Below are 72,089 nucleotides of genomic sequence, written 5' to 3'. Positions count from 1 at the left end.
GCTCCAAACCAAACATCTACACAAGTCTAAAAATATCATACAAACTCGCTCGCATAATCAGAACACAAAAATAACATCTAGAACCATGAATCAGACATCAAAATGCATGAATTTCAAAAAAAAAAAATCAAGAACGTCTAAAATTGCAACCAAGCACCTGAATCCTATCCAACTAACTCCAAATGACACAAAATTTTGTAGACAAGTTCAAAATAGCAAAACGGGCCTATTCAAAGTCCCAAAACCAAATTCCGAGCCTGATAGCCATAAAGTCAACCTATGTCAATCTTTGAAAACTTTTAAACCTCAAATTGCCAACTTTCGGCAAAATAGGTCAAATCAACCTAGGGACCTCTGTATCAAATTCCGAGAATACGCCCAAGTACAAAATCACAATACAAACCTATCGCAGCCATCAAAATACCATTTTGGAGTCATTTCACAAAAAGTCAAACTTGGGTTAGCATTTCAACCTTAAGCTTCTAAACCAAGAACCGAAGGGTCCAAATCAACCCAAAACCTTCCCGAAGTGAATCTAACCAACCCCGCAAGTCATAAAACCATAAATACACATGTGTGAAGCATCAAAAATGAGTTCAGTCCAATCCGAAACTCACTTGAACCCTCGGAGCTCTAAACCAAACATCCACACAAGCCTAAAAATATCATACAAACTCGCTCGCATAATCAGAACACCAAAATAACATCTAGAACCACGAATCGGACATCAAAATGCATGAATTTCAAAACAAAAAAACTAAAGAACGTCTAAAATTGCAACCAAGCGCCTGAATCCTATCAAACTAACTCCAAATGAAACAAAATTTTGTAAAAAAGTTACAGATAGCAAAACGGACCTATTCCAAGTCCCAAAACCAAATTCCGAGCCCGATAGGCAAAAGTCAACCTACGTCAAACTTTGGAAACTTCTAAACCTCAAATTGCCAACTTTCGACAAAATAGGTCAAATCAACCTAGGGACCTCTGTATCAAATTTGGAGAATATGCCCAAGTACAAAATCACGATGCAAACCTATCGCAACCAACAAAATACCATTTTGGAGTCATTTCACAAAAAGTCAAACTTGGGTTAGCATTTCAACCTTAAGCTTCTAAACCATGAACTGAAGGGTCCAAATCAACCCAAAACCTTCCCGAAATGAATCTAACCAACCCCGCAAGTCATAAAACCATAAATACACATGTGTGAAGCATCAAAAATGAGTTCAGTCAAATCCAAAACTCGCCTGAGCCCTCGGAGCTCCAAACCAAACATCCACACAAGTCTAAAAACATCATACAAACTCGCTCGCATAATCAGAACACCAAAATAACATCTATAACCATGAATCGGACATCAAAATGCATGAATTTTAAAAAAACAAAAACTCAAGAACATCTAAAATTGCAACCAAGCGCCTGAATCCTATCAAACTAACTCCAAATGACACCAAATTTTGTAGACAAGTTCCAAATAACAAAACGGACCTATTCCAAGTCCCAAAATCATATTCATAGCCCGATAGGCACAAAGTTAGCCTACGTCAAACTTTGGAAGTTTCTTAACCTCAAATTGCCAAATTTTGGCAAAATAGGTCAAATCAACCTAGGGACCTATGAATCCAATTCCGAGAATACGCCCAAGTACAAAATCATGATACAAACCTATCGCAGCCATCAAAATACCATTTTGGAGTCATTTCACAAAAATTCAAACTTCGGTCAGCATTTCCACCTTAGCTTCTAAACCAAGAACCGAAAGGTCCAAATCAACCCAAAACCTTCCCGAAATGAATCTAACCAACCCCGCAAGTCATAAAACCATAAATACACATGTGTGAAGCATCAAAAGGGCAAACAAGGTTCAAATACACAAAACAACCAGTCAGGTCGTTAAAGTCTCTCAGTTGTTAATTTGTGGGATGAAGCGAATTCTTGTATCTGGTTGACGAGTATTTTCATGACCCAAATTTCATCTGTCGTGATGGTGCCTATCGCATTAATAGGCAAGCCAACAACAACAATAAAACACGCATTCATTAAGTTTTAAAACACAACAAAAGTGTTAAAGAGTAAAATCTCAAAAATACTTATAAGCAAATACCGTGACTCAATACAATATTTCCCCAAAATTCGGGTGTCACTGACTACATGAGCATCTATACAATAATATGATCTAAAAAACTATCTAGGAATTATAAAAATATATGTAAATAAAACTAAAAGATAAAGGATGAGAGTCAAAGTCTAGGGACGCCATAACAGCTACCTCAAAAATCTCTGAACTGATAAAGCTCCAAAAATCAGCAACCACCGTACCCGAAAGTGCCTGTATCTACACACGAAGTGCAGAGAGTAGTATAAGTACAACCGACCCAATGTACTCAATAAGTAACAAGACTAACCTTGGGCTGAAAGAAGTGACGAGCTCAACAGGTACAGTCCAAATACAGAAATAACAGTACAGGAATGTAGACATGTTTTCAAGTTCAACAGTTTAAGTTCAAAATAGATACATTATTCCAAGTGTGACGGAAGTGAGGGATGATACATCTCTATATATACATGTAAATTATACATGCCAATTGTAATGATAAAACTATATACATACTCTCAAAGTATCAATTCACTTAGTCCTCCCATTCACTCAATCCCTAGTCACTCATTTCCTAATAATCACTCATTTTCTCACAGTCTCTCAATCCTCCCAAGTGCTCGGCATGATTTCTAACATGAGTCATAACTCAGTTTCTCTAACATATGGAGAATACATGGATAAAGACAAGATTATATGACTACACATTCCCACAGAATAGATTGAGTCACAATACCTATGGTGCACGCCCACACGCCTGTCACCTAGTATGTGCGTCACATCCACACCAATCACACAACACGTAATTCAGGGATGCATAGCGTCAAAATCAACTTTAGAAGTGTTACTTACCCGTGCAAATCTCTACTCCAATAATCCATTGCCTCGCGAATAGGCCTCCGAACACCTCGAATATAGCCACAAATAACTTGATACAATCAACACAAGCTATAAGAATCAATTCCATATGAAAATGTTAAGTGCTTAATCAAAAGTCAAAAAGTCAACTCAAAAGGTCAACCCCGGGCCCACGTCTCAAAATCAAACAAAAGTTAAAAAATCCAAACTCCCATTCAACCACGAGTCCAACCATACCAAATTCCGACACCAAATCGTCACTCAAATCTCCTAAAATTCCACCTTAAAAACACATAAACTAGGTTGTAAATTCAATGGGTAATCAATATTATTGAATAAGAATAATCAAAAGTGGCTTACATCAAGAAATATCGTGAAATCCCTCCCAAAAATCGCCTTCAAGCTTCAAAAGTCCAAAAATGATAAAAACCTCGGAACCCCTTCAATTTAAACACTGCTCAGGCATTCCGCACCTGCGAAGCCTGGGCTCGTACCTGCACTTACGCTTTTGCGGAGAAAATCACTCTTTTGCAAAACCCACTAAATAGTTGACCTCACGCACATGCAGTCACATCTTCGCACATGCAGGACCACATCTGCGAAATCGCTTCTGCGACTCCAAATCCTCCTGCCCAAAGGTGCGGCTCCCCTTCTGCGGATCACCTCCTCGCACCTGCGACCACTGCCCAACTCTTTCCAGACCGCACCTGCGATCTCTTCTTCGCTTCTGCGATCACGCACCTGTGACCGATCCTCCGCAGGTGCGATGGCACCAGACATCAGCAGCCCATAAATTATCTGAAGTCCAAATTTCAATCTGATTCCCACTCAAATCATTCCCGAGGCCCCCGGGACCCCGTCCAAACATACCAACAGGTCCAAAAACAAGATACAAACTCAGTCAAGGCCTCAAATAACATGAAACAATATCAAAAACACAAATATCACCCCAATTCAAACCTAGTGAAAACTAATGAATTCCAGCTTCTATAATCGATGTCGTAACCTATCAAATCAACTGTGATTGACCTCTAATTTCGCACACATATCATAAGTGACACAACAGAGCTATTGCAACTTCCATAACCAAAATTCGAACCTGGTAACCACAAAGTCAACTCTCGGTTAAACTTCCAACTCTCCAAATATTTTTCCAACTTTTGCCATTTCAAGCCAAAATCACTTACGGACCTCCAAATTAACATTCGAGCACACTCCTAAGTCCAAAATCACCATACGGAGCTATCAAAACTATATTTTGGAGTCATTTACACATAAGTCAACATCCAGTCAACTCTTTCAACTTAAGCTTCCAACCATGGGATTAAATGTTCCAATTTATTCCAAAATATCCCCGGAACAAAACCAACTACCCCGGCAAGTCACATCAACAATTGAGCACAAAATAAGCAGTAAATGAGGGAACAAGGCTACGGCACTCAAAACAAATGATCGCGTCGTTACATCTTCCTCCTCTTAAGCAAATGTTCATCCTCGAACGTGTCTAGAATCATAACTTGAGTCACAAATAGGTGTGGATATATGCTCCGCATCACCCGCTCGGTGTCCCAAGTAGCCTCCTCGATTGGCTGACCTCTCAACTACACTTTCACTGAAGCTATTTTCTTTGACCTTAACTTTTGAACCTGCTGATCCAAAATGGCCACCGGCTACACATCATAAGTCAAATCACCATCCAACTGAACTGTGCTAAAATCCAAGACATGAGACGGACCGCCGACATACTTTTGGAGCATGGAAACATGAAACACTAGATGAACACTCCATAAATTAAGCGGCGATGCAAGCCTATAAGCCACCACTCCAACATTCTCAAGCACCTCAAAAGGCTAAATATACCGAGGGCTCAACTTGCCCTTCTTCTCGAACTCATAACGCCCTTCATGGGTGAAACTATGAGTAGTACCTTCTCCCCTAACATGTAAGCAACATCACAAACCTTCCGATCTGAATTAACTTAACCTTGTCCAAATCATCCTAAACCAAGTCAGTACCCAATAGCCTAGCCTCACCCGGCTCAAACCAACCCACAGGAGACTGACACTGTCCCACACAAACCTCACACAGAGCTATTTGAATGATCAATAGGTAGCTGTTGTTGTAGGCAAACTCTGCAAGTGGCAGAAACTAATCCCAAGAGCCCCTGAAATCTATGACACAAGTGCATAGCATATCCTTCAATATCTGAATAGTGTGCTCGGACTATCCGTCTATCTGAGGGTGAAATGCAGTACACAACTTAACCCATGTGCGTAACTCTCGCTGCACTGCTCTCCAAAATTGCGATGTAAATTGCGTGCCCCGATCTGAAATGATGGACACCGGAACATCGTGAAGGTGAACAATATCATGAATGTAGATCTCAGCCAACCGCTCTGAAGAATAAGTAGTCCTAATAGGAATGAAGTGTGCAGACTTGGCCAACCGATCCACAACCACCCAAATAGCATCAAACTTCCTCGAAGCCTACGGGAGCCCAACTACGAAATCCAGGTGATATGCTCCCATTTCTACTTCAGAATCTCAAGCCTCTGAAGTAATCGCCCGGTCTCTGATGCTCGTACTTCACCTGCTAACAATTTAAGCACCAAGCTACAAACCCCACTATATCTTTCTTTATCCTCCTCCACCAATAATGCTGCCTCATGTCCTGATACATCTTTGTGGCACTCGGATGAATGGAATACCGCGAGCTGTGGGCTTCCTCAAGAATCAACTCACGTAGCCCATCCACATTGGTCACACAAATATGACCCTCCATCCTCAACACCCTATCATCCCCAATAGTAACCTCCTTGGCACCACCGTGCTGAATCGTGTTCTTAATGACAAGCAAATAGGGATCATCATACCGACGCTCTCTGATGCGATCGTATAAGGAAGATCGAGAAACCACACAATTCAGGAAGATCGTATAAGGAAGATCGGGAATCCGACTTGGCTATAAGACATCTAATCTCACGAACTGCTTGGCCAAGGCCTGAACATCTGATGCAAGCGGTCTCTCACCAGCAGGAATAAATGCAAGGCTACCCATACTCATCGACTTTCTACTCAAGGCATTGGCCACCATATTGGCCTTCCCGAAATGATACAAAATGGTAATATCATCATCCTGTAGTAGCTCTAATGATCTCCGCTGCCTCAAATTTAGATCCTTTTTTTTGAACATGTGTTGGAGACTCCGATTATCGGTAAATACCTCACAAGACACACCGTATAGATAATGCCTCCAAATCTTCAATGCATGAATGATGGCTTCCAACTCTAAATCATGAACATGGTAGTTCCAATCCGAGAAGTATCACAATACATTGTATAAGAGCCTAATGCTGAAGGCAAAACTAGAATTGGGGGTGAGGTCAAGGCGGTCTTGAGCTTCTGAAAGCTCTCCTGTCACTCATCCGACCACCTGAATGGAGCACCCTTCTGGTTCAACCTGGTCAAAGGCGCTGCAATGGACGAGAAACACTCCATGAAGCGACAATAATATGCAGCCAAGCCAAGAAAACTCCAAATTTCAATAGCTGAAGACGGTCTGGGCCAACTCTGAACCGCTTCTATCATCTTTGGATCCAACTTAATCCCCTCACTGGACAACGTGTGTCCCAAAAATGCCACCGAACTGAGTCAAAACTCACACTTGGAGAACTTGACATAAAGCTTCTCCTCCCTCAACCTCTGTAGTACAATCCTCAAATGTTGTGCATGCTCTTCCTGGCTGTGTGAGTACACCAAGATATCATCAATAAAGACTATGACAAATGAATCAAGATATGGTTGGAATACACTTTCATCAGATGCATGAATTCTGCTAGGGCATTGGTCAGCCCAAAAGACATCACAAGGAACTCATAGAAAACACCCTCGCTCCCTGAAGCTGGTCAAATAGATCATCAATGTGCGGCAAAGGATGCTTGTTCGTGACTGTAACTTTGTTCAACTACCTATAGTCAATGCACATCCGCATAGTACCATCCTTCTTCTACATAAACAGAACTGTGCACCTCAAGGTGACACACTATGCCTAATAAACCCCTTATCAAGAAGCTCTTGAAGTTGCTCTTTCAGTTTTTTCAACTCTATTGGTGCCATACAATACAGAGGAATAGAAATGGGTTGAGTTCCCAACACTAAGTCAATACAAAAATCAATATCCCTATCGAGTGGCATGACCGACAGGTCTTCAGGAAACACATCCAGACAGTATCGCACTACCAGAACAGAATCAATAGTAGGAGCAATAGCACCAACGTCCTTCACAAAGGCCATATACGGCAAACACCCCTTCTCAACCATCTGTTGGGCCTTAAGGTAAGAAATCACCATGTTGGGAACATAATCTAGGGAACCTCTCCACTCGATCCTTTGCAACCCCGGCATCACCAACGTCAAAATCTTAGCGTGACAATCCAGAATAGCATGACATGGAGACAACCAATCCGTACCCAAAATCACATCGAAATCAACCATACTAAGAAATAAGAGATTAACTCTAGTCTCCGATCCTCCAATGATAAACACACACGACCGATACACACGGTCCATAATAAGAGTGTCGCCCACTGGCGTTGATATATGAATAGGTGAAACTAAAGACTCACGAGGCATATCCAAATAATGAGTAAAATAGGATGATACATAGGAATAAGTAGAACCAGGGTCAATTATTGTGGAAGCATCTTTGTGGCACACTGAAACAATACTTGTGATCACTGCATCTGAAGCAACGGCCTCTGGCCTGGAAGGAATAGCATAGAATCGGGTCTCGAGAACCAGAATAAATGCTAGAAGGACCTGGCATAGATTAACCCTGAACCGATGGAGCACGGGATACTCTGAGCTAGGAGAGCACTGAGAGATGACTGACCCGGATGAGACCTATATGGACCATAGCTAGCTGATGCACCCCAATAAACCATATGAGCCATCTGAGCCGGCCTATAAGGACGACCCCTACTTTGGTAGGACTGCCCCCAGAAGGAACACCGCTGAAACAACCCAAACCATGAGTCCTCTTGTCCTCCATCTCCTCACGCTTCTAACTATGGACTAACTCTAGCCGCCTAGCAATATCAACCACCTCGTCGAACCTAACACTTGATGCATTCTCCCAAGCCACAACAAAAAGCAACTGATAGCTGAGGCCATCAATGAACCTCCTAATCCTCTCCCTATTTGTGGGAACCAATCAGATCGCATGGTGAGCCAACTCTGAAAATCTCATCTCGTACTGGGTCCTGGACATACCCTTTTGGTGTAGCTACTCAAACTACCTATGTAGCTCCTCTCTGTAGGTCGGTGTCACAAACTTCTCAAAGAAAAGAACGGAGAACTCGTGCCGTGGTGCAGCATCGTCTAGCCTACTCCACTCCTAGGTCTCCTACCATCTGAAGGTTGCCCTCGTTAGCTGAAAAAATAGTAAATGAGACCCCACTAGTATTTAGAATATCCACTATGCGAACAATCTGCTAGCACCTATCCAAGAAGTCATAAGCACCCTCTGACTCAACCCCACTGAATGATGGTGGCTTGAGCCTCCCAAACGGTAAGGCCCCGTAAAATGTTTCCTAAAAATCTGGATTTTTGTGATACCGAAGTAGGCGTACAGGTTAATGGTAATAGAAATTATTTGGACTTTTTGATTGAACAGTGCGCTAGGAGTTGAAGGAAAATGTTGGGCAGAAGTATGCATTTCTGCAGCCCATTCTGCGGTTGTAGAACCACTCTGCTGACCACAGACTGGTCGCAGAGTGGGGCATATTGCTGGAGCATTTTTGATGCCCAATTTCGCGGCCATTATATGACCACATAACCGTTTCAGGGGCCGCATTCTTCTCGCATATCCCACTTTGGGATTTTTCAGAGGGAGGTTCTGCGGTGCACTATGCGACCGCATAACCGTTCTATGGTGCATTATGCAACCGCAGAACAGGTCTGCGAGCCGCATAGTGATCGCAAACCATGTCCGTTTCTTTCCAGCTCTGGCACCCATTTTCAAGGTCATTTCGCGGACCGCATAACCATTATGCGGTCGCATATGCGACCGTAGAACCCGTTCCGGAGCTTCAATTTTGGGGTTTTTAAACCCGACCCAATTCCGTTAAATCACACCCCATAGACCATTTTGAACATATTTTTTGATTTTTCTAGAGTGAGAGAGAGGGTCCTAGAGGGAGGAAGTGATCTTCATCAAGTTGTTATTCAATTCCCACTTAAGACCTTGAAGATTATCAAGAGAGGCACCTAGGTCTTCTTCCCAAGAGGTATGATTCAATCGCCCAAACTATTAATTTCAAAATGTAACTAGAATGGGCCATTAGTAAGGTAATTCATGGGGATGGGAGTTATTACCTTGCATGCATGTGTTCCTATGGTATGTGGGAAGGTTGTAAGTTAAAGATAGAAAGGAATGGGGTGTGGGTTGGTGGAGTCTTTCACAAATATTGATGCACACCTAGTGTTTGATAATATGCTCAAATGAGCTAAAACCATGATCATCTTCCTAATTTTTTGTTCAACTTGTTATATTTCTAAAATAGATTGAATTTTCTATGAATTCCGGATCATTTTAGAGTTTGAGAAGCTCAATTGAGGTATGTTGGCTAAACCGCCTTTTTCTTAGAATCGAATCCCACTGTGTTCATGTAATTGGAGTAAGTCCTTGATCATTATTGAATTGGTTTTTCTTAATGTGGTTGTGTTGAAGGATGTTTGTTCAATGTTTATTCTAAATGATTCATCATGTTATCTTGCCATTTATGCTCAAATAAAGGTTGTTATGCCAAATTGTATGAAAGGCCTCTATGTGCCTATGATTTCCTAAATTGCTCATATGTGAATTAATATCTTTAATGGGAATCCCTATTGATGTTGATAATGATAATGATATTTGAACATGGAAAAGGGAACTGGAACTATGAAATACAGCCAAGTGCCAAGAATGACTTTGTAATTGTTAAAAAGTACGATGTGAGATGATTGACTGAAGAAGGTAATGTCTCAAATGAGATGGCCTAGCCGATCGGGCCGAGACCGGACTCGGTATAAGAACACGGTGGTATTGTGGATGAAATTGTGGTAATGTCTCAAATGAGATGACCTAGCCGATCGGGCCGTAATCGGATGCCATGCCGCACACATGGTGGTACTGTGCTGGAAATTATAACGAAATTGTGGCAATGTCTCAAATGAGATGACCTAGCCGATTGGGTCGAGATCGGACTCCGTGTAAGAATACAGAGGTATTGTGAATTTGTGGAATATAGGTACTAAAGATCATCCAACCTATTAATATGGAAATTGACTTGAAAATGTATATGATCCTCAATTCGTTGTTTTAATATTATTTGAAGCCCTTATTTAATTCTTGGTTGTTCCTCTTGTATTATTATTCATTCCATTGAGTTGGTGTTTAGCTTTACATACTAGTGCTATTCGACGGTACTAATGCCCCTTTTGTCGGGGGCGCTGCATCTTTAAATGGATGCAGGTGGTTACATAGTAGACAATATTGATCACTGATAGTGCTGCATCCTCTTCTCAGCGGACTCGGTGAGCCCCATTTCATTCTGGGGTCAAGTATTGTACCTTTTGTTTATATTGTGGTCACATTTTGAGGTATAGCCGAGGCCTTGTTGCCTGCACCATCCTTACTCTCTTTGGTATCTTTAGAGGCTCCGCAGACAATATGTGGGTTGTATATGGGTGTTGGGAATGTTTAACAAGTATATGTCGTGTTTGATCACTTGTTCCATTCAGACAATAAGAAATGTGTATTTTGAGACTTATAGGCGCAATGACTAATGAAACGATTTAGGATTGTATGAATGATCTTCCTACTCTATAATTAATGAAATCACGTATTTTCTCGATCATGGGTGAATTTGGTAGAAAGTATATAACAGGCTTGCTCGGTCGGATTCACTCGATTGTGTGCCGGTCGCGCCTCCCGAGGTTGGGGCATGATAAACTTAGTATCAGAGCCTAAGGTTTTAAAGTATCCTAGGATGTCTCGGAGCCGTTTCTAGTAGAGTCCTTCATATCGGTGTGTTGTCGACCACAACAATAAGTTGGAGGCTACTTGGACATTTAGGAATAATACCCTTGTTCGATATTCTGTATCGTGCGATGAAACTAATTGTGCAACTGTTCCTCTTCTAACTCATACATTCCTTTAACTTTCAGTATATGGCACCTAAGAAGAGAGCAAGAACTGACCAAGGAGCCAATGCCACCTTGGGAGTGGTAATAGACCCTTTACTTGGTGAGGCGAGTGAATACCCGAGGGGTGAGAATAATCCCCCGACTGCTACACTACCTGATTCCACTACACATGTTCAGGCCATACCAGTTCCTGCACCTACTGAGGGTGCATCGGTTCCTCCAACCGATATTTTGATTCCCCTTCCAGCCCCAGCTTCCGGTTTTGGTATTTCAAATGGGGCTATTAGGGGAGCTATTCAGATGCTAACACAGATAGTGGCTTCTCAAGCCCAGAGATCAAATGTTGCACCCACTTCGTCTAGCCAACAAGGGGATTCTAGTGGTTCCAGGGTGAACAGGTGTTTTCAGTTGGATCCTCAGGTTTTCACGGGTTCTAATCCCGAGGAGGACCCACAAGACTTCATTAAGGAGATGCATAAGACTCTCCGGGTTATGCGCGCTACTGAGACGGAGGGAGTGGAGTTGGCCGCCTACCGCCTGAAAAGGGTGGCATATTCTTGGTTTGAGCTGTGGGAGGACTCTCGGGAGGAGGGGAGCCCTCCAACATGATGGAGTGAGTTTGTTGATTCCTTTATAGACCATTTCTTGTGTTACAACCCAAATTCGCATACCATAGATCACGTCGTAAGTTAGTCGATGTAAATCCAAGAAGAGATTATCTTTGAGATGATAAGAAGTTAATCCTATTGGTCTTAAACGATACAAGGGTGTATAAGAGTGGTTAAAAAATATTAGAAGTTAAACGAATCAAGGATGTTGTAACCCGTATTTTCGGGTAACACTAGAGGTGATTAACTGTCCCAAGAGGTCTTGTTTTAATGTATTTGAATCATATAATATCCGCATCATAAGTCTTGAAGTCAAGCGAGTTATGAAACAAAAGTCGATAAAAGTTGTCGCAACTTAGGTTTATAATTTTACTTAAACTTTAGGTCAAATGTTACTGCATTTTTCTCCCAATGTGCTTGGAATTATGGGGTGATCTACCTATCAAATTGAATATCTATGAGTCTAGTTTCCAACGCATTAAACCATTCGTCGATACGATCTCGGAATAGAGAGATATTCGCGTTTTCGTGAGAGTGCACCAAGCTGCTCTCTATGGGGCCCACAAAGGCGGTTTAAGACATATGGACATATATAAGATACCTCAACCCCGTTTTAAGTCATTATTTTTCAGTATATTCAGACCTTATAACCCTAAAAACAGTCTCTCAAGGTTCTCTCATGATCCAAGACCCAAACAAAGGGCAAACAACACAAATCAAATGTCGGGAATCCCGTGGCGCTAGTAAGTTTCTTGTTCTTCTTGTTGTTGCTGATTTTTGTGTTGTTCCAGCTCGTGTGGGAGGTTTTTTTAAGTGTTTTATGTCCTGTAAATACACCTTCAAGTTTTTAATATCAACCCTAGGTGATTTCAAGTCTTCTAAAGTAATTCTAGTGCCGAAAAACCCGAATTAATTGCTAGTTTCGCTTCCTTGTTCTTGTGGCAGAATTGAAGGGATATTTCGTGGAAAATTAAGGTCAAATTGGAGTTGTTCTTTCTGTTTAAAGGTAAGGAACCTCTTACTCTATATATATATTTAAGATTATCCAAGTTGCAGCTAGGTCGTTGAAGCTAGAACTTGTGAAATATATATCGAAAGGCTTGGTAGTAATGTTGTTGGTTGGTGGACTGTTTTGGAGGCTCAATATGATTATTAATGATGTTTTTTGGGCTGTTTGGTGATTGTATTGACTTGTGGGAAGTCATATAAATAGGGGAGGTGCTGTCCGTTTCATCGTAAAATAGGCTGTGGTCGATACATAATAGTTACGACGCTTAAACGATAATGATAGTGTCATTTGTCTTATTGTAGACTAAGGAGTCGTGACATTTGCATAGCTTGAGGTTGGGCAGTATATACATGGTATGTGAGGCTATCCCCTTCATTCTTTTGCACGACTCCGATTGTACATAATGTAATGAATGAGCTCCCAAAGATACTCTACTCTTAGAAGCTAGCAGTACTTACATTGCTGCCCTTCTTATGAAACGATTGGTATTGATGTTACTTCTCTTATTCTTATATTATCAATGTTGTTGGTAGTTCCTGATTCTTATAAGTTTCTTGATGAAGAGTTAATCCTAATAACGTGTACGAAGGATACCGACCTTACGTCACTCCGAAAGGTTCAAAATGTGATTCCAATGAGTCCAGCATGCATCATATATATGTATCTATTTTACTCTACCGAGCCGCACTATAGTTGGCCGGGTATGGCACCTATTGTGCAACCACTGATCAGTTGGGTTTTACCGAGCTCCACGTGGCCGGGTACGATTCTACCGAGCCCTATGATGGCCGGGTATGTTTTACCGAGCCTATTATGGCCGGGTACGATATGATGATGGTGATGCCCACAAAGGCGTATGTTTTAAAAGTTTATGTATATATATGTATGTATCATGTATTTCATGTCAGTAGCCCTCAGAGGTACCCAGATGTCACAGGTTGTATATTCTCTATCCATGTTTACATTACTGTTCTTACTTATGCTTTCTTGCCTCACATACTCAGTACTTTATTCGTACTGACGTCCTTTTTATTTGTGGACGCTGCATGTCGTGCTGCAGGTCCTGATAGACAGGTAGACGTAGCTCCCCCACCACAGTAGGCTGTCCAGTTCAGTGGTTATTGGCGAGATCCCTTCTCCGGACTTGCCGTGGTCTTGGTATGCATTTTTGTTATAGACATTATGGGTATGTCGGGGCCCTGTTCCGGCAATGTTGTAGCACTTATGTTCCTTTAGAGGCTCATAGACAGGTGTCGACTCATGTATGGTTTAGAATGCCTTTTCGGCTGATTTTTGTTGTATAGTCTTTCATGGCATCATGATAGCTCGTACCTTATATATAGTTTCTTAACTGTCTTGTCGTCCCATGTTATGTATGTTCATGACATTATCTTTCATTGTTGGATGTTCATGATCCATGTCTACTATTTATATTGATCTTGTCGGCCCTTAAAGATAATAAGGAAGGTTAGATAAAATGTACGTTGGTGCTCGGCAAGTATGGCCCGGGTGCTAGTCATGACCCTCCAGTTGGGTCGTGACAAACTTGGTATCAGAGCAAGTCTGTCCTAGGGGATGTCTATGAGCCGTGTCTAGTAGAGTTTTGATTATGGATGTGTAGCGCGCCACATTTATAATCAGGAGGCTACGTGACATCTAGGGTTGTTACCTTCTTCCTGAATCTAGATCGTGCGTAGAGTTGAGTAGTAAGTGTTCATATCTAATATTCACCTTGTTTTCTTTCAGCGATGCCTTCGACTAGGAAGCAAGCAATTAGTAAACGGCTTGATACAGCTGTGGGAGAGGGTAACATTCAGGTGCCTCCAGCCAGAGCAGGCCAAAGTGAGGCTCAGAGTGAGATGCCGTCTCATACCTCTCCGTCTCCTCCAGAGGATATTAGGAGGCACCCAGTACATCCAGTTCCTCCGTCTGGCACTACAGACCATGATATGCGTAGTGCGGTGCAATTGTTGACTAGCTTGGTAGCTGCTCAGGCTCAGAGGCAGAATACCGGTGCTGCTGATAAACCGGTTAGTGTGAGAGTTCGTGATTTTATTAATCTAGACCCTCCAGTGTTTACCGGATCAGACCCCAAGGAGGACCCACAAATATTTGTTGATCAGATTCATCGTACATTGCGGGTTATGCATGCTAGTGATATGGAGGCAGTAGAGTTGGCTTCTTATCGGTTACGGGATTTAGCGGTTTTCTGGTATGATAGTTGGGAGAGATCTAGGGGTCCGAACGCTCCTCCAGCCGCGTGGAAGGAATTTTCTGAGGCCTTTCTTCGTCACTACTTGCCAGTTGAGATACGACGAGCTAGAGCTGATAAGTTCTTGAACCTTCGACAGGGTAATATGAGTGTACGAGAGTATAGTATACAGTTTGATTCTTTAGCAAGGTATGCTCCCCATATGGTGTCAGAGATGAGTGATAGGGTGCATCTGTTCGTGAACGGGTTGGGACCACATCTGATAAATGAGTGCACAACAGCCTCCTTGGTAGAGGGCATGGATATTTCCCGTATTCAGGCTTATGCCCAGACCCTAGAGGATCGTAAGCGCCAGCAAAGGGCAGATAGGGAGCAGGATAGGGGCCAGCATAAGAGGGCAAGATTTGCAGGGTATTCTGATGAGTTCAGAGGCAGTATCAGGCCCCAATCTTCGAGGAGTTCGGCGCCACCTGTAGCTAGTGCTCCTCCACAGTTTCAGAGGCCTCGGTATGATCGATTTACCTATTCTGGTTCAGGTCAGAGTTCGAGGGCATCAGGCTCACAATTTCATAGAGATACTAGTCAGACGAGACCCCCAACACCTCGTTGTGATCAGTGTGGCAAGGCCCACTTTGGACTGTGCCGTCGAGGTTCCGATGCGTGCTATTCTTGCGGACAGCGTGGCCATATGATGCGGGATTGTCCTAACAGAGGAGGTGGTGGTATGGCTCAACCGACTGGATCTGTGTCTGGTTCTTCCTCATCAGTTCGACCTCCAGCACAAGGTTTTCAACAGTCGACAGGTCGTGGTAGAGGTAGAGGTTCAGTGCCGAGTTCGAGTGGTGCTCAAAATCGAACCTATGCTCTAATAGGTCGACAAGATCTCGAGTCATCTCCGGATGTTGTTACAGGTATATTGTCTGTGTTTTCTTATGATGTATATGCGCTAATTGATCCAGGATCTACCTTATCATATGTTACACCCTTTGTGGCTAATAAGTTTGGCATTGAACCTGAATTGATAAGTAAACCACTTGCGGTATCCACTCCGATAGGAGATTCTGTGATTGCTAGAAGGGTTTATAAAGGTTGCACTGTGATGATTTGTAGTCGTCAAACCTCGGCAAATTTATTTGAGTTAGAAATGGTTGATTTCGATGTGATAATGGGAATGGACTGGTTGGCCTCATGCTATGCAAATGTTGACTGTCGTACGAAGATGGTTAGGTTTCAGTTTCCTTGTGAACCCGCCATTGAATGGAAGGGGAACATTGCTACGCCGAAAGGTAGGTTTATTTCCTATCTTAAGGCAAGGAAGATGATCTCAAAAGGTTACATTTATCATCTTGTTCGCGTTAGGGATGCGGAGGCGAAGCCGCCTACTCTACAATTAATCCCCGTGGTCAATGAATTTCCAGATGTTTTCCCAGATGAACTCCCAGGCCTTCCTCCTGAAAGGGAGATTGAGTTTAGCATTGATGCATTGCCTGACACTCAACCGATCTCTATCCCTCCATACAGGATGGCCCCAGCAGAGTTGCGAGAGTTGAAGGCACAGTTGAAGGACTTGCTGGATAAGGGTTTCATTAGGCCTAGCACTTCACCTTGGGGTGCGCCAGTCTTGTTCGTGCAGAAGAAAGATGGGTCGTTAAGGATGTGTATCGATTATCGACAGTTGAATAAGTTTACAATAAAGAACAAGTATCCACTTCCAAGAATTGATGACCTGTTTGACCAACTCCAGGGTGCCAAGTATTTCTCCAAGATTGACTTGCGTTCAGGGTATCATCAAGTGAGGGTTAAGGAGAAGGATATTCCAAAGACGGCCTTCCGGACAAGATATGGGCATTTTGAGTTCTTGGTGATGTCGTTCGGGCTAACAAATGCCCCAGCAGCTTTTATGGATCTCATGAATAGTGTATTCAGGCCCTATCTTGATGTGTTCGTGATCGTATTCATTGATGACATTCTGGTGTATTCTCGTTCGGAGGCGGAACATGCGGGCCACTTGCGGATAGTATTACAGACCCTTCAGGATCATAAGTTATATGCTAAGCTCTCTAAATGTGAATTCTGGCTGAACTCAGTAGCATTCCTTGGCCATGTGATATCTGATGAGGGTATTAGTGTCGACACTCAGAAGATCGATGCAGTGAAGAATTGGCCGAGACCTACAACACCGTCAGAAGTCCGCAGCTTCCTGGGGCTAGCAGGATATTATAGGCGGTTTGTAGAAGGGTTTTCCTTTATATCAGCACCATTGACTAAGTTAACACAGAAAGCTACCAAGTTCCAGTGGTCTGATGCTTGTGAATATAGTTTTCAGGAGCTAAAGAATCGATTGACATCCGCGCCAGTGCTCACTCTCCCAGAAGGAACAGAAGGTTATGTGGTATATTGTGATGCCTCAGGTATAGGTTTGGGGTGCGTATTGATGCAACGTGGGAAGGTGATTGCTTATGCATCAAGACAATTGAAGAAGCATGAAAAGAATTACCCGACTCATGATTTGGAATTGGCTGCAGTAATATATGCTTTGAAGATATGGCGGCACTACTTATACGGCGTCCATGTTGACATCTACACAGATCACAAGAGTTTACAATACATCTTCAAGCAGAAGGAGTTGAATTTGAGGCAGCGTAGGTGGCTTGAATTACTGAAAGACTACGATGTCGAGATATTGTACCATCCCGGTAAAGCTAATGTTGTGGCAGACGCTCTCAGCCGTAAGTCAATGGGAAGCTTAATACATATTGAGGTAGGTAGACAAGGGTTGACCAAAGAGCTTCACCAGCTGGCCAATATGAGAATCAGATTGTTGGACTCTGATGACGGAGGTGTTACTGTACAGAATACAGCAGAATCATCTTTGGTAGCCGAGGTAAAAGCACGGCAATATGAAGATCCTACCTTAGTAAGATTGAGAGAGGGAATTCAGCAGTGTAAGATTACAGCTTTCAAGATCGGAGGAGATGGGACACTAAGATACCAGGGCCGATTATGTGTACCTAGTGTGGCAGGGTTGCGAGAGAAGATTATGATTGAGATTCACCAGTCCCGATATTCTATCCATCCTGGCTCGACAAAGATGTATCATGACGTTAAGGAGCAGTATTGGTGGGATAACATGAAGAAGTCTATTGCAGAATTTGTAGCCCAGTGTCCTAATTGTCAACAAGTAAAGATCGAGCATCAGAAACCTAGTGGATTGATTCAGAATATAGAGATTCCGACCTGGAAATGGGAGGTGATTAATATGGACTTCATTATTGGATTACCTCGCTCTTATCATAAGTTTGACTCCATCTGGGTGATAGTTGATCGACTTACAAAATCTGCCCATTTTCTGCCAGTTAAGACAACTTACACGGCTGAAGATTATGCGAAGTTGTATATCAAGGAGATTGTTAGGCTTCATGGTGTGCCGGTATCTATTATATCAGACCGAGGAGCTCAATTTACGGCTAACTTTTGGAGGTCTTTTCAGAAGGGTTTAGGCACACAAGTAAATCTCAGCACTGCATTCCATCCGCAGACTGACGGACAGGCTGAACGTACCATCCAGACGCTTGAAGATATGCTACGAGCATGTGTTCTAGATTTCAAGGGGAATTGGGATGACCATCTGGCACTTATAGAATTTGCCTACAATAATAGCTACCATTCCAGTATTAAAATGGCCCCGTATGAGGCACTGTACGGGAGGAGATGTAGATCACCAGTTGGATGGTTCGAAGTCGGTGAGACAGAATTATATGGGCCAGATTTGATTCACCAAGCCATTGAGAAGGTGAAAGTGATACAAGAGCGACTGAGGACGGCACAAAGCAGGCAAAAGTCTTATTCCGACGTCCGACGTCGTGATCTGGAATTTGAGGTTGGTGATTGGGTTTTCCTGAAGATCTCGCCGATGAAGGGTGTTATGCGTTTTGGGAAGAAGGGTAAGTTGAGTCCGCGGTATATTGGGCCGTACAAAATTCTTCGACGAATTGGACAGGTTGCTTACGAGTTAGAATTGCCATCTGAATTGGAATTTGTCCACCCGGTATTCCATGTATCTATGTTGAGGAAATGTATTGGAGACCCTTCTCGGGTCATCCCTATCAAAGATGTACAAGTTACAAAGGATCTATCATATGATGAAGTGCCAGTGGCTATATTAGATCGACAAGTCCGCAAGCTGAGAACAAAGGATGTAGCTTCCGTGAAAGTATTATGGAGGAACAAGAATATAGAAGAAATGACATGGGAAGCAGAAGAAGAGATGAAGTCTAAATACCCTTACCTATTCCAGAGTGAAGATAACGAGGATGCCGGGGGAAAGAAGGACGCATTATAAGGTGAAACGGCTCTATGAGGTAAGCAATAGCTTGTGAATACTCTTTTTTTTAATACAAAATGGTAATATGCAGATAATGTACATATCCATAATGCTTTGTATAGTCTTGTAAGGCCATAGGTTAGGTTTAACTGCTTGCAAGTTTGGCTAGTGTCCATTTTATAGGGGAAACTCAGCCGGAAATCTCCGTCGGAATCCACAATGAGTTAGACACCCCATAAACCCTTACATTCGAGGACGAATGTTCCTAAGGGGGAGAGGGTGTTACAACCCAAATTCGCATACCATAGATCACGTCGTAAGTTAGTCGATGTAAATCCAAGAAGAGATTATCTTTGAGATGATAAGAAGTTAATCCTATTGGTCTTAAACGATACAAGGGTGTATAAGAGTGGTTAACAAATATTAGAAGTTAAACGAATCAAGGATGTTGTAACCCGTATTTTCGGGTAACACTAGAGGTGATTAACTGTCCCAAGAGGTCTTGTTTTAATGTATTTGAATCATATAATATCCGCATCATAAGTCTTGAAGTCAAGCGAGTTATGAAACAAAAGTTGATAAAAGTTGTCGCAACTTAGGTTTATAATTTTACTTAAACTTTAGGTCAAATGTTACTGCATTTTTCTCCCAATGTGCTTGGAATTATGGGGTGATCTACCTATCAAATTGAAGATCTATGAGTCTAGTTTCCAACGCATTAAACCATTCATCGATACGATCTCGGAATAGAGAGATATTCGCGTTTTCGCGAGAGTGCACCAAGCTGCTCTCTATGGGGCCCACAAAGGCGGTTTAAGACATATGGACATATATAAGATACCTCAACCCCGTTTTAAGTCATTATTTTTCAGTATATTAAGACCTTATAACCCTAAAAATAGTCTCTCAAGGTTCTCTCATGATCCAAGACCCAAACAAAGGGCAAACAACACAAATCAAATGTCGGGAATCCCGTGGCGCTAGTAAGTTTCTTGTTCTTCTTGTTGTTGCTGATTTTTGTGTTGTTCCAGCTCGTGTGGGAGGTTTTTTTAAGTGTTTTATGTCCTGTAAATACACCTTCAAGTTTTTAATATCAACCCTAGGTGATTTCAAGTCTTCTAAAGTAATTCTAGTGCCGAAAAACCCGAATTAATTGCTAGTTTCGCTTCCTTGTTCTTGTGGCAGAATTGAAGGGATATTTCGTGGAAAATTAAGGTCAAATTGGAGTTGTTCTTTCTGTTTAAAGTTAAGGAACCTCTTACTCTATATATATTTAAGATTATCCAAGTTGCAGCTAGGTCGTTGAAGCTAGAACTTGTGAAATATATATCGAAAGGCTTGGTAGTAATGTTGTTGGTTGGTGGACTGTTTTGGAGGCTCAATATGATTATTAATGATGTTTTTTGGGCTGTTTGGTGATTGTATTGACTTGTGGGAAGTCATATAAATAGGGGAGGTGCTGTCCGTTTCATCGTAAAATAGGCTGTGGTCGATACATAATAGTTACGACACTTAAACGATAATGATAGTGTCATTTGTCTTATTGTAGACTAAGGAGTCGTGACATTTGCATAGCTTGAGGTTGGGCAGTATATACATGGTATGTGAGGCTATCCCCTTCATTCTTTTGCACGACTCCGATTGTACATAATGTAATGAATGAGCTCCCAAAGATACTCTACTCTTAGAAGCTAGCAGTACTTACATTGCTGCCCTTCTTATGAAACGATTGGTATTGATGTTACTTCTCTTATTCTTATATTATCAATGTTGTTGGTAGTTCCTGATTCTTATAAGTTTCTTGATGAAGAGTTAATCCTAATAACGTGTACGAAGGATACCGACCTTACGTCACTCCGAAAGGTTCAAAATGTGATTCCAATGAGTCCAGCATGCATCATATATATGTATCTATTTTACTCTACCGAGCCGCACTATAGTTGGCCGGGTATGGCACCTATTGTGCAACCACTGATCAGTTGGGTTTTACCGAGCTCCACGTGGCCGGGTACGATTCTACCGAGCCCTATGATGGCCGGGTATGTTTTACCGAGCCTATTATGGCCGGGTACGATATGATGATGGTGATGCCCACAAAGGCGTATGTTTTAAAAGTTTATGTATATATATGTATGTATCATGTATTTCATGTCAGTAGCCCTCAGAGGTACCCAGATGTCACAGGTTGTATATTCTCTATCCATGTTTACATTACTGTTCTTACTTATGCTTTCTTGCCTCACATACTCAGTACTTTATTCGTACTGACGTCCTTTTTATTTGTGGACGCTGCATGTCGTGCTGCAGGTCCTGATAGACAGGTAGACGTAGCTCCCCCACCACAGTAGGCTGTCCAGTTCAGTGGTTATTGGCGAGATCCCTTCTCCGGACTTGCCGTGGTCTTGGTATGCATTTTTGTTATAGACATTATGGGTATGTCGGGGCCCTGTTCCGGCAATGTTGTAGCACTTATGTTCCTTTAGAGGCTCATAGACAGGTGTCGACTTATGTATGGTTTAGAATGCCTTTTCGGCTGATTTTTGTTGTATAGTCTTTCATGGCATCATGATAGCTCGTACCTTATATATAGTTTCTTAACTGTCTTGTCGTCCCATGTTATGTATGTTCATGACATTATCTTTCATTGTTGGATGTTCATGATCCATGTCTACTATTTATATTAATCTTGTCGGCCCTTAAATATAATAAGGAAGGTTAGATAAAATGTACATTGGTGCTCGGCAAGTATGGCCCGGGTGCTAGTCATGACCCTCCAGTTGGGTCGTGACATCTTGCCAGCCCAGACTAGGGCAGCCCGTGCCGCAGAGTTTGAGAATATTAAGCAAGGGAGTAGGAGTGTGTGGGAGTATCACATGGAGTTCGCGCGCCTATTAAAATATACTATTCACATGTTGCCTACTATAGAGCCTATAGTGCGCCGGTTTATGCAGGGCCTTAGCCCCTTGGTTATCAATGAGGTCGTTACAGCTGCCTTGAATTCAGATATGAACTATGGGAAAATGGTAGCATTTGCTTAAGCTACAGAGGACTGCAAGTTGAAGAATATGAGGGAGCAAGAGGGTACTAGCAGGGCCCTGTCCGCGGGCAACTTTGGGGAGACATTTGGTGGGAGAAGATCAGCTTTCAGAGGAGGGTCATCATCAGGGCCATCCCAGTCTTATGCTCAGTCTTCAGCCAGTGCACCGCCAACGGGGCACAATCAGTAGTAGGGGAGTCGATTTAGGCCCAATCAGTGCAACAGGGACCCCACTATCAGGGATGATCAGGAGGGAGATTCCCGTAGCCGCGGAGGCCCCCATGCCCCATGTGTGGGAAGATGCACTCGGGGATCTGCCACATGGACTTACCTTTATGTTACGGGTGTGGATTGAGGGGTCATATTCAGAGGGAGTGTCGTTCATCCCACTAGGGTGCGGGCAGGAGCACAACACAGCCATCCAGTTCTGCAGCTGCTACATCTTCAGCACCCCCTCCAGCTCGAGGCCCTCCGGCACCAGCAGGGCGTGGTGCAGCTAGGGGTGGTGCACAGAGTTTAAGAGGACCCAATCGTTTCAATGCTATGAGTGGTCGCCAGAGTGCAGATGCTTCTCCTGATGTTGTCATAGGTATATTGACTGTCCAATCTCATGATATATATGCTCTTATTGATCCCGGTTCCACCTTGTCCTATGTTACCCCTTTTGTTTTTATGAAATTTAGGATAGAACCGGAACAGCTTCCTGAGCCGTTCTATGAATCTACTCTGGTTGGCGAGTCTATTGTGGCCGCACGGGTTTGTAGGGGTTGTGCTGTCACAGTGCGTGGTCGGGACACCGTGGCCGATATCATTGAATTTTGTATGGTTGATTTTGAAGTAATTATGGGAATGGATTTTCTTTATCCATGTTTTGCTTAGCTCGACTGCCGAACTAGAACTGTGAGGTTTGAATTTCCTAACGAGCCAGTTGTTGAGTGGAAGGGGGATAATGTGGTGCCGAGGGGTAGGTTTATTTCTTACCTTAAAGCCAAAATAATGATCAACAAGGGGTATATTTACCATTTGGTTCGAGTCACGGACACCACTGCTGAGGCACATGCACTCGAGTTTGTGCCAGTTGTGAATGAATTTCCAGAGGTCTTTCCTGATGAGCTCACTGGGATTCCACCGGACAAGGAGGTTGATTTTGGGATTGATGTGATGCCACGCACGCAACCTATATCTATTCCGCCCTATAGAATGGCACCAGTAGAATTGAAGTGTTATACCCCATATTTTCGTACGTGAAAATATGCTATAAGTGAATTGATGAAAGCTTGGGAATGAGATGTTACATCCCGCATTTTCGTATGTTAAAGTTTCGTTGTAAGCTAATCGACATAAGTTCGGGAATGAGATTATTTTGAGGTTATAAGCATTATGCTATTTCAAACAAGTGATGAGTAAATTCGTGAAGGTGAGAGGGTAAGCGAATCGAAGAAAGTGAGTTTCGTCGAAATTTGTCGATTTGGAATTAAATACGGTCCGAGATATAATATCCGATATTTATGTACTAGCGCCATACAAGATACCACATGACCATGATAGTAAGGTATATAAAGTGTGTTAAAAGTGAGTAGTATTTTAAGTAATTTGAGATAATTTTTAATTATGTGGGTAATTGGTTAATTATTTGTTTAGTGAGGAATTAAAAATTAACTTAATCCTCATATTGCAGTTAAATAAGTGATAGACCCCTTCTCCTTATTCCTTTCCTAAAGAATTAATGCTAAATATTTTTGTAGTCTAAGATGATCAATAAAGCACATGCTACGCAGACTCAACTATGCAGCTTCTATAACGATTTCGTCATCGTTTCAGTTTACTCTCTTATTTTATATGGTTCATATTACTTTTTGTTGATATTTTGCTCACAGTGTATTTAATTTAACTGGATTCCATATTCCAATAGAGAGAAATGATAGTTCTTTCAGTTGTTTAAGGAAATTATGGAAATGGGGGAGTTATTGGATAAGTTTAATAATGCCAAAAACGTGGCAGCAAGACACCCCAAGACATATGACTCTTAAGTCATTATAGGTTATGTGGCAAGATTAAGGATTAAGAGTATGTGGTTAAGCCACCACATTTAGTGGGGCCCACACTCATTCAAAGGCTTTTCTAATTCAAAGGGAGATACATATCTTTTAACAATTAATGACTCCAAAGTACGGTGCAATTTTAAAGCAACATAAGTAAGGTGAGTCATTCTAATATACATCTGCATATATCACATAAGCAACGAAGATATTCAACAATTCAAAGCAACGTGAAATTTTGTAATTATAAGGGAGTACGGTACAATCTTTCTCAAGAATAACATAAGGATTGTTCCCTACTCCGATCTTGCCAACATGTGTGTTGTCGCAATTAACGTGTGTTAGAGGGATTTTCAAGAGAATCGACTCAAGTATGTTAAGGCTAAGCTCTTCATTCATTTTGGCATGATTTCGTAATTACATGTGCTTGATAACGAGGCATACAGAGAAGTTCACACTCCTAAATTTATATATAGTATTCTCATTAGCGGGACTTCATATTTAATTGAGTAATGTCTTCTTCCAGTCAACAGAGCGGAGAGACATTATTTTAAGTTGATTCAGAGTATGGCCTCATTGGCCTAAGTTAAGGGTTACCCATCCAGAGTTCACGATTACAGAATGGTACGCTCGGGCCGAGTATGATACCCGGTGCCGGCCATGCTTCTTTAGGTTTGGGGCGTAACAAACTTGGTATCAGAGCAGTTCTGTCCTATGGAGTCTACAAGACGTGTCTAGTAGAGCCTTGTTTATAGATGTGTTGTGCACCATATTATATAAACAGGAAGCTACCAGGCATTTAGGAGTGTGTTACCCTTCTTTCAAATCCACATCGTGCTATAGAGCTGAGTCATTAGAGTTCGATCCAAGACTTATGTTTGCTAATTATAGAGATGCTTGCAATTTGAAAAATTACAGCTAGCCAGAGGGCTAATACAGCAGCAGGTAATGGTATTAGCAGAGAGAGAATTATTGACGACGTGGCCCTATTAGATCGTGCATACCAGATGGTGCACTCTAGAATAGTATATTCATATATGAATACCAGAACATTCAAAGATATCAGAAGACATGTAGTGGCATCCTAGAAGGGATAAATATTTACTTTAGTATGACTACGATCCCTAGTAGAGTAAGAATGTTAGGCGAATCGAAGAGCCAGTAGATGGAGCAAGGGAGCTAAAAGCAAAAGAATGTCTTGTTCGAGTTTTCAGAATAAAGTGATAGACAAAAATGTTGGCGGGAAATAAGAAGAGAGTTAATTAAGGATTATGAGTAAGATGTGATACATGGATGATAACGGTAGATCAAAAAACAATGACAGTATTACAGAGTCTACAGTCAGGTAAAGGAAGAAACGAGAGGTGACAGGCCTTGAGACAACAAAAGAGTATATGCCATAAAGTCATACCCTTATTTCGAGAAATAAGTCCACGACTCTAACATGATTACCAGAAGAAAAAGTTTGACCCAGAGTAATAGAAATTAGTATGGATTGGTGAAGAAGATAAACTAAACATGAATTAGGGATTGAGTGATTTAATAATGGTCGGCATCTTGAAAATTTCAGATTGCGTTCCGGCAATAATAGAATGAAAAACAGAAGAATAACCTTAAAGGTTATTCAGGAGGACGCTTCCCTAAAGCAATCAATGTGAGCAAAGTTAAGCTTAAAGAACTATATATAGCAGTTACACTAGGTATCACCCTCGTGAATAAGGAATTTCGTTATCCTTGGTACATAAGGATTTTCTCAAGGAGAGTAAGGGTCATCGATGATGTGAAAAGAAGCAAAAGATAAAGAGGTAAAACTTCTATACGTAGATTATCGTAGTACTAAATCTAAGCACCTTCCTAAAAAAATTGGAATATGGAGTGATGTGTCATTAAGTCAGAATTAAGTCGTTCTAGTAACTACGGAATGGTAAAGGAAGAATGCGATAAAAATGAGAAAGGGATGAGATTGCACTTATTCAAATCCTACAGATATGCTATGATTCCAGAACATTATGCAAGCACGATGTCCAGGAGAGGAAGTAAGGGTTCCGGCCCGGGATGTTATTGATAAATAAGGAGCCAGTGCGAGAGGTAAGTTAAGACAAAAGAAATAACCCAAGAAAGATTATGCGAAATACTAATATGAGAATGGGCCAACGAGTAGTTAGTAGTTGATTCACGAAGAACCTAGTTATTGCTAGAAAAGAGGATATAGACAAATCAACAGATCGTGCAAGATAAGAATAGTGAACCCCAACATGGAATTCAGTCTCGCAGATATGACATCGTGGTCCTTGAGAAATATTCAGATAGGAGTTGGGGTAGTTAAAGGTACCGTATGAGTATTACGGAAATAAAAGAGAGTGCAACTGGAAAGGCAGTCAAAATATCGGTTCAAAAGCAACCCTACAAGTACAAGGCCGCGGGGGTAAGTAACTAAGGATAATTATAGGTGAGTACAAACATAAAAATTCTTTCGGGAATATGATGTAATAAGCTCGTAGCTTTACAAGGGTCAGAGGGTCTTCCCTAAGTACTACAACAAAAGATTAGCTGAGGAAATAAGGAAGAAGGCTTCAACCTAAGCACAGTGACCTAAAGAGGAAATGGCCATGTAACAATAGTCTCACAACAACATTGTATGCACTCCATAAGAAAGTGGCACATCGTGGCTAATGAACGGGAAGAAGAAAAAACCAAAAGGTGATATTCAAGATCATATGGGTTGTATGGAATTCCAATATGCGTGGGCACTAAGATAAACCAGGTATTCATGCAACAAGTGACAGAACGACCAGGAAAAGCAATTGCTTGCATTTAAGGAAAGTTGAGAAGGACAATGATCCAGAATTAGTTACGGACGCACATAAGATTTCAGAGTATTATCCGTGCAGCATATGTGTTGACAATCATACATCCGTAGAAGACTCCGGTATAAGTTAAAAAGAAGGAATTGAGTCCAGGACATAGACAAATGATTGAATTGTCAGAAGATTGTATCATGGATATTCCATAGCGTCCATGGAAGGCTAAAGTAATAACTAATACCATGAGCCATAGATCGGAAGATAGCTTAAGCTTACATAAAGGTTGATCAGAGGGAAGAGGAATCTAAAGAGTTACATCAACTAAGTAAATCAAGCGTTTGATTATTGACCCAAAACATTATAGACATCATGATTGAGAACATTGCAGAATCACTCTAAATATCAGAGGTACAAGAGAGATAGTAAAATAGCCATATTCTATAGCGGCTCTACGATAAAGCCAGTTAGAATAGTACCAGCCTCATAAGAAGTCCGTATGAAGCTCCCACCGGATTGTGTATGCACCAGAGATGCAAGTATTGTAGTAGAGCTTCAAGTTGTAGTAAATCATACATATGTGGAAGAGAGGTAATGATAGAGATAGAAGACATGATGCAAGACTTTAAGGTAAGTAAGTTAAAGGTGAACAATGTACGAGATACTCAAATGCAGAAGGTTGAGAACAGTCCATACTTCGAATAGAAGGCTAGAAGCACGGGGATTCAATATCAAGGAATGATAGCGGTGTCGTCAGTGGCATATCTTCCAGCCTATGGTTTCTAGGTACTGAGAGGTCTATTTCAGAAGTAAAGAAAAGTTAAAGACGATGTGATGTCTCGCTTGATGTTCTAGAATAACACAAGGAAATCAATGGTGCAAGCAAGTTAAAGGAAGGTTGTGAATAGTATAAATAGATATGTATTGGTCGCAAGCTAAAGTATTGTAGAGCGACAAGGTTTTAGGAAGACAGGAGTAAGGATAAGAAAGGGCGAGTGTGAAGGTGACGAGAATGGATAAGCCCTCAAGTATAATCCCACGAAAATGAGAGAGAGTTGATAGGTTCTCTAAATTATATAAAGCTCCGTATAGCCTGAATGAACTCAAATGAGTCTAAGACTTGTAGCATTTAGAATAGACGGAATGCTGCCCTGGTAATAAAATGAGGGTGTAACTGTGACAGGTAAAGGATGACATTTGGGCCTTTGATTGAATAATGATTTGAAGAAAAAAAAGGAAAAGGAGAAAAGATTTCACGGACGGCACGGGATTAGAATACCCCCACCCCCATAAGGTGAATCACATTGGGATACTATGAAATACGATTATAAAAATTACTCCAGATGTTCCCCGATGAGACGTGAGCCCTAGCGGCAGTGTTACATAAGAGGTCAAGTTGTCATTGGTAAATTAAGATCAATATTAAGGTGAATCAACAATGGATGGATAAATATAAAGTATGAGATGAGATTAGGCCATCATTCTTAAGATGAACAGTAATGAGGAAGCATTAAATGACTTAGACTTATACATATGGGATGAGCAACGAGAGTAACCTAGAGTTGGCAGCAGACCTCAGTAACGATAAATCGAAGTAAGAGTTATGGTACAATATGACCTACCTAGATGCAGTAAAATCATGTGGATAGATAACCAGGTCTATGAAATAAGATATAGCAATATTCGTAATTTCGAAAAAGTGCCAAGCAAAGAACTTCAGAAATGGCTAAAAATCAGAGGAAAAAGGAAAGAAGAGTCGCATAGGCGAACTTACAAGGTCAGAATCGTACATGCTGCATGATAGAAGGTAGCAACAATTATGGGATTGGGAGGATTCCGACCACAAGTCGTAGTATGACAAAGAGGCCTAAAGGAGGGAATGCCTTGGCTTTTGGATTTATTCACAGAACAGTTTCCTAGATGGCAAGGAGAGTACTAAAGTATTCGGAAGACATAGGTTATAAAAATGATAAGTGCATCAGTCAACATTCGAGGACGAAGTTTCCAAAGGGGGAAAAAATATTACACCTCATATTTTCGTACGTAAAAATATGCCATAAGTGAATTGATGAAAGCTCGGGAATGAGATGTTACATCCCGCATTTTCGTATGTTAACATTTTGTCGTAAGCTAATCGACATAAGTTCGGGAATGAGATTATTTTGAGGTTATAAGCATTATGCTATTACAAACAAGTGATGAGTAAATTCGTGAAGGTGAGAGGGTAAGCAAATTGAAGAAGGTGAGTTTCGTCGAAGTTAGTCAATTTGGAATAAAATACGGTCAGACATATAATACCCGATATTTATGGACTAGTGCCATACAAGGTACCACATGTCCATGATAGTAAGGTGTTTAGAGTGTGTTAAAAGTGAGTAGTATTTAAAGTAATTTGAGATAATTCTTAATTATATGGGTAATTGGTTAATTATTGGTTTAGTGAGGGATTAACAAGTAACTTAATCCTCCTACTGCAGTTAACTAAGTGATAGACACCCTTCTCTATATTCCTTTACCAAAGAATTAATGCTAAATATTTTTGTAGTCTAAGTTGGCACATGCTACGTGGACTCAACTATGCAACTTCTATAACGATTTCATTGCCGTTTCAGTTTACTCTCTTATTTTATATGGTTCATATTACTTTTTGTTGATATTTTGCTCACAATGTATTTCATTTAACTGGATTCCATATTCCAATATAGATAAATGATAGTTCTTTCTGTTGTTTAAGGAAATTATGGAAAAGGGGGAGTTATTGGACAAGTTTAATCATGCCAAAAACGTGGCAGCAAGACACCCCAAGACATATGACTCTTAAGTCATTATAGGTTATGTGGCAAGATTAAGGATTAAGAGTATGTGGTTAAGCCACCACATGTAGTTTGGCCCGCACCCATTCAAAGGCTTTTCTAATTCAAAAGGAGATACATATCTTTCAACAATTAATGACTCCAAAGTACGGTGCAATTTTAAAGAAACATAAGTAACGTGAGTCATTCTAGTATGCATCTGCATATATCACATAAGCAACCAAGATCTTCAACAATTCAAAGTAACGTGAGATTTTGCAATTATAAGGAAGTACAGTGTAATCTTTCTCAAGAATATCATACAGATTGTTCCCTTATCTGATCTTGTCATCACATATGTTGTCGCAATTAACGCGTGTTAGAGGGATTGTCAAAAGAATCGACTTAGGTATGTTAAGGCTAAGCCCTTCCTTCATTTTGGCATAATCTCATAATTACATGTGTTTGATAACGAGGCATAAAGAGAAGTTCATACTCCCGAATTTATATACATTATCCTAGTCTCATACATTACAGTATTCTCCTTATTGGGACTTCATATTTAATTGAGTATTGTCTTCTTCCAGCCAAGAGAGCGGAGACACGTTATTTTAAGATGATTCAGAGTATGGCCTCAACGGCCTAAGTTAAGGGTTAGCTTTCCAGAGTTCACGGTTACAGAATGGTACGCTCGGACCGAGTATGGTATCGAGTGCCGACTTCAGGTTTGGGGCGTTACATGAAGGAACTAAAGGAACAATTGAAGGATTTGTTAGAAAAAGGTTCCATCCGACCGAGTATGTCACCATGGGGCGCACCGATTCTCTTTGTGAGGAAGAAAGATAGATCACTGAGGATGTTTATTGACTACCGAAAGCTCAACAAAGTCACAATCAAAAACAAATACCCACTACCAAGAATAGATTATTTGTTTGATCAGTTACAGGGTGTTAGATACTTTTTTAAAATTGATTTACGATCCGGGTATCACCAATTGAAGATCAAGGAGCAGGATATTCCGAAAATAGCTTTTAGGACCTGGTATGGGCATTTTGAATTTCTGGTGATGTCTTTTGGGCTAACAAATTCCCCAGCAGCTATCATGGACCATATGAATTGGGTTTTCAAGTCTTTCCTTGACTACTTTATGATAGTGTTTATTGACGATATTCTTGTGTATTCACGAGGTCGGGAGGACCATGCCGATCATCTCAGGGCAGTGTTGCAGACTCTTCATCAGCACCAATTGTATGCGAAATTTTCGAAGTGTGAATTTTTGCTCGAATCTGTCACATTCTTGGGTCATGTTGTTTCTAGAGAAGGAATCAAGGTTGATCCTCAAAAGATTTCAGTAGTAAATAATTGGCCTAGACCTACAACACCAACCGAGATTCGCAGTTTCTTGGGATTAGCAAGGTATTACAGGAAGTTTGTGGAGGGGTTCTCTACTCTTGCCTATCCATTGACCAAATTAACTCAGAAAGCGGTTAAGTTTCAATGGTCTGATGCTTTTGAAAGGAGCATCCAGGAGTTGAAATCAAGATTGACTATAGCGCCGGTGTTGACCTTGCCAGAGGGTACAAATGAATTTGTGGTATATTGTGATGCTTTATGAATTGGACTTGGGTGTGTGTTAATGAAACACGGCAAAGTAATAGCATATGCTTCTAGGCAACTCAAAAATTATGAAAAGAATTATCCAACACATCACTTAGAGCATACGACGGTGGTTTTTGCATTGAAAATTTGGCATCACTATTTGTATGGGGTCCATATGGATGTATTCACGGACCATAAGAGTCTTCACTATATTTTCAAATAAAAGGAGCTGAATTTGAGGCAAAGAAGATGGCTTGAGTTACTCAAGTATTACTACATCGATATTCTATATCAGCCGGAAATCTATGGATAGTTTAGCACACTTGGAGGTATATGAAAGGCAATTGGCCAAGGAAGTCCATCGATTGGCTAGTTTGGGAGTTCCTCTTATGGACTAATGAAGGAGGGATAATTGTGCAAAATAGGGTCGAATTATCGCTTGTTGTGGAAGTCAAAGAGAAGCAATACAACGACCCATTTTTGGTGCAATTGAAGGAGGGGATTCAAAAACATAAGAGTACGGCTTTTGCTCTTGGTTTTGACGATGGTGCACTAAGGTATAAAGGGAGAAAATGTGTTCCGAATGTAGATGGTCTCCGGGAAAGAATCATGACCGAGGCTCATGCTTCTAGGTATTCCGTGCATCCAGGTTCTACAAAGATGTATCATGATCTCAAGGAAGTCTATTGATGGAATTCCATGAAAAGGAATGTGGCAGACTTTGTGGCAAGGTGTTCCAATTGTCAGCAAATGAAGGCCGAACATCAACGGCCTGGTGTGTTGGCACATAACATAGAAATTCCAATGTGGAAGTGGGAGATGATTAATATGGATTTTGTGGTAGGACTACCATGCACTCCGCGTAAGTTTGACTCAATTTGGGTAATCGTGGACCGACTCACGAAATCAGCTCATTTCTTGCCAGTTAAATCTACTGACACAAAGGAACAGTATGCTTAGTTGTATATCAAGGAAATAGTTAGTCTACATGGTACTCCAGTTTCTATCATTTCCGATCGAGGGGCTCGGCTCAGGGCCAATATTTGGAAGAAATTTCAGCAAGGTTTGGGGTACTCAGGTGAATCTTAGTATAGCCTTCCATCCACAGACCGATGGGCAAGCAGAGCGGACTATTCAGACGCTTGAGGACATATTGCGTGCTTGTGTTCATGATTTCAAGGGTAGCTGGGATGATCATTTTCCACTCATAGAGTTTGCTTATAACAACAAATTTCATGCTAGTATCCAGATGGCACCATTTAAGGAATTATATTTTAGGAGATGTAGATCTCCCATTGGGTGGTTCGAGATATAGGAAGCAGAGTTTATAGGGCCAGACCTTGTACATCAGGCTATGGAAGAAGTTAAGATCATAAAGGAGCGGTTGAAAACCGCTCAGAGTCTTTAAAAATCCTATTCAAATGTTCATCGTAGAGACTTAGAGTTCAAAGAAGATGATTGGGTATTCTTGAAGGTTTCCCCCATGAGGGTATTATGCGGTTTGGGAAAAAGGGGAAATTGAGTCCGAGGTATGTCGGGCAGTACAAAATCATTCAGAGAATTGGCCAGGTGGCGTACAAGCTTGAGCTACCACCCAAAATGTCATTAGTCCACCCGGTATTCCATGTGCCTATGTTGAAGAAGGTAGTTGGAGATCCGTCAGCTATTGTGCTGGTTGAGACCATTGGGGTTAATGAAGAATTGTCATATGAAAAAATTCCAGTTGCCATTATTGATAGGCAAATCCGAAAGTTGAGGAATAATGAATAGGTATGTGGGTTGCATAGTGACGGCAGACCAGGTCAGTTTTTTTCCAGCTCTGGCACTCATTTTCGCGGTCAATTTGCGGACCGCATAATCATTATGGGGTCGCATATGCGACTGCATAACCCGTTCCGGAGCTTCAATTTTGGGGTTTTTTAACCCGACCCAATTCCGTTAAAAGATACCCCAAAGACCATTTTGAACATATTTTCTGATATTTCTTGAGTGAGAGAGAGAGTCCTAGAGGGAGGAAGTGATCTTCATCAAGTTGTTCTTCAATTCTCACTTAAAACCTTGAAGATTATCAAGAGAGGCACCTAGGGCTTCTTCATAAGAGGTAAGATTCTATCACCCAAACTCTTAATTTCAAAATGTAACTAGAATGGGCCATTAGTAAGGTAATTCATGGGGATGGGAGTTCTTACCTTGCATGCATGTGTTGCAATGGTATGTGGGAAGGTTGTAAGTTAAAGATAGAATGGAATGGGGTGTGGGTTGGTGGAGTCTTTCACAAAAAGGGATTTAAAACATTAATGCACACCCAATATTTGATAATATGCTCAAATGAGCTAAAACCATGATCATCTTCCTAATTTTTGGTTCAACTTGTTATATTTCTAAAATAAATTGAAATTGTTAATAATTCCGGATCATTTTAGAGTTTGAGAAGCTCGATTCAAGTATGTTGACTAAAACCCCTTCTTCTTAGAATCGAATCCCATGGTGTTCATGTAATTAGAGTAAGTCCTTGATCATTATTGAATTGGTTTTTCCTAATGTGGTTGTGTTGAAGGATATTTATTCAATGTTTATTGTAAATGCTTCATCATGTCATCTTGACATTTGAGAATATGTTCAAAAAAGTGGAATATGTGTTAGGAATGTTAAAACTTCATGTCAAAATCGAAATAAAGGTTGTTATGCCAAATTGTATGAAAGGCCTATATGTGCCTAAGATTTCCTAAATTGCTCGTATGTGAATTAATGTATTGAATGGGAAGCCCTATTGATGTTGATAATGATAATGATATTTGAACATGAAAAAGGAAACTGGAACTATGAAATACGGCCAAGTGCCAAGAATGACTTTGTAATTGTTAAGAAGTACGATATGAGATGACTGACTGAAGAAGGTAATGTCTCAAATGAGATGGCCTAGCCGATTGGGCCGATATCAGACTCCGTGTAAGAACACAGTTGTGCTGTGGATGAATTTGTGGTAATGTCTCAAATGAGATGGCCTAGCCGATCGGGCCATGCCGCACACATGGTGGTACTGTGCTGGAAATTATAAAGAAATTTTGGTAATGTCTCAAAGGAGATGACCTAGCCGATCGGGTCCAGATCGGACTCCGTGTAAGAATACGGATATATTGTGAATTGTGGAATATCGGTACTAAAGATCATCCAACCTATTAATATGAAAATTGACTTGAAAACGTATATGATCCTTAACTCGTTGTTTTAATATTATTTAAAGCCCTTATTGAATTTTTGACTGTTCCTCTTGTATTATTATTCATTTCCATAGAGTTGGTGTTTAGCTTTACATACTAGTGTTATTCGACGGTACTAACATCCCTTTTTCCGGGGGCGCTGCATCTTTAAATGGATGCAGGTGGTTACATAGCAGATAGTGTTGATCACTGATAGTGCTGCATCCTTTTCTTAGCGGACTCGGTGATCCCCATTTCATTCTGGGGTCAAGTATTGCACCTTTTGTTTATATTATGGTCACATTTTGAGGTATAGCCGGGGCCTTGTTGCCGGCACCATCTTTACTCTCTTTTGTATCTTTAGAGGCCCTGTAAACACTATGTGGGTTGTATATGGGTGTTGGGAATGTTTAACAAGTATATGTCGTGTTTGATCACTTGTTCCATTCACACTATAAGAAATGTATATTTTGAGACTTAAAGGCGCAATGACTAATGAAACGATTTAGGATTGTAAGAATGAGCTTCATACTGTATAATTAATGAAATCGCATCTTTTCTTGATCATGGGTGAATTGGGTAGAAAGTATCTAACAGGCTTGCTCGGCCAGGTGGTTTATCTTCTACGAGAAGATTTGAGGTTGTGTGATTCGTACGAGACATCGATTCAGTGGAATGCATATACTACCATTTTGGAGGGCTTGAAGAAGTTTGCGTGACTGTCATAATGATGAATATGCACTTGGCAAAGTCTTTTGAGTGTTTTATGACTTGTGTTACAGTATTTTATGAATCATTCGGTTAAATAGCAGTGCGATATTGGGGCAATTATAAAGGAAAGGTATTGGGGGTTACAAATGATATTGTTACACCCCATGTTCTCGTATGTAATAGTACGTCGTAAGTCAATTGATGTAAGCTCATGAATGAGATCATCTTAGAAAGTATATAAATTAAGTTAATCATATTACCTTGGAGTTTACGAATATTTAAGATCATGAATAACAAGGACCAAGAGGGTTGGAAGGCTTAGAAGCTAAACCAATTGAAGAAAATAAGTTTTGTCAAAAGTCGATAAGTTGGGAATGTTATAACATGTACTTTTGGTATGAGACTAGGGCGATTAACATGATAAGGAGGTTATGTTATGAGTTATTTTAGTCGTATGATAGTCGTGTGCTATATTTTGAAGTCAAGCGAGTGGTGGAACAAAAGTTGGCAAAGGTCATCACAAGTTACATTAATAATGAGCTGAAAATTAGGATAAATGTATCTTAGATTTTCTCCCAATATACGTGGAATTACAGGACGATCCACTTACTAAATTGAAGATCTTCGAGTCTAGTTTCTAACTCATTAAATCGTTTGTCGATACAGCATCATAGTAGAGACATATTTGCATTTTTGTGAGACTGCGCACGCTGCATAAGTGAGAAGTAGGTGTGTCACTTACTTGCTTAAATGAAAGGACCAAACAAGTCCACAAAAGGGGCTAGTTGGGGTCGGCCAAATGGACCTTTTAAAGGCTGATTTCCTTCGTATATTTTACTCATTATAGAGAAAAAAATCAGATATAACCCTTAGAAAACTTCTCCCAAAAATATAACACAAAACCCTAAATGAATTTCTCTTCTTTTCATGTTATAGTAGGAGGAAAACCTAAGAGTTGAAGAACCAAGTTAGGAGCTGAGATCATCACCAAATAAGGTAAGTATACTGCCCTCTTTCATCCCTTTTATTTCTACTGGAAAGGTAGAGAAATCCGTTCCATAATAGTAAGAAATCATGTGACGATGATTGGAAGCCGTGAGTTTGAGTTGCTACTATTTTTATGGAGTTTGAGAGGAGAAAGGGTGTCGATAAATACCACATAATTGCGGGCTGGTTAGCAGGTAGCTCGTTATTATATTTTTGGGTTGTTTCACACTACTATGATTGTCGTTTTGTGTATGAAGTGATTAGGGTGTGTTGGCTATTTTGTGGTATTTTTTGATAGATATAAGGATGGAAAATGATGTATATATGTTGTTATTACTTTTTTTCTTGGTGTTATCTTGGATTGGGAGGAAGTAAAGATTATAGGGGAAATGCTGCCCATTTTAATATAAAATAAGTTCGTCATTCATTGTGCGATAGTTGTACCTTTCGTAGCTTAGCGATAGCATTATTATCCTTGTTATTAATTAATGTGCGACGAGATGAGTTCAATGTGGTTATTGGACAGATTTTGTTAAGGTATGTTAAGGCTAAACCTTTCCTTCGTTTTGGCATGATCCTATGACTACATGCATTTGATAACGATACATAACAAGAAGTTTGTACTCATGAATTTATGTACATTATCCTAGTCTCATAAGTTACAGTATTCTCCATTATAGGGACTTTATACTCAGTTAAGTATTGTCTTCTAACAGCCAGGAGAGTAGAAGGTCTCTATATATATATATATATATATATGTGTATATATATGGTTTTATTGTATTTTCACCACCACCGAGCTATAATCGGTTGGCAGGACCCTATTGGGAAACCTCCAATCAGATGGTAAGTTATATACCGACCCTACTATTGCCAAGTGCCTATGAGCGAGCCCAGAATGGCTGAGATACCGAGCCTAGTATGGCCAGCGCCTATGAGGGAGCCTACTACGGCAGAGAGGTTATATGTACCGAGCCTTATTAGGCCAGACAGCTATTTTATTTTCTATATTGAGAGAGTTGAGTCAGTATCAGTAGATAAGCATGTCTTCAGATGATCGTTGACTCTCAGTTAATTTCATTTACAATATTATCAGTTCAGTTTCAGCTGTTAGCTATTCTCTTGCCTTACATACTCGGTACAATATTTTGTATTGACGACCCTTTTGTCGGGGACACTGCATTTCATGCCTGCAGATCCTTTTAAATAGCCGGATAGACCTTTCCAGTAGACAGAGCCAAACATCAGCCTGATTGGTAAGCTCCACTCCCCCGGAGTTACCAGGTCTAGACCTTTGAGTCCATTTTATATATAGAGATTATATGGGTAGGTCGGGGCCCTATTTCGACAACATAATACAACTATCAGTAGAGGCTTGTAGACATATCCTATCAATCAGTGCCGTATGTTGGCCTTGTAGGCCTTGTATGTATATATTATTTTTGGTTTGTTAGTTGTAGTAGTTATTACGGCCTTGCCGGCCCAGATTTATACTGATGTTCTATTGAAGCTAGTCTCCGTTCCGTTTTATATTTTGTTTCACAAATTTTCCTACAACCTGGACCTATGGCCAAAGTATCGCATTGTATGTTTGGAGTCCCTCAATCGCAGGTTGGTACGCTCGGTCAAGTGAGGTACCTAGTGCCGGTCTTGCCTACCTAGGTTTTGGGGCGTGACAAACTTGGTATCAGAGTAGTTTTATCCTAGGGAGTCTACAAGCTGTGTCTAGTAGAGCCTTGTTTATAGATGTGTTGTGCACAATATTGTATAAACAGGAAGCTACAAGGTATTTAGGAGTCTGTTACCCTTCTTTCAAATCCAAATCATGTTATTGAGCTGAGTCATAAGAGTTTGAGTCAGGACTTATGTTCACTAATGATACAGAGATGTTTGATATTAGGAAGATTACAATTAGCTTGGACTAATACAACAACAGGTAATGGCACTAATTGATAAAGAGTTATTACCGATGTAGCCCTGTTTGAGGCCCTATGAGATCGTGCATCCGAGATGTGCAAATTTCTATCTTAAGACCCTAAGATGGTAATATCAACCACACCTCACGAATAGTAGGCCATGGGAGTATAAGAAGGTAAAAGTATAAGTTTCAACAGGTAACATAAGCAAGGTGAAGGAGGGTATGACGTATCCAGTTAGTGAAGATTATCAGTATTTACAATTCAGGCAGAGAAATATAAGCATTCTGAGTTACCTTCAACAATAACAGGGGTACGTACAATTGGCCACACCCATTTCAGTTATGCCCTATAGGATCTAATAAATAGAGTTTAAGAGAAGGATGGGATATCAGGATTCAGCTAGGGTTAGTGTAATCTAAAATGGTGGATGGATTATTAGTGTTAGTTGACATCTCCGAAGGATATTGCAATTGTGGTAAAAGTTCTCCTTGTGAGACACCTAGTTGGTGCACTCCAGAATAGTACAGTCAGATATGAATACTAGAATGTTTAGGAATTTCAGAAGATAGGAAGTAGAATACTAGAAGAAATAAATATTTACCTTAGTATGACTCCCGTCCCTAGTAAAGAGAGAACGTTAGGCCACCCGAAGAGCTAGTGAGATGGAGCAAAGGGAGCTAAAAGTGAAAGAATATTTTTTTGAATCTTTCAGAATAAGGCGATAGATAGAGATATTAGCAGGAGAATAAATGAAGCATTATGAGTAAGTTGTGATAAATGGGTGATAATGGTAAATCAAAATATGACAGGATGACAAAGTCTATAGTAAAGTGAAGGAAAAGACAAGAAGGAAATGAGTTGGTGACTCCAATGTGATTACCATAAGGCTATGTTAGACACCCAGGAGTAATAAAAATTAGTATGGGCTGGTAAACAAGATAAAACAAAACATGAATTAGGCACCGGAGGATTTTATAATAGTTGACATCATGGGAATTTCAGAGACCGTGTTGCGGCAATAATAGAACAGATTACAAAAAAATAATCTTTAAAGGTCATTCAGGAAGACGCTTCCTTAAAGAAAGCACTGTGAGTAGAGTTAAGATTAAGGGGCTAAGTGTGCCAGTTACACTAGGTGTTACCCTCCTGTATAAGAAATTATACTATCCTTGGTACAGAAGGCTTACTGAAAGGTGTGTAAGAGTTAGTGAAGATGTGAAAAGATACCAAAGATGAAGCGGTAACTATAGAATAGTAAAGGAATAATATGGTAAAAAGGCAAAAGGAATGAGATTGCATTTATTCAGATCTTACATATATGTTACGACTCCTGAACATTATGCAAGCACGACGCCGGGGAGAGGCAGTAAAGGTTCCCATAAATAAATGTGAATGGACACTTAATACATTAGGAGCCAGTGCTAGAGGCAAGTTAAGACAAAGGAAATAACTCAAGAGAGATTATGCGGAATATAGATATGAGAATAGACCAACGAGTATTTAGTAATTGATTCAAGAAGAGTCTAGTTATGGCTAGACAATAGGATACAGACAAATTAGCAGATCATGCAAGATACAATTAGTGAACCCCAACATAGGGAATTCACTCTCGTAGATATGACATCGTAATCCTTGAGAAACATTCAGATAGGAGTTAGGGTAGTTAAAGGTACTGTATAAGTGTTACGGAAATAAAAGAGAGTGCCAGTGGGGAGTGAATCAAAATTTCAGTTCTGAAGTAACCCCACGAGCACAAGGGCACAGAGGTAAGTAAATTAGGATAATTATAGGTGGGTAAGAACATCAAAACATTCTGCCAGGTATACGATGTAATATGCTCGCAGCTTTACAAGTGTGAGAGGGTCTCGCCTAAGTACTACAACGAAAGACTAGCTGAGAAAATAAGGAAGAAGGCTTCAATCTAAGCATAGTAATTTGAAGAAGAAATGGTCTTGTAGCAACAATCTCACTACAACATGTTATTCACTCCATAAGAAAGTGGCACCTATCGTGACTAATGAACGGGAAGTAAAATCAAAATTAATATTCGAGATCATATGAGTTACAAGAAATTCCAATATTCGTGGGCATTAAGTTAAGCCAAGTATTCATGCAGCAAGTACCAAAACTACCAGGAAAAGTAATTGCTTATGTTTAAAGACAACTGAGAAGGCACGAAATGAAATCTATGGTGCTAGCAAGTTAAAGGAAGGTTGCGAGTAGTATAAATAGATATGTGTAGGTCGTAAGCTAATGTATGGTAGGGCGACAAGTATTTATGTAGATATGAGTAAGGATAAGAAAAGGTGAGTGAGAAGGTAACAAGAATAGGCAAGGCCTCAGGATTAAGCCCAATAAAATAAGAGAGTTGATGGTTTCCGTAAGTTATAAAATTCTACGTATAGCCTGAATGAACATATAGACATGCATAATAATAGAAACCATATCATAATCAAGTTATTTTCCACATTTTCCATAACAACATATATATAGCATTAAAACAATCCAACAAAAGATAACAACATCTCTTCCCCTTTCAAGTGCTATCTTGTAATCTTTCACTCCAACACCACAACCAACATGTAATTAACCATAAACACCAACAAAAGGATATTAAACATACCTTAGTAAGTAGATAAAATTCTAACCCTAAGCTTAACTTAGTTCACCATCATCCTTATTCCCATCACAACACCATAGAGGGGTTATTCTTCACCTTTGGCTAACTTTGATGTCGGATTATGGTGTAATTTTTTGAAATTTGTTTGGAGCCATGGGGAAAATATTTGGAAGGGTTTGGAGAGTGTGATCATGGAAGTAGGTCGAAAAATGAGCAAAGATCATCCCAAAAACGAGATGAAAACAAGTGAAGGTCGGCCACAGACCAAGAGGGTCCTGTAGGGGCTTCATACGCAGTCTCGCAAAAATATGAAAATCTCTTTACTACGATGTCGTATTGATAAATGGTTTAACGCGTTAGAAACTAGACCCGTAGATATTTAATTTAGTAGGTGGATCATCAAGTAATTACAAATATAATGATAGAAAAGCTCACCTACATTTGACCTAAGTTTCAGCACATTTATGAATGTAACTTCTGATGAGCTTTGCAAACTTTTGTTCCACAACTGGCTTGACTTTAAAACATAACAACGACTATGATAAAAATAAAATAACTCATAACATAACTTCCTTATTATGTTAATCACCCTGGTCTCACCCCAAAAGTATATGTTATAACATTCCCAACTTGTCGACTTTTGACGAAACTTATTTTCTTCAATTCGTTTAGCTTCTAAGCCTTCCAACCCTACTGGTACTTGGTATTCATGATCTTAAGTATTTGTATCCTCCCAATTAACATGATTAACTTACTTTATGTATCTTCAAATATGATCTCATTTCTTAACTGACATCAATTGACTTGCGACGTACTTTTATGTACGAAAACATTGGGTGTAACATAAGATGACCAAGTATTACTTGAGTCAACATTTAAGTAAATGATATCAGGACCGGGATTTGATGGTTCCAATAGGTTTGTATGATGATTTTAGACTAGGGCGTATGTTCATATCATGTTTTCGGTGATCCGGGAGCGTTTCAGCGCCTAATGTTGAAAGTTAGCGCATTAAAGGTTTTCTAGTTAATTGAATTTTGTTTGAAGTCCGCTTTGGTGTTATCGATTTCCGTTTGGGATTCAGAGCATGGGAATAGGTTTGTATGGTTTATAAGTTGATTCAATTTGATTTTGGGGTGCGATTCTTAGTTTCGATGTTGTTTTACGTGTTCCGGAGGTTCGAGCGGGTCGTATTATGTTTATGGACTTGTTGGTGCAATTGAACGGGGTCCTAGGTGGATCAGGTGAATTTTGGACCACCCAGATCTAAGTCTAAAAATCTACTATTTTTGGTTCTCGTTTCCTTCTTCGCGAACGTGGAGGTGGAGTCGCGTTCACGGAGAAGGAATTGAGGGACTGGGCATTTTTTCCAACGTATTTGCGAACCATGGGTCGCATTCGCGAAGCTTCAGGACATGTGGCCTTCGTGTTCACATGGCCAGGCTTGCGTTCGCGTAGAATAGAGGGCCTGGGGTGGGTCATCCACCTTTGATCTTGGCGTTCGCGAAGGGCTGACCGTGTTCGCAAAGCTCAGGCTGGGCAATCCTTCACGTTCGTGATGAAGACCTCCTGGGCCTGGTCCAGCTTTGCCTTCGTGATCGCGAGGACTTTTTCGCAATCACGAAGAAGGGCCAACTAAGCAGTGTCTTGTTTTAAATCGGGACTTGGGTTTATTTTCTCTCATTTCACTTTGGGTTAGCCGATTTTGGAGCTCTTGGAGAGGGATTTTTCACCTATCATTGTAAGGTAAGTAATTACTACGTAATGTGAGTTTAATACACGGATTTTGGGTAGATTTTTAACTTATAAGTTATGGAATAATAGGGATTTGTTGAAAAACCTAGGTTTTGATAAAAATGGGATTAGACCACAAAAATGATTATGGAATTTAGTAGAATTATATATTTGTGTTCCTGAGTTTATGGATAACAATTACTTACAAAATTTTTGGAATCTAGGCACGTGGGCCGGGGGTGAATTTTAGGAACCTTTCATTTTGGGTTGGGTAATTATTCTAATAGTGAAATTATACACTTTTGAGTATATATTGATTAGTTTGTACAATATTTGGCTAGTTTCAGATTGTGTGGTACCGATTGGAGGCTTTTAGTATGAATTATGGACGGGAAAGAAGACTTGGAAACGAGTTAAGTCTCTGGCCTAACCTTGTCCCGTAGGTATTATAGATGGTTATTCAGTAATAATTGTAGGTTCTACATGCGCACGATGTGATGAGAGTCCGTACGTAGCTAAAATCATGCTTATGTCCGGGTAGTTTTAGGACTCTACCATGTATTACCTGTATTATTTTCACCGAACTTGGTTGTTTAAATACTTAAATTTATAATTGAAATTGGATAAAGGATTTGTAAAGATTGAGCTTCATTACTTTGAGTCTTGGCAGAATACTTGATTGTTAGTGGAACTTATGCCTTCTTTGAGTATTATTCTTATGTGGTAGTCGCAAATGAGAGCTTGTAGAGTATTTTCTATTCCTATAGATTTGGCCGAACGCCTTGGCAGTATAATAAATGCATCTATGGTTTGTATCGGTCAACCCTCGACAGTGTACACACTATTCTGGATCAGATCATAAGACCTCAACGTAAATCGTGTCTTATATTGCTTGGAGTATGATTATACTTGATATTTCTTTTTGATTTAAGACTAGAAAATTACTGTAACGACTCAGCCGGTCGTTTTGTGTATTTTAGCCCAGTTACCCAATTTATTGCCTCCTTTATATATATTGTGGTTAGGTGACTTGTAGGAGTGGTTTGTTTAGGTTTCATGTGAGTTTCGGAGTGAGAGGGGACACTTAGTCCCAAGGTTGGAAGCTTAAGTTGAAAAAGTTGACCGGAGATTAACTTTTATGTATAATACTTTGGAATTGAGTTTTGATGGTTCTGATAGCTTATGAATGGTGATTTTGGACATAAGAGCATGTTCAGATGTTGATTTGGAGGTTCGTATGTTGGCTTGGCTTTAATTGGTGAAAGTTAGAAAGTTGAAGGTTTAAAAGGTTGAGAAGTTTGACCGGGAGTTTACTTTATTGATATAGGGGTCAGATTCCAATTCCGAAAGTTGGAATAGGTCCGTTATATCATTTATAACTTGTGTGCAAAATTTGGGGTCAATCGGAGTTGGTTTGGTATTAATTGGCGTTAGTTTTGGAAATTGGATGTTCATGGTTTCAATAGGTTAGGATTGGGTTGCGTTTCATAAAATCGATATTGTTAGATGTGATTTTAGGCCTCGAGTAGGTCCGCTAAGTGTTTTGGAGCTTGTTGGTATATTCGGAAGGGATCCCAGGGGCTCCGGAAGTGAATCAGATTGAAATAGGATCATTTTTGGACTTTGAAGATGGCTCAAAATGCTGAAGTCTGGTGTCATCGCACATGCGGTAGGATGGGCTGCAGGTGCGGGCACGCCGATACAAAAGGGGTCATTGCATAAGCGAACTTGAGTGGGTTGGGGGAGGACCGCAGGAGCGTTCAACACTCCGCAGAAGCAAGCCACTGCCCGCAGAGGCGTGACCGTAAAAGCGGCTTCGTGCCCGCAGAAGCGCGACCGCAGAAGTGGATTCGTTTCCGTAGGTGTGGAGCCGCAGATGCGGCTAAGGGTTCGAAGAAGCGAGATCGTTGGGAAGAAAAGGATGAATTCGAGGGTTTTATTTAATTCTTTATCTTTTGACTTAGGGAGCTCGGTTTGGGGCAATTTTGAGAGGGAATTTAAAGTAAATGATCGGGGTAAATTATTCTAACTCAGATTTGGCTATCATACATGAATCCATCATTGTTTTTATAATTTAATTAGTATTTTGAGTTGGAAAATTGGGTGGAAATTGTGAAAACTTCATAGATTATATTTTGTGAATTTGAATGTCGATTTGAGATCAGAATTGAGTAATTTTAGTATGGTTGGACTCATTATCGAATGTGTGTTTGGATTTTGTAACTTTGGTTGGGTTTTAAGATGCGGGCCTGGGGTTGACTTTATGAGTTGACTTTTTGATTTTCTTTAAATATTATAACTTTATTATTCAAAATGATTTCCTATGGTTTGTATTTATGGTATAAAGTTATTTTGGCAATATTCGTGTCATTCGGAGTTGGATATTCACGGAAAAGGCTTATTAGTAGATTGATTTAGCATGTTTTAAGGTAAGTATCTTGCCTAACTTTGTGTGGGAGAATTAGCCCTTAGGATTGATGTTGTTTTGTGTTAATTGTGGTATGTGAAAACTGTATACGCAAGGAGACGAGTGGGTACACGAGTTAAATGTAGTAATTGATCGGTTAAGCTATGTATATTTTTTTCATGCTTTTAATTAAATTGTCATAACGTATTATATTCATCATTGTTAATCTATCCTTACATTATTCACTTGAAATTGTTAATACTTGTCTCATCTCTTGTTATTTGTCCTTACATGCTTAGTTGGAGTTATTGTTTTCTCATTTGCTTGTTAAATATTTAACTGTTCGGTTACCTTACTTGAAGTCGCTATTTCTTGGAATATCTTATTGTTGAATTTTGGTGTTAAAGTTGTAAAAGTCGTGATCACATTGAGGCAAATATGTAAATTGTTGAAACACCATTCTTGTTGAGTTATTCCCTTCCGATTTTTATGGTTGAAACACCATCCTTTGGTAGGTTGTGGTATTGGGCATTGGAGGTGCGATTTGTGATGTGTTGTGATGTTGATACGCATGCGGTGGTATAAGGATATTGGTTGATGCGCATGTGGTAAGATAAGGCGGGCTTGATACTCGTGTTTCTAGTAGGGAAACTACTTGATGCCACACGGTGTGATAAAGTGGGCAAAAACAAGGGTAGCTATGTCGAGAACAATAATTTTGAAAACTAAATGTAAGGCTCCCACGGTATTATAAGGAAAGATTGTGATTATGATTGTGAAATGAGACTACGAGGCGGTACCTCAGTAGTGATTCTTGTTGCTATCCTTCATTTACATCACTTGGGTTGGTCTGCATCGTTTCCTTGACATTCTTATTATGTGCTTCCTCTGTGATGACTTTATTGCCTTAATTTCAGTGTAGCTATTCTTGTTGTATTTCTTCATTGTATCATTTCCATTGTTTTTATTATTATACTCTACTATACCTTCTCATTTTTTTTTGTTTATTCCAATAGGCGTCTTGACCTGACCTCGTCTCTATTCTATCGAGGTTAGGCTTCATACTTACTGGGTACCATTGTGGTATACTCATACTATATTTTTGCTAATCTTTTTGTGCAGGCCCAGGTTGTAACACCCCGGAAAATTTTAAAGTACTTAATTGTAAAGCCCGGTAAAATATGCAAAGAAAATAATATTTCATGGTGCCGGACTAGGCTTACGTGTTTGAGGATTATAGAACAAAAATAATATTTTTGTGCAGGTCCAGGTTGTAACACCTCAAACTTTTTGGGTTGAATAATGTAGTGGAAAGTAAAGGAAAATTTTTGCCAGAAAAGTGCATTTATGCGGTCCATTATGCGACCGCATAATCACTCTGCGGGCCGCATAATGGCCGCAGAAGTGAGCATGAGAGGGATGTTCTGGAAGCAGCTATGCGGTCGACTATGCGACCGCATAACTGTTATGTGGTGCATTATGCGACCGCATAACAGTTATGCGGACCGCATAGTGACCGCATACACAGGCAGTTCTTTTGGCTATTTTGTAACCAATAATGCGACCGATATGCGGTCCGCATAACCATTATGCGGTCGCATATGCGACCGCAGAACCTGTTCCATAGCTTCATTTTTTGGTTTTTAAAATCCGACCCTATTTCGTTAAATACACTCTTTGGGTCATTTTTTAGCTATTATCTGACATTTTGGAGTGAGAAAGGGTTCCCTAGAGTGAGAAGGTGTTCTCCAATAATTATTCTTCAATTCTTGCCCAAGTTTTGGAAGATTGAGAAGGAAAACTTACTTGGTCTTCATCCTAGAGGTAATATTCTACACCCTAACCCTCAATTTCGAACTTTGTGTAGAAATGGATAATAAGCAACATAATTTATGGGCAAGAGGGTTGGTTATTTTACATGCATGTGTTATCAAGGGGTGTAGAATGATTGTTGAGCTAAAAATGGTAAAGGTTGGGTTGTGGGATGATGGAATCCTCCATAAAAGGATCTTGAAACCTTAATGCACATCTAGTTTTTGATAAAATGCTCGAATGAGCTATAACCATGATCATCTTCCTAATTTTGATTTAATTTGTATATTTCTATAATAGATTGAAGTTGCTAAAAATTTCTGAATATTTAGAGTGTAAGGAAGCTCAAGTGAGGTATGCTGGCTAAACTCTTCTTTAAGAGTTGGAATTCTCATTATCCTTGTGAGTTCCGAGATGTTGATTATAAATCGAGTATTCCGACAAGTTTTGTGATGAAGATATATGTTCAATTCATATTTCAAATGCTCTTATCATATTGCATTTTAAATTGAGGATGTGTCCCAAACTATAGATTATGTATCCACATGTTATAATTTCTAGTCGTGATTTATGTGAAAGTTATTATGCCAAGTTGTGTAGAGATTGTGATTGTGATACACCTCCACTCGCATACATTGGGGTGAGGCGGTATGACCGCTTTGTGTGGGGATTATGGTATAGAGAGGGTGATTGTTATACACCTCCACCCGCATATAAATTGGGGTGAGGCGGCATGACCGCTTTGTATAGGAATTATGGTATTGTCGGACTGCACCTCCACCCGCTTACATTGGGGTGAGGCGGTACGACCACATTGTGTATAGTTTTGGTATTATTGTGGCACCACCACCCGCATACATTGGGGTGAGGCGGCATAGCCGCTTTGTGTAAGTTCTTGGTACTATGGTTATATATCCACCCGCATACATTGAGGTGAGGCGGCAGGGCCGCTTGATTTGAGTTGTGGTATTGAACGTACACCTCCACCTGCATGCATTGAGGTGAGGCGGCGGGGCCGCTTTGTGTGAAGATGGTTACATAGGATCTCATCTTATATCCTTTAAATGTTGTTGATAGGTTTTAATGAGCTTGCTATGGTTGAGACAGTTATCTATATTATTCTATTGCCGCACTGGTTCATCATAATTATCTTGTATTTCTAAATTCTTAAATTGGTGTTTAGTTTTCATACTAGTACTATTCGACGGTACTAACGTCCTTTTTGTCGGGGGTGCTGCATCTTTAAATGGATGCAGGTGGTTCCACAGCAGGAGACATTGGTCAGTGATAGCAGTACACCTTCTTCCCAGTTGACTTGGTGAGCCCCACTTCATCCCGGGGTCATGTATCTTTTGATCTTTATGTATTATGGTTGAGGTATAGACGGGGCCTTATTCCCGGCATTATCATTGTACTCTTCTTTATCCATAGAGGCTCTGTAGACATAGTGTGGGTTGTGTATTGGTGTTGGGGAAAGGCAAACTATGTTATGTTGTGGTTGTATTACTTGTCCATTTGAGACTTTAAAAATGATGAAACTATTGGTAAGAAATTGGTAATTGCAGACATGAGGACTTTATTGTTTAATTAAGGAAAACATATATTCTCTTTATTCATGAATGAGTTTGGGTAGAAGGAATCTAACAGCCTTTCTCGGTCAGGTTCACTCGGTTAAGCGCCGGTCGCGCTCCCCGGTTTTGGGGCGTGACAAACTTGGTATCAGAGCCTAAGGTTTTAAAGTGTCCTAGGATGTCTCAGAGCTGTGTCTAGCAGAGTCCTTATTATCGGTATGTTTTCGACCACATCTATAATTAGGATGCTACATGGGCATTTAGGAATAACACCCTTCTTTCATATTCTTGATCATGCGATAAAGCTTGTTGTAAGATTGTTCCTCCTTTAACTCCTGCATTGCTCTAATTTTCAATACATGGCACCTAAGAAGAAGGCAAGAACTAGCCAAAGAACCAATGTCACCCCAGGAGTGACAACTGAACCTATAATTGATGATATGGGTGAGCACCCGAGGAGTGAGAATTTTCCTCCAGTTACTACACTGCCTGACTCTACTACAACTTATCAGACCGCACTTGTCCTTACACCCACAGAAGGTGCAACAGTTCCTCCAACTGATATTCCAGTTCCACCTCCAGATCCAGCTTCCGATTCTGGTGTGTCTGATATTGATATTAGGTGAGCCATACAAATGTTGACACAATTAGTGGCTTCTCAGTCCCAGAGATCGAGTGTTGGGCCTACTTCTTCTAGTCATCCAGGGGAATCTGCTAGTTCCAGGGTGAACAAGTTTCTTCAGTTAGATCCTCCAGTGTTTACCGGTACTGATCCCGAGGAGGACCCCCAGGACTTCATTGATGAGATGCACAAAACTCTCCGGGTTATGCATGCTACCGAGATGGAGGGAGTAGAATTGGCCTCCTACCGCCTGAAAGGGGTGGCCTACTCTTGGTTTGAGTTGTGGGAGGAATCCCGTGAGGAGAGAAGCCCTCCGGCAGGGGGGGTGAGTTCACAGATGCCTTTATGGATCATTTCTTGCATGCCGCTGAGTTTGAAAGCCTAAAGCAGTGTAGTATCAATGTGTGGGAGTACCATATGGAGTTTGCGCGCCTGTCCAAGTATGATATTCACCAGATTTTGGGGTGTTATTTTCAGTGGTATTATGGAGTCCTTTGTTTTATGACAGTTGTTAGTTTAATTAGAAATATTATTATTATTTCCGATAATTCTTCATGCATGTTAGGTTTACCTAGTCTTAGAGACTAGGTTTCATCATGACATCCTACTGAGGGAGATTGGGGTTGTGACAAGCTCATATCAGATCTCTAGGTTCATAGGTGTTATGTGTCATAAGCTGGTTTAGTCGAGTCTTGCGGATCGGCACAGAGACGTCTGTACTTATCTTCGAGTGGCTGTGGAACTGTTAAGAAAACTCCACTTCTTTCATTCCTTTTTGTGAGAATTTGTTGACTTCAAAATTCTGAATTTTTGTCTTTCTATTCTCTCACAGATGGTGAGGACAAGCACCGCCATATCCGACGATTAGACACACGCTCCCCCTGCTAGAGCCACCAGAGGCCGAGGCAGAGGAGGGACATGTGGTGCAGCCAGAGCACCTGCCCAAGCTACGCCAGAGGAGCCACCAATAGCTCTAGTTGGGGGGCAGCACCTGAGGCTCCTGTTGCTACCCCTGCACTTCAATTGACCCTCGAACAGTTCTTGAGCATGTTTGGTACTCTAGCTCAGGCGGGGTTGATTCTACTTGCACCAATCACATGTCAGGCTAGGGGAGAAGCTCAAACTCCCGTGGCTCATACCCCAGAGCAGCGGGTCTATGTTGAACACATCCCAAAGTTTATACCAGTGCAACCAGTTGTCCCAGTTCGGCCTAAGGTTAGGACAACAATATATGTGGAGGAGTAGCTTAGACTTGAGAGGTAAAAGAAGTACCACCCTCTTACTCTCAGCGGCCTGGCTACAAAGGATGCACAAGGTTTTCTGGAGAAATGCCTGTGTATTCTCTATACCATGGGTATTGTGGATACAAGCGGGGTTGCTTTTACTACCTTCAAGGTATTGAGACTAACGTATCAGTGGTGGCATACTTATGAGAAGGGTAGCCAAGCCAATGTAGCTTGACGCACATTGGCTCAGTTTTCAGAGATGTTCTTGAGAGAGTTTGTTCCCCAGAGCCTTCGGGATGCATGGTGCGTGGAGTTTGAGCACTGAGTTGTCCAGACATGCACCTGCCTTGGTTTCCACAGTTAGAGAGCGAGTATGTCGATTTATCGAGGGGCTTAACTATGGTATTAGATTCAGCATGGCTCGAGAATTGGATATAGATTCCTCATATTAGCTGGTGGTAGAGATCGCACGGATATTGGAGGGTATGTAGGCCCGGGAGATAGAGGTCAAGGAGGCCAAGAGGTCTCGAGATTCTGGCAGATATAGTGGTGCCCATGCCCCAATTGCAACCCGTCATGGTAGAGGCTATGTGAGCTATACATTTCGTTCAGCACTTCCAGCTTCTAGTGGTACTCCGGCTACTCCCAGGTCTCAAGTTGTACATTATGCACCGCCACTGTCTAGTGCACCTCCTGCACGGGGTGCTTTTAGCGGTCAGTCCAACCGACCAAGCCCGAACCAATTTTAGCAGCCACGTCCTCTAAGAGCTTGTTTGAGTGTGGTGATACTCCTCATATGGTGAGGGACTGCCCCAGACTCAGGAGGGGTGTACCTCCACTGACTACTCAGGCTCCACGTATTCCATAGGGTCCCTAGACTTCTCAAGCAATAGTTAATGCTCCAGTTACCGATCCACCTGCACAGCCAGCTAGGGGTGGAAGTCAGGCGGGTAGGTGTCTCCCTAGAGGGGGAGGCCAAGCAAAATGTTATGCTTTTCTAGGTAGGACGGAGGCGGTTGCATTAGACGCAGTTATCATAGGTATTGTTCCGGTTTGTCATAGAGATGCATCAGTCTTATTTGATCCAGGCTCCATTTATTCATATGTGTCATCTTACTTTGCCCCATATTTGGGTATATCTCATGATTCTTTGAGTTATCCTATTTATGTGTCCACGCCTGTTGGAGATTCTATTATTGTTGACCGTGTGTATCAGTCGTGTTTAGTTGTTATTGATGGTTTTGAGACCATAGTTGATCTATTATTTATGAGTATGGTAGACTTTGATGTTATTTAATTCACGTATCAAGCCGGCCTTATCTCACCGCATGCGTATCAACCCATATCCTTATACTACCGCATGCGTATCAATATCACAACATATTACAAATTGCACCTTAAGCGCCCAATACCACAACTTGCCAAAGGAGTCAACAATAATAATGTTTCCACAATAAATAACCCATGGTTCAACCCCAATATTTGTAAGAGTCTCAAAAATTACAACCGGAAGTGAATAACTCAACAAGAATGGTGTTTCAACAATTTAAATCTTTGCCTCAATGTGGTCACGGCTTTTACAACTTTAACACCAAAATTCAACAATAAGGTATTCCAAGAAATAACGACTTCATGTAAGGTAACCCAACAGTTAAAAATTTATCAAGCAAATGAGAAAACAGTAACTCCAACTAAGCATGTAAGGACAAATAACAAGTAAGAGATGAGACAAGTATTAACGGTGTCAAGTGAAGCATGTAAGGATAGATTAACGATGATGAATATAACACGTTATGACAATTCAATTAAATGCATGAAAAGAATCTACATAGCTTAACCGGACAATTACCATATTTAGCCCGTGTACCCACTCGTCACCTTGCGTACACGACTTTCACCGTGGTAAATCTGGCATAGACAATGTCACTGTCTTGGTATGGCAATCAAGATTAGCATGATAGGGCAACAACCGGTCCATGCAGGGGAACTACTTGAAGTCATACCGTGTGATAAGGTGCGCTAAAACGCGGGTAGCTATTTCGAGAAAAATAATTTTTAAAACTAAATGTAAGGTTCCCGCGGTGTTATAAGGAAAGATTATGATTTTGATTGTGATATGAGACTACGAGGCGGTACCTCGGAAGTGATTCTTGTTGCTATCTTTCATTTACATAACTTGTGTTGGTCTTCATCGTTTCCTAGACATTCTTATTATGTGCTTCTTCCGTGATGTCTTTATTGCCTTAATTTCAGTGTAGCTATTCTTGTTAAACATTTAACTGTTGGGTTGCCTTACTTGAAGTCGATATTTCTTTGAATATTTTATTGTTGAGTTTTGGTGTTAAAGTTGTAAAAGTCGTGATCACATTGAGGCAAAATTATAAATTATTGAAACACCATTCTTGTTGAGTTATTCACGTTCGGTTGTTATTGTTGAGACTCTTGTACATACTGTAGTTGAGCCATGGGCTATTTATTGTGAAAATATTATTATTGTTAACTCATTTTTAAGTCGTGATATTGGGCATTTGAGGTGCGATTTGGGATATATTGTGATGTTGATACGCATGGGGTGGCATAAGGATATGGGTTGATACGCATGCGGTGAGATAAGGTGGAATTGATACACGTGTCGCTAGTAGGGGGTCTACTTGAAGCCAAGCGGTATGATAAGGTGCGCTAAAACGTGAGTAGCTATTTCGGGAAAAATAATTTTTAAAACTAAATGTAAGGCTCCCGCGGTATTATAAGGAAAGATTGTAATTTTGATTGTGAAATGAGACTACGAGGCAGTACCTCAGTAGTGATTCTTGTTACTATCTTTTATTTATATCACTTATGTTGGTCTGCATCGTTTCCTTGACATTCTTATTATGTGCTTCCTCTATGATGTCTTTATTGCTTTAATTTCAGTGTAGTTATTCTTGTTGTATTTCTTCATTGTATAATTTCTATAGTTTTCATTATTATATTATACTATACCTGGTCAATTTGTTTTGTTTATTCCAGTAGGCATCTTGGCCTGAACTCGTCACTACTATACCGATGTTAGGCTTGATACTTACTAGGTACCATTATGGTGTACTCATGCTACGCTTCTGCACATCTTTTTGTGCAGATTCAGGTAGTTCATACCATCCTAGGCATCCGTGAGTTTAGCTTAGATCGGAGACATCAAGGTATACTCGTGCAGAGCTTGTGACTTGGTCTCACAAGATTTTGGGGTGTTGTTTTCAGTGGTATTATGGATTCCTTTATTTTATGATAGATGTTGGTTTGATTAGAAGTATTATATTATTTCCGTTAATTTTTCATGCATGTTAGGCTTAGAGAGTAGGTGTCATCACGACATCCTATGGAGGACATTTGGGTCGTGATAATTACTTAATGGTTCTTATGTGTTAAATACCTTGCTTGTGATAGTTGGAGACTTTGAATTAATATTATGTTAAAGAATTAAAAAAAATTGTTTCTTATCTCACTATTTTTTGTTGTATTTCATGCCTACTTAAATTTTTCTATATTTTATTTATCGACCCTTAGTAAGTGTCGATGTCGACCCCTCGTCACTACTTCTTCGAGGTTAGACTAGATACTTATTGAGTAAATGTTATTTATGTACTCACGCTACACTTCCACACTAATCGTGCAGGATCTGAGGCAAGTGCATCTGGCGGCCACTAAGGCATGTACCCTCACTACCCGGAGACTTAGTGGTGAGCTGCTCACCATGCTCCGTTCTGCAACACCCGGAGTCTCTTCCTTGTTGCATTTATTTTTCTGTCTATCTTACACCAGACAATAGTATGGGATATTTTGTATATTCGACTACTTTACTCGTGTACTTGTGATACCAGGTTTTGGGAGATTCTAGTAGACATTTCATGGTTTTTGATTATTAAATTTACTACTTCAGTCTTTCATTTATTTCATGCTTTACATTATTTCGATCACCTATTAATCATTCCCTTATTAAATAAAATCACTTATTTTAAAAATATTAAAATGAACAATAACCAAATGTGTGGTCGAGTTCGATTTTTGGATGACTCGGGATTGATTTGGAAGAACAATTCTTATTTTAGAAACTTAAGTGAAACAAGTTGATCGGAGTTTGACTTTTGTGTAGACGACTCCGCAGTGGTGTTTTGATGATTCCAATAGCTTCGTATGGTGATATTGGACTTAGGTGTATGTCAGGATTTAGATTTTGAGTTTCGTAGGTTGATTTGATGAATTTGGCGAATGTTGAAAAGTTAAAGGTTTGGAAGGTTGAGAGGTTTGACCGGGAGTAGACTTTGTTGATAAAGGGCTCGGATTACGATTCCAGGGGTTGAAATAGCTACGTTATGTCATATGTGACTTGCATGCAAAATTTAATGTCATTCCGGGTTGATTTGAGATGATTCAGCGCGAGTCGTAGAAGTTGAAAGTTCATAAGTTCATTAAGTTCGATTTGAGGTGCGATTCGTAGTTTTGATGTTGTTTGATGTGATTTGAGGCCTCGAGCAGGCTCGCGTTATGCATGTTAGGATGGGGTCCCGAAGGGATTGAGTGAGTTTCGGGGTGGTATCGAACCATTTCTAGGCTATTTTTTGTTATTGGTTTTTGGCTACAGCAGTGTGCATTGCGATCGTGCAGAATTGCATGTGATCGCGAAGAGTAAATGGGGAAAAATGGCTTGTGAATCGCGATCGCAGAAGGCATTTTGTGATCGCGTAGAGGAAAATTATGTTTTCGCTGACCCGAACTTGGTCATAACACATTTGGTTATTGTTCATTTTAACATATGAATTAATACTGCGAATCAATTCTACAAGGGAGAATCAAAACATATGAATTAACCACATGGGTCTCATCCTAATATAACCCCACCGCGTCACGTAGCCTGGTTCAAACATATCAAACCATATGAAAACACGAGGATCCCGCCCTTAGTTGTGAATCACAAGTAGTATACATATCATGCCAACTGAAACCTTCCATTTTTTAAAATTCCGCTAAAACAAATCACAACACATAATGAACCCTTTCATCGGTATAGCATCTAAATCGCAAATCGTAACCAACCACCTAGACATCACATCAAAACCTACCGAAATGGGTAAAAAATGTCATTTCTAGTCTCATAGCTCCAAATAATGAATAAAACATAATGATAGACACGGGATACCACTATAGGATCTCCCAACAGGGGTAAACACATAAGTATAGTACAAAATCACGAAACTCACCCATATGTGAAGTATGATAGGAGGTCTGACCTTGATAAACAGAACCGAATCAAAATATAAATAGTGCTCCTCTATAACAAATCGAAACCATATCTGTAACCACACCATCTGGTGTAGTGGCCTCAGCCATACTGTAGAAAGCACATCAACGGGCCGGGCCTGCCCCTCTTGGGCACCCTCCACCCGCCTGACCTACACCCCTAGCTGGCGGTGCAGGGATAATAGCAACTGGAGCATAACTCATAGCCTGAATACCTCACTCTAACACATCTACACAGAATCTGGGATAATCCATCACCATGTGACTGATATCTCTACACTCAAAGCAACCTCTTCGCGACGTGCCTGTGAAAGCTATCCGGTGCGGGTAATCTGAGACCCATAGGTTTCTGAAACACCATGCAAAACCTAAAGTGCAAAACTGGACTGGGTGACCCACAAAACCTCTACTATGGCATGCCCTGCCTCCATAATAAGGACAAGTAGATCCTCCCGGTCTACGAGACCTCTTAGCCTCCCTGACCTCTCTCTTTTGACCCTGTATGTCCTCTCTCTCCTAACCCTACATACCCTCTAATCGGTGAGCGATCTCTACCACTCACTAAAATGGAACATCCGACTCCAAATCCCGAGCCATGCAAAATCGGCTATTATGATTGAGCTACTCAATGAATCAGCAGACTCGCTCTCTAACTCTAGAAACCAAAGTGGGTGCATGTCTGGACAGATCACTGAATCTAACGGCATACTTTTGACACTGACATAGTGCCCTGGCGCAACTGCTCAAATTCTGCATGCCATACATCTTGAAGAGTCTGGGGAACAAACTCTGTCAAGAACATCTCTGAAAACTAAGTCCATGAAAGCGAAGCTGCATCGGCTGGACTAGCCAGCTCATACGCTCGTCACCACTGATATGCCGCTCCCTTAAGCTAGAATATAGTAAAAGCATCCCCACTCATCTCCACCATACCCATAGTGCGGAGAATACGGTGGCACTCTTCTAGAAAACCATGGGCATTCTCTGAAGCCAACCCATTGAAAATAGGAGGGTGATACTTCTTTAACCTCGCAAGTCTAAGTTACTCCTCCTTCTTTGCCCCTAGCCTGACCTCAGACTGAACTGGAATAACAAGTTGTACCAGCACCACACCCTGAACCTGACCAATGTGAGCCCGCTGCTCTACAGTACTGGTGGTGGGAGTTTGTGCTCCTCCCCAATCTGCGAAGTAGCTGGTGCAACGAAGATCAACCCTACCTGAATCAATGTACCAAACATGCTCAGGAACTGTGATAAAGTCTCCTGGAGTCCGGGGGTGACAAATGGTGCCTCCATTGCATATCCCCCAACTGGAGCTACTGGCGGCTCCTCAATTCCTGCTCTGACGGGTGCTCTAGTTGTAGCACGTGCTCCTCCTCACCTCTGCCTCTGTCTTTGGCCCGACCCCTAGCAACATCAGCTCTTCGGCAGCATCATCAGTAACTGCAGCTTGTGTCCTCACCATCTGTGAGAGAATATAATGACAAAGGCTAAAATGCGAGATCAATAAACTCGCACGATAGGAATGAAAGAAGTGGAAATTTTCCTAATAGTTTCGTAGCCTCTCGAAGATAAGTACAAACATCTCCGTACCGATTCGCAAGACTCTACTAAACTCGCTTATGACTCGTAGTACCTATGAACATAGAGCTCTAATACCAACTTGTCACGACCCCAATTTCCCTCCAAAAAATATCGTGATGGCACCTAGTCTTAGGGATTAGGTAAGCTTAATACTTACTAAATTAAAGGCAAACTCAACCAACAACTATTAAATATGAAACATAAATTTATCAATACAAGCCAACAATCCAAAAACCAGTAGTACAAGTCATAAACTCTAATGGATTTACTAGAAAATCTCTAAATACAGTTGTTTCGGAATAGGAATAAACAGTACAACGTAAATATTTCAGAAGGTGACTCAGAGGCATGCGAACACGACAACAGGTATACCTTGAGTCTCCACAGCAACGCCTGATCAGCTAGCTAATGATCAACAAACTCTGAGGTACCTGGATCTGCATAAAAATGTGCAGAAGCATAGCATGAGTACACCACATCGGTACCCAATAAGTATCAAGACTAACCTCGGTAGAGTGGTGACGAGGGACAATCAAGACACATACCGGACTTAATAACTTGTACAAGTATGAATGTGAAACTGACATGGAGCAATGTCATTATAAAACTAAACATGGTAGAAGTAACTAAACAATACAAACATTAGGGAACAAGAGACAACAATTAGCAATAGGGAATGAACAGGTAACACGAATTTCAACTGCACTGATAACTCATCTGCTGATACCATTAATACCGCATATCCGCACGGACAACTCACTTGTTAAGGGACTGACAATATCTCATATTCTCACGGACAACCCACGTGCCAATAGTACAACTGTCACAAATAAGGCAAGTATACGAGAATATATGTAAATGATCAATAAACATCAAGGTTCATCTTCTCAAATTGTTATGGGTGATTAATTACGTGTATGCTTGTGCAAGTGTTCTATCACGTAAGGCGCGTAAGGGTATAACGTAAATCAATCAACTCCAAATAAGGCACGTAAGGGTGAATTTAGCAAATGGAGATTTTATCATGATAAGACAACATCAGTTTTAATGAATATAAGAACCTAAGAGTCTAACACAGTCAAATTTCCAAAATTAAGTCCGAGTACGTACACGTCACCTCGCGTATACGGCTTTCACATTACACAAATTGCACAAATGACTTAAATCCTAAGGGGTATTTCCCCCACACAAAGTTAGGCAAGATACTTACCTCCGTGAAGGTAAAATGGTACTCTAAAATAGCCTTTTCGTGCGAAACAACCTTCAGACGGCTCAAATCTAGCCAAAATCATTTCATAACATCAATAAAACTCATAGGTAACAATTCCAGATAATAAAACTTCTGTTTTTAATTAAAACTAAAAAGTCAACCCGAAAGTCAACCCTGGGTTTGTATCTCGGAACCTAACAAAAATTCACAAAATTAAAACACCCATTCCAATACGAGTCCAACCATACAAAAATTACTAAATTTCGATCACAACTCGACCCTCAAATCCTCAATTTAAGGCCTAGGAAGTTTTTACCATTTCTCTCTAATTTTCAACCCAAATCACTAATTAAATGATAAAATCAATAATATATTCATGTATATTAACCAAAACCGAGTTAGAATCACTTACCCCAATTCATGTGGAGAAACATTTCCTCAATCCGAGCTCCATAGCTAAACATATGCTAAAATAACCGAAACCTTAGAAATAGAGTACTTAAAGGTCTGTTCCAGGGGTACCCTTCGCGATCGCGGTCAAAACCTACGATCGCAATTACAAAAAATTTTCATGATAGTTGTACTCTATGCGATCGCGGCCATTTCCCCCCTCAATCATGATGAATAAACTTCTATTAACTCTCCCCAAACACTTCCAGATATACTGTAGTGTATCAGCCATAACTTTTTGTACAAAACTCTAAATGCTAAACGGTTTGATTTTCTAAAAACCACATACAAAGGGCTACAACTTTGTTTTTGAATCATCTCCAAATTTCTTATAGATTGCATGATATAATCTTCCAAAGTTGGGTCAGTGACATTAGAATTTTCCTCTACACGATCGCGAAAATACTTCTACGATCGCGATTCACATGCTCATTTTCCCCATTTTACTCTTCGCGGTCGCAATTCTACACAATCGCAATGCACACTGCTGTAGCCAAAAACCAGCAACTAAAAATGACCTAGAAATGGTCCGAAACCACCCCGAAACTCACGCGAGCCCTCGGGACCCCGTCCTAACATACCAACAAGTCGCATAACATAACACTGACCTACTCGAGGCCTCAAATCATATCAAACAACATCAAAACTTTTAACTTATATGACTCGCACCGAATCATATCAATTCAACTCGGAATAAAGTCAAATTTTGCATGAAAGTCCCAAATGACATAACAGAATTATTGCAACTCCTGGAATCGCAATCCGAACCCGATATCAACAAATTCAACTCTGGTCAAACCTCTCAACCTTCCAAACCTTAAACTTTTCAATTTTCGCCAAAATGCATCAAATCAACCTACGAATCTCCAAATCTAAATTTGAACATACGCCCGAGTCCAAAATTACCATACGAAGCTATTGGATTCATTAAAACACCATTCCGGAGTTGTCTACACAAAAGTCAAACTCTAGTCAACTCTTTTCACTTAAGCTTCTAAAACAAGAAGTGTTATTCCAAATCAATCATGAATCATCCAAAAACCAAACTCGACCACTAATATATGATACGAAGCTGCTCGAGACCTTAAACCATCAAACGGAACGCTAATTCTCAAAATGACCGGTCGGGTCGTTACATTATTAGATTGTGAACTCAAACTTTATACTTATGAGAACCGATGATTTAATCTTCCGTGTATAAGCTAAACTCTATACACTAAATCATCTACTATATAAGCAATTGACAAAGACTAATATATGATGTATTTAAAACTTTATTAAAATTGAATAAAAAATTATTCCATAATAAATACAATATCCAAACAAACCCATAGTTAATAGTATATATCCCAACAATCTCCCACTTAGACTTTTAACCATGACAATTGTTAGAATATACTATATCTAAACACATGGTTAATAGTATATTCCCCATTATCTAAACACTTGGTTAATAGTATATGCCCCAGCAATCTCCCACTTAGACTCATAACTATGCATCTACAACTTTCCCAGACATTCTTTTTACACTACTATTAAAAGTTTCCACCAAATAAGGTTTTGTTAAAGAATCGTGCCATGTTGTTTTCTGATGCAATCTTTGTCCAGTAGTGCTTTGTCGTAACTATCTAGTTTGGTGTTGAACTCTCCAGGGATCCTGTTACCGAAACCATCCCAAGATCGTATATACCGAACTATGGTTTTCCTTTGTATTTTTCCCAGTACTAGTAATATTATCTTCATTACCTTACGGTATTAAAATATTAGCGGCTTCTTACTATAGGGTTCACTCAATTTTATGAGATTTACTGAGAAAAAAATGATGAAATAACTGAACTTTTATACACTCCCCAAGGACTGGTAGTACAAATTATGAGCCTCTAAGATTTAGAGTATACAAAGCTGGTATGAAATAAATACATTATTTGTTTGAGATATACATGAACAGATTAATAATTCTAAAGCTACCAAGAACAAAAGGCAGTTGTGACCAAATCGTAGGTACATCTTCAATGCCAGCTCTCGTCATACACAGCAACATCAGCATCCAAAATCTGTACGCAAGGTGCAAAAGTGTAGTATGAGTACAACCGACCCCATATACTCAATAAGTAATAAACCTAACCTTAGGTTGAAAGTAGCGATGAGCTTAGACATATGTCAGAATCCAACACCAACAGTCAGGAAAAAGCTCAGAACAATATAAGTAAAACAATACAAGTAATAACTCAAGATATGATACTCCACTCATTCACAATTCCGGAAAATAGGTATGAATTTTTCAAATATAATAGTAAAATCTAAATCTTTTACCGAAATCATCAAAATATGAGTGAATTTGAAAACTGTGATTTTTCCCAAAAACATTCTTCCACAATAAGAAATATCATTATCAGATGACATGAGGAAAAATACTTCTCTATTCCTACATGTCAGGTATGCATGATAGATGCAATACATCACAGTGATGAACTCATGTACTGACACTCTTAGAGTACTCAATTTCACTGTCTCGCACTCTCACACATCACGCTCAATACTCAGCATATTCAATCACTTAGCACTGTACATGGCAAATCCAGCCCAGGGCAAACCCAACCCAAACATAAATAAATCCTCACACTCAGTCACTCAGTACTGTATAGGGCAAATCCAGCCCAGGGTAGATCCATCCCAAACATAAATAAATCCTCACACTCGATCACTCAGTACTGTATCGGGCAAATCCAGCCCAAACATAAATAAATTCTCACACTCAGTCACTCAGTATTGTATAGGGAAAATGTAGCCCATAGAAGATCCAGCCCAAATGTAAATAATAATTGTGCTCGCAGTCGGTGTACAGACTCCGGAGGGGCAGATCTAGCCCAAGCGCTATCATAAGCCTAATCCGTGCATGAATCAATAAAACATGATGCAGCGTGCAGCCCAATCCCCTAAATACCCTCACAATCAGGCCCTCGGCCTCACTCGATCATCAATCTCTCCAGTCTCTCGGGCTCACAATGCCATGAAATCAGCCCAAAATAATTATATGATGTATCAATAAATAGCAACAGAGAATGAGATATGATATACTATGAATGAGTATGAAATTACCATTTAAACATATAACTCTAAGCAAAAATGATCTCAGTGGGTCCTAATAACACCAGCATATGCCTAAGCATGATATCTAACATGAGTCACATCTCAATTTCGCTAACACATGGAAAATACATGGAAAAATAACAAGTTATTTGATTATACAGCTCCATAGAATCGATTGAATCACAATTTTTATGGTGCACGGCCATACGCCATTCACCTAGCATGTGCATCAACTCCAAACTGATCACATAACACGTATAATCAGGGGTTCATACCCTCAACACCAAGTTTAGAGGTGTTACTTATCTCAAACAAGTCGAATCAAATTCCGAGCAAGCTAAACAATACTCCAGAAATTCCGTTACACGCGGATCAACCTTCGATGCCTACCTACCTCCTCAATTCAAAGCCAAACGATCCGAAACTAGTCAAACAATGTGCATATTAATCAAAATGTAGTCCAATGCTTACAATTTAACAAAAAATTTCCAACTCCGCTCGGAAAGTCAACCAAAAGTCAACGTGGGGCCTACTTGTCGAAACCAAACAAAACTCACAACATCTGACAACCCATTAAATTATGAGTCCAACCATACTAAATTTACTCAAATCCGACTCTGAATCAATGTTAAAAACTCAAAGATTAAGTTTATGAAATTATAGACAATTCCTCCAATTTTTCTTGAAAAATCAATAATCATACGCCGAAAATGGAGATTTATTCATGGAATATAATCAAAATGGAGTTAAGAATTCTTACCCCAATTCATGTCGGGAAATATTTCTCCCACGTTGTCCAATCCGAGCTCCAAACTTCCAAAATGCGATAAAATATTTCTCCCAAGTCTTCTCTTGTATATGTAGATCTGACCGGTAGGAAATGAGCTGATTTCATGAGCCTATTGACTATCACCCATATAGAGTTGAACTTACGATGAGAACGAGGTAAACCCGTGACAAAGTCAATGTTTATCGCCTCCCATTTCCACGTCGGGAGCTCTATAGTCTGCATTAGCCCTCTGGACTTCTGGTGCTCTACCTTCACCTGCTGGCAACTAGGACACTGAGCGACAAACTCAGCAATGTTCTTCTTCAGATCGTTCCACCAGTACACATCCTTAATGTCATGGAATATCTTCGTCGACCCAGGATGAATGGAGTACCATGAATAATATGCCTCTGACATAATCCTGTCTCGTAGCCCTACTACATCTCGAACACAAAGACGACCCCTATATCTTAGAACCCCATCTCCCATGAGCTCTAACAACGACTTCTTCTGCTGCGGAACTCGCTCTCTCAACTAGACCAACTCTAGGTCCTCATACTGCCTCTCCTTTACTTCAGCTATGAGAAATGGTTTTGCAGTATTTTGGAGTACAACTCCACCATTTCCAGAGTCTACTAACCGAACCCCCAAACAAGCCAATTGATGAATCTCTCTAGTTAATTGTCTTTTCTCGGCCTCTACATGTGCTAATCTACCCATAGATCGGCAACTTAAGGCATCTGCTACCACATTTGCTTTGCCTAAATGGTAGAGAATGTTAACATCGTAATCTTTCAATAACTCAAGCCATCGCCTCTATCGCAAATTCAACTCTTTTCTTGAATATGTATTGCAAGCTTTTATGATCTGTAAATACATCAACATGAATGCCATATAAATAATGCCGCCATATCTTAAGTGCATGGACAACTGCGGCTAACTCGAGGTCGTGGGTCGGATAATTCCGCTCGTGCTTCCTTAACAGCCTTGAAGCATACGCAATTACCTTCCGATGTTCTATTATGACACATCCTAACCCGATATTTGAGGCATCACAATACATGGCATAACCATTTGGACCCTCTAGAAGTGTTAGAACTGGCGCTGAGGTCAACCCGTTCTTAAGCTCTTGGAAACTCTGCTCGCAAGCTTCTGTCCACTGAAACTTAGTTGCTTTCTGCATCAACTTCGTCAATGGTGCGAAAAGGGAAGAAAAACCCTCTACGAACCTCTGGTAGTATCTTGCTAAGCCTAGAAAGCTACGAACCTTTGTCGGAGTGGTAGGTCTAGGCCAGGATTTCACAGCCTCAATCTTTTGAGTGTGTACCTTTATACCTCCATCGGTTACAATGTGCCCCAAGAATGCTACAGATTTCAACCAGAACTCATATTTAGAAAACTTAGCATATAATTTACTATCATGGGGGGTTTATAGTACCGCTCGCAGGTGGTCCGCATGCTCATCCTCTGAAAGTGAATAAACTAGAATATCATCAATAAATACTATCACGAACAGATCTAAAAATGGCCAGAATAGGCTATTCATCAAGTCCATGAATACGGCAGGTGCATTCGTCAACCCGAAGGACATGACAAGGAACTCGAAGTGGCCATATCGGGTCCTAAAGGCTGTCTTGGGGATATCTTTCTCCCGAACACTGACCTAGTGGTACCCCGACCTCAAATCTATCTTTGAAAAGCATCTAGCCCCCTGCAATTGATCAAACAAGTCATCGATCCTTGGAAGTGGATATTTATTCTTAATAGTTACCTTGTTAAGCTGCCTAGAATCGATATACATCCCCAGCGAGCCGTCTTTCTTCCGCACAAACAGTACCGATGCACCCCAAGGTGAGGTACTAGGCCTGATGAAACCTTTCTCCAGCAAATCTTTTAACTTCTCCTTCAACTCCTTCAATTCGGCAGGTGCCATTTTATACGGAGGGATGGATATTGGTTGAGTTCCTGGAAGCAAATCGATGCCAAAATCAATCTCTCGCTCTGGAGGAATACCTGGAAGTTCATCTGGAAATACATATGCGTACTCTTTGATTACTAGAATAGATTTAAGTGTAGGTATCTCAGCATCTGCATCTCTAACTCACACAATATGTTAAATGCAACCTTTTGCGATCATTTTCCTTGCCTTCAGATAGGAAATAAATCTACCTCTAGGTGTCGCTGTATTACCTACCCATTCAAGGACTGGCTCACTCGGAAAATGAAATCTGGTTGTCTTTGCTCGACAATCAACTATAGCATAGCAAGCTACCAACCAGTCCATGCCCATGATAGCATCAAAATCCAACATCTCTAGCTCAACTAGGTCGGCTGAGGTCAGACGACAACAAACTTTCACCGTACACCCTCGGTAAACCCGTCTAGCAATAATCGATTCTTCGACCGGTGTAGATACCGCAAAAGGATCGCTTACTATTTCAGGAACTATACCAAACTTCCCTGTGACAAATGGGGTAAGACACGATAAAGTAGATCCTGGGTCTATCAAGGCATAAGCATCGTGAGAGAAAATGGTCAACATACCTGTCACAACGTCTGGTGAAGACTCCTGGTCCTGTCGACCCGCTAAAGAATAGCTACGATCCTGGTTACCACCTGAACTGGAACCTCTACCTGTGCCTCGACCTCTACCCGCCGAAGACTGAGACTCGTGACTTGAAGGATGCACGGACATAGATGATCCTATTTCTGAATTTGCTGGTTGTGCTATACCCCCAGAATCTTTATTTGAGCAATCTCACATCATATGACCCTGGGCGTCCACATGTATAACAAGCATCGGAATCAGCTCGGCATTGGCCCAAGTGTCCTCTACCACAGATGTCATACCGCGGCGAAAATGACCATGTCGGCCCTGAACCTCGATGTCGCTGCAAACCCGACCCTTGTGAGCTCTCGCCTAGTCCTGACTAAGTATGGCGGTCATATATGTAACCCTGTAACTGAGGTGGCGGAGGCCTAGGTGGCCGTTCGATGTACTGGGGCCTATAACTACCCTAAGACTACTCCTGAGACCTGGCAAATCTCATCCTCTTATGTTGTCCTGACTCAGTCCTCTCTGTACCTTGCTGCCAACTCCTACCCCTTTCTATATTCTGGGCGAATGCCTGAATCTAGGAGATATCCATACTATCCTGCAATGCGGTTGTGGCACATGCCTCAGTCAATTTTGCGGCCAACCCTGCTATAAACCTGTGAATCCTGTCCCGCATAGTAGCAACTATGGATGGTGCATATCTAGCCAATGAGTCAAAACAGAGACTATACTCTCGAACACTCATATTGCCCTGCTTGAGGGCTGGAAACTGATCGACTTGAGCCTGTTGGATCTCCCGCAGTAAGTACTGGTCAAGGAAGGCATCTGAAAAATTCTCCCAAATAGCTGGAGGTGCATCACGTCCCCTGGACCTCTCCCATCCCTCATACCAAAGGATGGCAATATCTCGGAGTCGAAAAACTGCTAGCTCAACTGCCTCTTTCTCCGTGGCATGCATAACCCGAAAGATCCTGTGAAGCTGATTTATGAAATCATGCGGGTCCTCCCTCTGATCTGTCCCTGTGAACTCTGGGGGACTCAAAGCAATAAACTCTCAGACCCTTGAACTCCTATACCCCTCAGAAGATCATGCACTAGCGGGTGCCCGAGCCTTTTGCTGGGTAGCTACCAACTGTGTCAACAAATGCACCGCACTCCTCAAGTCCTGATCTGATGGAAGCGGGGGGATGGGAAACTATATGTGCGGTCTCCCTAAGAATCTCCTTAGGTTGTGGAGGAGTCGGTAATGGCTGGGTAGGGGTCTCTCACTGGGCCTCCGATTGGGCCCCATCTACTGGGGGTACCCTGCTAGTCCCCTCACCTACTGTTGTATCTCTCCTCTGGCTAGCCGTAGTCTTCCTAATCACCATCATCTGTGCATACATATGCCAACACGTAAGTTTAACTCAAATTTCCTATAACTCAGTACTACAACAATATTTAGATTTGAAAGAAGATTAACCAACTCCTAAATTCCCTGTAGTCCCCTGCTTATATAATGTGGTGCACAACACATCTATAAACAAGTCCCTACTAGACATGGCTTGTAGACTCCCTAGGACATAACTGCTCTGATACCACTTTTGTCACGCTCCGAACCTGAGGGCGAGACCGGCACCCAATGCCTCACCTATCCTTGTGTACCAACTTGTGACTAAGGGAATCTGAACATATAATGTCATACTTTGGCCATGGGCCATATTGCAAGACAATTTGCAAAGCAAAATATAAAACTGAATGGAAACCAATGCTGACTAAACATCAATATAAAGCTGGGCCGGCAAGGCCGTCATAACTACTACAGCTGAGAAACCAACAAAATATACATACAAGGCCTACAAGTCTAACATACTGCACTAACTGATAGAATATGACTACAAGCCTCTACTTATGGATGTACTGTGATCGGAACAGGGACCCGACCTACCCATAACCTATATACATAATACACAAGATGTACACAAAACTCTAGACCCGACAAAATATGAAGGCTGTGGAGCTTACCAATAAAGCTAAACTCGGGCAACACCTAATGAGGAGGTCTACTCGTCTGTCTGTCTGAACCTGCATGCATGAAATGCAGCGTCCCCAGAAAGAGGGACGTTAGTACAAAATAACGTACCGAGTATGCAAGGCAATAAAATAACTAAAAGCTAAAACTGGACTGATAATATAATAACTGAAAGTAACTCGGAGTCAAAGATGATCAGGAGATATACTTACCTGCTGATACTGACTCAACTCTCTCAATATAGTAAATAAAATACATGTTCGGCCCAATAAGGCTCGGAACTTATAACTGCTCCGCCGTAGTAGACTCGCCCATAGGCGCTCGGCCATACTAGGCTCTATATCTCAGCTATGCTGGGCTCGCTCATAGGCGCTCGACCACAGTAGGCTCGGTATATAACTTACCATCTGATCAGTGGTTTCCCAATAGTGTCCTGCCCACCGATTATAGCTCGATGGTGGTGAAAATACTATAATACTGTATATATACATATAGAACCTCTTGTCTCTTGACTGGAAGAAGACAATACTCAATTGAATATAAAGTCCCGATAAGGGAGAATACTGTAACTTATGTGACTAGGATAATGTATATAAATTCGGGTGTATGTTACGATATTGTGCTTAATCTGTTTTAAATATTCTTAGTATCATGATTTATGAGAATTGTTGAAAAAGGTCGTGTCTATTTAAAGTGTAGTTTAATTGCTCGAGGACGAGCAATGGTTTAAGTGTGGGGTGTTGATGGTAGGCTATAATGTTTTAGTCGCTTATTGCACTCTAATTCACTGCACTTTACTTGTGTTTGAGCTTTAATTGATCGTGTTTTGAACTTATTGTGTGTTTTATGCATTGTAGGAGTGATTCCGAGCTATGTAGATATTATGGAATGAATTCGAGCAATTTTGAGCTTTGAAGTCTGAGTAAACGCCCAAGGGATTAAGTCGGGATCATGTTCGGGGGCCGAGAACCAAGTCTGGAAGTCAAGAATCGAAGTTTGAGCCGTACTCTAAGAAAACCCCACTGCCGCAGCGCGTGGGGCACCGCGGCAGCCCATTTTCTATTGTCTGCTAAATTGTCAGCTCTCTAGATTTTCCCACTAATGCCCCACATGGCGCATCACCCCATGCGGCACACCTGTGCAATTTTTACAGAGCCAATGTCCTATTTCGGCTAAGAGAAGGTGGTTTCGTCTAGGCCCGACCATAATTGGTATAACTATATGGCAAAACGTTATTTCCTGGACTTTTAACACATATTACACCTAAGGAGGCACGAGCACAAGGATTTCATCATGATTTAGTATCATTATTTCCTCGAGAGAGGATTTTTGCCTTACGTTTGAACTAATAATTGAGTAAATTCGAGAGACTCACTTGAACATTACAAGTGAATTATCGAGAGTTAGATCCCAAACAATTATCTTGCACATATCCTATCAAAACCCTATCTTCTCACATTGATAAACTTCTTTGCTTATTCCTTGTTTCGATTATCATTAGTCAATAGCTTTAGATTCTTAGTTAATTTTAGTCACTAATCTTATAAATCTCAACTGTTGATTCTCCTTGATAGCAACCAAGCTAGAAACTGCGAGAATATTGTTTAAATCCAAACCATGTGGATACGATATTATACAATACTATATTTGATTAGCAACAGAATTTAAGTGTGTTTTTTGCACTCGTCACTGCGAACGCCAGCGGCTCTACCTTATGTTTCTGCTATAGATATAATCCGAGCAGAAGCACCACTAGACACCGTTTAGATCAACACCAGTATCTGCACAAGAAGTGCAGAAGTATAGCATGAGTACAACCAACCCAATATACTCCGTAAGTGTCGATCCTAATCCCGACAAGGTAGTGATGAGGCTATGACAAGACACTTACTAAAATCTTGTGTAGATATATACATATAGCAGCGAAAAAATAACAAGTAGTGCATTTAAAATAATAACTAGGAGAGAGCATCTAGAAAGGGAAGTACATTAAGAACGGCAAGTACAAAATTACCACGTAGCCTTTTTTTCGAAATAAACAACAATGCACCCAATTAAATCACCAATCCAGAAAACAAATAAAGCAGTAAAATAAACAATGGCATAGCATCACCCTTCGTACTTTGAATCTCATCCTCACCATAGAATAATAATATGATATATGATATGACACGGCATCACCCTTCGCGCTTTTACTCTCTTCCTCACATTATATGATAAATGATAATAAGCAATCAAGTGCACGATATCACCCTTCGTGCTTTAATCCTCATAATCTCTCAATCAATGATAATAGTATGCACATAAGACACGGCAACACCTTTCGTGCTTTTCACTGTTCCTCACCATGCAACAACATTAATCCAAAATAGCAACGCAAGGTGGAAAACAAATTTCACTTCAATCATAGTGTTATGATGACCAAGCTTAACTTTCAAAATCCCAACAACTTCAAAATAAACAATAAATATGAAGACGAACAATTAAAGAAGTAATAATCTAATTAATGCATGGAAAGTATAGTCAATGAGCAACATAATACAGTAAACTAATTTTCCCCCGCATGCTTTAACCCAATGACAACACATATATACTCGTCACGTTACATATACGCCGTCCCCAAAAATAATTCACGTTGCAAATAGACAAACAAGTCCTAATCCCTCAAGTCAAAGTTAATAACGACACTTACCTCACTCTGCAAACAAATCAATGCTCGACCATGGCTTTTCCTTTAGAATTTACCTCAAAACCAATAAAATCTAGACAAATATAGTTCAAAAAATTTAAAATAAGCTTTAGAAACTAACCACTAGTAAAAAAGATTCAATCTTTAATGAATTTGGAAAAAGTCAATCCTGGACTCGCTTGGTCAAAATCCGAAATTCGGACCAAAACTCGATTACCCATTCACCCCAAAACCTGGTTATGTGAATTATTTCGAAATATGACCTCAATTTGAGGTCTAAATCCTAATTTTGCAAAATCCCACAATTCTACCCAAATCTCTAATTTCTACCATGAAAATCCTAGATTAAAGGTTAAAATCAATGGATGATTATTAAAATATATCAAAACTAATTAAAAATTACTATCCAATGAAGTTGGGATTAAAAAACGTCCTCAAAATGGTCTCTAAAAAGAGCTCTAGCTTTCAAAAATGGTGAAACCTGACCAAATCCCGATTTTCAGCTTTTAAATAGTTGGGCGTTTCTTCGCGTTCGTAAAGCATCTGACACGTTCGCGAAGGGTACTGGCACAAGGCCTACACGTTCGTGAGGTCCTCTTCGCGTTTACGAAGCCTAAGTTCCCAGTCAACCATCGCATTCGCGAACCATGGTCCGCGCTCGCGAAGAGAAACCACCAGACAATCCCCTAGATCCTACAAAGCTTAGAATTCGCGAGGGGTGAGACGCGCTCTCGAAGGGTAATCCCCCAATGCTTTATGTTCGCGGGCAACCTCTCTGGTTCGCGAAGAGTAACCCGTCCCCATACCAACTTTCCCCTTCGCGATCACGAGAGAAGCTTAGCGATCACGAAACACAAGGTACCAGACACTAGAACATCAATCCTCTAAGTCCAAAAATGGTCTGAATCCAATCCGAAACTCACCCGAGCCCCTTGGGCTCCAAACCGAACATGCACACAAGTGCAAAATATCATACAAACTCGTTCGCGCTATCAAAATGCCAAAATAACATCTAAATCACGAATCGGACAACAAAATGCATGAAATTCAGAAGGAAACTCAAGAACCTCTAGAATCACAACCAAGCATCTGGATTCTATTAAACCAACTTCAAATGACACTGAATTTTGCAGACAAGTTGCAAATAGCAAAATGGACCTATTCCAAGTCCTAAAACCAAAACTCGAACCCGTTAACCGTAAAGTCAACCTACGGTCAAACCTAAAAAAATTTTAAATATTCAAATTGCCAACTTTCGGCTAAACAAGTCAAATCATGTCCAAGTCAAAAATTACCATACGAATCTACCTGAATCGTCAAAATACCGATCCGGGGTTGTTTACTCAAAATATTGACCATGGTCAACTCTATCCTCATTTTTAGTCAAAATTTTATTTTCTTTAAAATTTTACATAAAATATTTTTGAAAAGCGACACGGACCACACACGCAAACCAGAAAATATCAAATGAAGCTACAAGAGGTCTCAGATCATGAAAATTAAGGCTGGTACTCAAAATGACCTATCGTGTCGTCACATAGATACTGTATTTATTCTTCATGTCGGTTTTGTAAATCTAAATTATAGCGGCTCATGACTTATACAACTAGTCCTTGGGATAACGTATAGATTTAAGTTATTTTCATTCTTGTTGTTATTGATCCTTCACTTAACTACCTTATTGTATGTTTGGCTTACCTAGCACTGGGGTTAGGTGTCATCACGACTAGGTGGATTTTGGGTCGTGACATCTTTCGGACCACCCAAGACCCGATGCGAATATACATACAAGTCCAAATCATAATACGAACATATGGAATCTTCAAATCACCAATCCGAGCTCGTTTACTCAAAATGTTGACTTTGGTCAACTTCTTAACTTAAAGCCTCTATTTGTCAACCAAGTGTTCCAAATCACCCTCGAACATCTCAGAACTTGAACCAATGATACATGCAAGTCATAGAACATCACATGAACCCACTTCAGGTCTCAAATCACAAAAAGAGATCCTAGAACTCAAAACGGCCGATTGGATCGTTACACCCCCACCCCACCGACCCCGTCCCCCATAATATTTTTCTAAA

This window comes from Nicotiana tomentosiformis, chromosome 3 (assembly GCF_000390325.3).
Source record: "Nicotiana tomentosiformis chromosome 3, ASM39032v3, whole genome shotgun sequence".
NCBI lineage: Eukaryota > Viridiplantae > Streptophyta > Magnoliopsida > Solanales > Solanaceae > Nicotiana > Nicotiana tomentosiformis.
This window is presented reverse-complemented; position numbering follows the sequence as displayed.